The sequence below is a fragment of the Gallinula chloropus genome, assembly GCF_964237585.1.
Source record: "Gallinula chloropus genome assembly, chromosome: 34".
NCBI classification, from domain to species: Eukaryota; Metazoa; Chordata; class Aves; order Gruiformes; family Rallidae; genus Gallinula; species Gallinula chloropus.
In genome coordinates, this window is record NC_140119.1 from 1,777,487 (window position 1) to 1,848,594 (window position 71,108).

The 71,108-nt window shown below is 53.1% G+C and overlaps 2 protein-coding genes across 2 annotated transcripts; both read right to left on the reverse strand.

The window, feature by feature from the left end:
• Positions 1-14,112: 14,112 nt before the first annotated feature.
• On the reverse strand, positions 14,113-15,039 carry LOC311203013 (olfactory receptor 14I1-like; the record flags this gene model as incomplete). Its single annotated transcript, XM_084277651.1, has 1 exon — positions 14,113-15,039. The coding sequence occupies one exon, from the start codon at positions 15,037-15,039 to the stop codon at positions 14,113-14,115; it is 927 nt and encodes a 308-aa protein (XP_084133777.1).
• A 4,902-nt stretch (positions 15,040-19,941) lies between these two features.
• On the reverse strand, positions 19,942-46,179 carry LOC311203014 (olfactory receptor 14I1-like; the record flags this gene model as incomplete). Its single annotated transcript, XM_084277652.1, has 2 exons — positions 19,942-20,594; positions 45,861-46,179. 2 exons carry the CDS (start codon positions 46,177-46,179, stop codon positions 19,942-19,944), a joined length of 972 nt encoding a protein of 323 aa, XP_084133778.1.
• Positions 46,180-71,108: the final 24,929 nt, after the last annotated feature.

The following is a 71,108-nucleotide window of genomic DNA, read 5'->3' on the forward strand; positions in this document are numbered from 1 at the left end:
ATACGCGCTGTAGGTCCAGGGCCTGTTCAGCATCTCCAGGGACAACTCCCAGAGCACGGTGATGCTGCAGATGAACAGCCTCAGGGACGGTGACACGGCCACCTACTACTGCGCCAGAGCTAATCCTACTTGTGCTGGTGGCCCCAACCACGTCCATGTGTTCTCAGCTTCCTGGAGAACAATTCTGCCCCAATATCAATCTCTTTTAACCCATCTATGAGTTTTTTTTGTCCCAAATCTCAACCAGTGTCTTTCTGAACCTGCCTGTGGTGCCCACAAAACCCTTGAGCCCTGTGCCCAACCCTTGGCCATTGGCTTCAAGATCAACCCTTGGCCCTCATAGCGACATCTCACTCGGCTGTTCTGCCCTGAGCTCAGGCTGCTCTGTGCCCAAACCCGACACTGTTAGAAAAATGTTGAGTGGTTTTAGCCCAAAACTTAGTCAGTTTTTCTCCAACCCGTCACCATGTGGCCTGAAACTCTTGTTGGAGCAAAAATGGCCAGAGGTGAGGCCAGAATTGTCCTGAGGGGCGGTGGGGACACGGGTACGGGGTCGTGGCCAATGGGAACAGCAGCACCATAACCATCACTAGTTTTGGCGCAGTAGTAGGTGGCCGTGTCACCGTCCCTGAGGCTGTTCATCTGCAGCGTCACCGTGCTCTGGGACTTGTCCCTGGAGATGCTGAACCGGCCCTTGACCGAGGCCGTGTAGTAGTCGCTGCTACCAGTGCTACCAGTTCCCACCACCAACTTCAGTCCCTTCTTGGGTGCTTGTGGCACCCATCCCATGTAGGTGTAGCTGAAGTCAAAGCCAGACCCCTTGCAGAGGAGGGCCAGAAACACTCAAAAATGAGTCAAAAGAGGTTGAGAATTGGGAAAACTTTTTCTCCAGGGAGTTGGGGACATGGGGATGGGGTCGGGGCCTCCACCAACATAAGCAGCATAACCACTACCAGCATATTTGGCACAGTAGTAGGTGGCCGTGTCACCGTCCCTGAGGCTGTTCATCTGCAGCGTCACCGTGCTCTGGGAGTTGTCCCTGGAGATGCTGAACTGGCCCTGGACCGACGGCGCGTAGTAGCTGCTGCTATAAATATCAATACTCGCAACAAACTCCAGCTCCTTCCCGGGCGCCTGGCGCATCCATCCCATTTGGAAGCTGCTGAAGGTGAAGCCAGAGCCCTTGCAGAGGAGGCGCAGGGACCCCCCGGGTGTCTGGAGGCCCCTCCGGACTCCACCAGCGTCACGGCCGCCCGCAGCCCTGGGGAAGGAGGAAGGACACCAGTGAGTCACCCGCTCCCACCGTCATCATCATCATCATCATCATCATCATCATCATCATCATCATCATCATCATCATCATCATCATCATCTCCATCACCACGTCCTCACCACCCCCTCGTTACCTGGGAGGAAGACGAGGAAGAGGAGGATGGGGGAGGCCCAGCGGGTGCCCGTGGTGATGGGTGGTGTGTTTGGATAGGGGGGGTGATGGCACCATGACTGGGTCAGGGATTTCCTCTGGGGTGAGGGGTGATTTGCATAACGAGGCAGGGCAGGAGAGAGGGGGGTGGGCTCGTTACCTCCCCCTGGGTGTCAGATCGCTAAGGAGCTGTTGCAGTTTGGTGTGGCTGTGCTGCTGAGGTGGCTTTTGCCAGCAGCAGCTACAGCTCTCTGCAAGCCCCAGACAGCAAACATCAGCCAGTTCAAGGCCAAATTGCTGCTGAGCAGGGCCGAGACAATGGGAGATGGTCACAGCGCCTCTGGGAATCACAATTAGGAGGAGAAACCCTGCAGGCAGGAGCATTTTACCCCCGAGAAGGGAGTGAGAGGATGTAACGAGCTGCACAGACACCACAGCCAGGCCTGAAGGAGAGGAGGGGGGAAGAATGAGGTGCCAGAAAGAGAGATTCCCCTGCAGGCCGTGGAGAAGCCCATGGTGCAGCGGGTGTCCCCTCGCAGCCCATGGATAAGGACGGGAAGCAGAGACCATCTACAGCCTGTGCAGAGACCGACCCAGCCCGCAGCAGAGTGGGAGAGCGGCTTTGGTGGGCATCTGGCCTCCAGCCAGGGCCAAACCACCACCCAGAGCCAGTTGGTGTCTGGGACAAAATCAATGGAGGTTGGAGGGAAATGGTCCAAGGTGGACGACAATGGCCAAGGGTTGGGCAAAGGGCTCCAGGGGTTGGTGGGCACCACAGGCAGGGGTTGTAATAAACTGGTCGAGCTTTGGCACTAACCACTCAAAGTTGGGTCAAAAGAAAACAGGCAAAAGCTTTTCTCCGGGGAAGTGGGGACACGGGAACAGGGTCGGGGACACCAGCAAAATAATAACCAGCATAACCAGTACCAGCATTTTTGGCACAGTAGTAGGTGGCCGTGTCACCATCCCTGAGGCTGTTCATCTGCAGCGTCACCGTGCTCTGGGAGTTGTCCCTGAGGTTGCTGAACCGGCCCTGGACCGATGGTGCATATTCTGTGTAACCACCACTGCTCTCAATACCTGCAACGAAATCCAGCCCCTTTCCGGGCGCCTGGCGCACCCACTGCATGGCATAGCTGTCGAAGGTGAAGCCAGAGCCCTTGCAGAGGAGGCGCAGGGACCCCCCGGGTGTCTGGAGACCCCTCTGGACTCCTCCAGCGTCACGGCCGCCCGCAGCCCTGGGGAAGGAGGAAGGACACCAGTGAGTTGCCCGCTCCCACCATCATCATCATCATCATCAATCATCATCATCTCCATCGCCACGTCCTCACCACCCCCTCGTTACCTGGGAGGGCGACGAGGAAGAGGAAGATGGGGGAGGCCCAGCGGGTGCCCATGGGAATGGGTGGTGTGTTTGGGTAGGGGGTGATGGCACCATGAAGGGGTCGGGGGATTTTCATAGGCTGGAGGGGTGGGGGGTGATTTGCACAGTGAGGTGGGGATGGTGGAGGTGGCTCGTTACCTCCCCCTGGGTATCGGATTGCTAACAAGCACACCCACTTGGTTTGGTTTGGACTTAATTAATTAGTTCTCCAGGGAATGAGGGTAGGGGAATAATGAATAAATTAACTAATTAAGTAATTAATGCATTTTGAGCATCTGGTCTCAGGTGCCCGGTCAAAACAAGGATTTAATAAATTAATTATAAATTCTCCAGGGAAGATGTGGCAGCTGTGCGGGTTAAATAATTGATTATAGGAGAGACACAGTGGAAGGCAATCAAGAAATAAGTTAATTAACTCATTAAAAGGGGTATCCAGGGAGCCCAAGTCATATGCACAACAAAAGGAATCAGGAAATCAGTTAATCAAGTAATTAAAGGGACTCTATAGGGTGCCCATAGCAGACAAGCAGTGAAATTAATGAAGAAATCAGTTAATTAATTAATTGCAGGGGGTATCTAGAGAACCCATGGCAGGTGCACGGTGAAATTGAGAAATCAGTTAATGAAGCCATTAAAGGGGGTCTGCACAGAGCCCAAGGCAGATTAGGAAGGCGGCCGGTCAGGTAGGGCAAGTCGGACGGTCAGGTCAGGTGGCCGGACGGGCAGGGGGCCGGTCTGGTCAGGTGCCCAGTCAGGTCAGGTCAAGCGTCCGGTCAGGAAGGGCGGCTGGTCAGGTCAGGCGGCCGGTCGGGTAATGCGGCGGGTCAGGTCGAGCTGGCGGCCGGTCAGGTCAGGTGGCTGGTCTGGCAAAGCAGCCAGTCAGGTCAGGTCGGGAAAGGCTGCCTGTCAGGCCAGGTGGCTGGTCAGGTAGGGGAAGGCAGGGTTATGCTAATTATTCCCAGGAAGTCATTCCCATTCCCTCCTCCCAGCTAGAGCGTGCTCAGTGGCACTCAGGGGCTCTGCCGCGGGGCTTCAGGGATGAAGGCTGGACGTCTTCCTCTCCCTCAGCTCATCCTCTTTATGTTTCTCCTCCATGGCTGCCTGAGCTCAAACACACATTCCTGCACCGACTCGTTATGAAGCCCTGTAACTGGAAACAAGATATACTCTGTCTCTTAATTGCTCGTTGGGCTCATTATTTATGACAAGGGGCGATGGGCTCAAGTGGGAGTACAGGGAGTTCCCCACCAATCTGGGGAAGAACTTCTTCCCAGTGAGGGTGAGGGAGCCCTGGGACAGGCTGCCCAGGGGGTGTGGAGTCTCCTTCTCTGGAGAGATTCCAGCCCTGTCTGGACACCGCCCTGTGTGCCCTGTCCTAGGAACCCTGCTTTGGCAGTGGGTGGGACCCCATGGGCTCTGGAGGTCCCTTCCCACCCCTGTGACTCTGTGATAATTAATTAATTAAATCCTACAGCTGCCACGGCTTCCCTGGACACCTTCAAATTAAGTAATTTACCCCTTGTTTTCTCTGGACATCTCAGACCAGACTCTCGTTATCTATTAGTTAATTACTTAGTTAACTAATAGAAACTATTAATTTTTCCCTGTGCCTCATTCCATGCAGAGCTAATCAAATAAGTCAAAAGAAACCACCCTATGGTTGTGCTCGTTAGAAATCTGATACCCACAGGAGGTGTTGCTAACGAGCCCACCCCTTCTTCCCCCCTCCCTGCCTCAATATGCAAATCAGACCCCACCCCTCCACCCGATAGGAACCCCACGACCCTTGTCATGGTGTCATTACCCCCCTCCCCAAACCCACCACCCATCACCATGGGCACCCGCTGGGCCTCCCCCATCCTCCTCTTCCTCGTCGCCCTCCCAGGTAACGAGGGGGTGGTGAGGACGTGGCGATGGAGATGATGATGATGATGATGATGATGATGATGATGATGATGATGATGATGATGATGATGATGATGATGATGATGGTGGTGGGAGCGGGCGACTCACTGGTGTCCTTCCTCCTTCCCCAGGGCTGCGGGTGGCCGTGACGCTGGTGGAGTCTGGAGGGGCCTCCAGACACCCGGGGGGTCCCTGCAGCTTCCCCATGGTTTGGGTGCGCCAGGCGCCCGGGAAGGTCCTTGAGTTCGTAGGGGCTGTTAGCAGCAGTGGTTACACCTACTACGCGCCGTCGGTCCAGGGCCGGTTCAGCATGTCCAGGGACAACTCCCAGAGCACGGTGACGCTGCAGATGAACAGCCTCAGGGACGGCGACACGGCCACCTACTACTGCGCCAAACGTGCTTATTATGGTAGTGCTGGTGGCCCCAACCCCATCTCTGTGTCCCCACCTCTATGGAGAATAAGTTTGGCCCATTCTCTGGCTTTTCTGACCCATCTTTGAATGTTTCTTGCCAATATCTCCCCCAGTTTCCTTCAAAACCCAACTGTGGGGCCTGCCGACCCCTTGAGGCCTTTGCCCAACCCTTGGCCATTGGCCTCCAGCTGTGACCGTTTCCCTCCCACCTCCCCGTGGTCGCAGTGGTTTGGGCCTCAAGCGTGTGGCCTGAGTCCCCTGAGCCTGTTCCCCCCACCCCTCGGCCTCCATCTTCTCCCTCCCTGGCCCAATGGCGCCCGGTTCTCCTCAGCCTCAGCCCTCGGCACCCGGCCTGGGACAGGGGCCCAAGGGCCAAGGGGTGGGGGAACCAGTTGAGTGTTGGGGGTAGCAGTTGAGGGGTTGGGGGACCAGTTGAGTGTTGGGGTGACCAGCTGGGTTGAAGAATGTTGAGATTGGAGGGAAACGGTCACAGCTGGAACCCAATGGCCAAGGGTTGGGCAAAGGCCTCCAGGGGTCGGAAGGCCCCACAGTTGGGTTCTGAAGGGAACTGGGGGAGATTTGGGCAGAAACACTCAAAAATGGGTCAGAAAAGGCTGAGAATGGGGCATATGTGTTCTCCAGGTATGTGGGGACACGGGGATGGTGTCGGGGCCTCCACCAACATAAGTAGCATAACTACCAGCATATTTGGTGCAGTAGTAGGTGGCTGTGTCACCGTCCCTGAGGCTGTTCATCTGCAGCGTCACCGTGCTCTGGGAGTTGTCCCTGGAGATGCTGAACCGGCCCTGGACTGACAGTGAGGGTGAGGGTGAGGGAGCCCTGGGACAGGCTGCCCAGGGGGGTTGGAGTCTCCTTCTCTGGAGAGATTCCAGCCCTGTCTGGACACCGCCCTGTGTGCCCTGTCCTAGGGACCCTGCTTTGGCAGGGGGTTGGACCCCATGGGCTCTCCAGGTCCCTTCCAACCTCTATGATTCTATGGTCATGTGTAGGAATTGGCCCTGGTGTCCCACAAGGAATTGGCCGTGGATTTGGTAACAGTGGTGGAGATGCAGCAAATGTCACTAAGAGAGAGGTGAAAGAGGAAGAAGTATACGGGTGCAGATGGGTTTTGGCCACAGCGTTGACCGTTATGCCCCAACTTCAATGAGTTTTGGCCCAAATCTCAACTAGTTTGGTTCAGAACCTTCCTGAGGGGCCCACAAACCCCTTGAGCCCTTTGCCCAACCCTTGGCCATTGGCCTCCAGCTTTGACTGTTTCCCTCCATCCTCAACACTCTTCACCCTAAACCCTCAACTGGTCACTCCAAACCCTCAACTGGTCATCCAAGCTGTCCTGGTTTTGGTCAGGATGGAGTTAATTTCATTTGTAACAGCAGATGAATGCTGTGTTTGAGAGTAAAATGGGAGTAGTGCTGATAACACCCTGATGTTTCTAGTTGCTGTCAGACAGTCAAGGACTTTCTCAGCTCTTCATGAGAAAGGAGGGGCGAAGCCAGGACAGGTGACCGAGCTGACCAAAGAGAGTATTCCAGCCAGTTACGTCCTGCCCAGGATATCGGGGGCTGACGGGAGGAAGGCCGAGGGCGGCTCCGGGACGCGCGGTTCTTGGGGGACGGTCGGGTTCTGGGACGGCTCTGGGTGGCACGGCCTGAGTTGTGTGATTTGGTGAGAAACTGCATTGGGTATCAACAGCTTCATATATTTTGCTTTGAAGTCCTGTTAGTATTGTTACATTGTATCTTTCTGTTATCTTAGTAAACTATCCTTATCCCAACCCACGGGCCTCTTATTTCTTGATTTTGGGGTTATTTGCCCCTTTCTCTTCCTTTTCCCTTCCCTTACTTCTCACCCCCCCCCCCGCCTTCCCCTTTCTCTGCTCTTTTCCTTTAAGGAGCAGGCAGCTGCGTGGATCTTGGCCCTTAGCCGGGTGAAACCACGACACGGACGCAAAACATGTAGTAGCCACGTGCCCTCACTGCCAGAAATCACCGCTGTGGTGCAGTGGAGTCAACCCCAGAGGCCTTAAAGCCTCCGAGGTGTGGCAGACAGATTTTACGCTCTGTCAGCTGCTGAAACCTCGAGCATGGCTAGCGGTAACTGTAGACATATATAGTGGGGTGATCGTAGCTACGCAACACCTTAAGGCAGACTCGAAAGCGACCATTCAGCACTGGCTAGCTGCCATGGCATGGCTTGGCATCCCTAATCAGATTAAAACAGACAATGGCTCAAACTCTGTCTCCAAATCAGTCAAGGCATTCGCTCAGAAATGGGGTACCACCTTAACGTACGGCATCCCGTATAATAGCACAGGGCAAGCCATAGTCGAGCGAGCGAACCAAACAGTAAAATCTAAATGAGAAGTGTTAGCAAAGGCAGAGGGTTTCACCAATGCCAGTCCTCCAGGAGACCAAGCACGCCTGTTGGCAACTGCTCTGTTAGCACTGAATCAGTTCCCCCGAGGAGAGGAGGTAAACAGTCCTACCCAAAAACATTGGGCCACTAAAGCACTAGAGGAAGGCCCACTGGTAGTAATCAGAAATGAGCTGGGAGAATGGGAACAGGGATGGAGGTTGGTCCTAATGGGACGAGGGTACGCTGCCATTAAAAAAGATGGCAGAATTAAATGGTGTCTGCTTAAGTCCGTTAAGCCAGACCTCCGGAATAAGACTAATGAAAATGGTGAGTCTTTGTCCACAGGACTGGATCATCGGGCGCCCCTGTGACCAATACACCCCGGTGGCTGAGGAGGACGACAAGTCAGCAAGCATCCTGTCTGCACCCAAGACTCCCAAACCGGCAGAACACAAACAACAGCAAAACAGTCCCCGTGGCAAAGGGCCACAATGTCTCTGTGTGATTTTACTTTTAGGGTTTGTTGTGCCAACTACAGGTCTGTATGATCATCGACCGCGGGAATGGACATTAGGAAGATGGGAGGATGAGGAAATGGAGGATCATAAAATACTCGAGAAAATCGTCACCTCAGGTCCTCCTAGCTTTAGGGTGCACCTCTGTAGCCTTTTCCCAGTAGACCCTTGTCGGTGGGATGCAAGGTACTATGTATGTCCTAGCTTTAATCCAGGCAGACCTCAGTGCTACTCCCCTAGAAAGTACAATTGTCCTCTTTGGGGATGCGAGCCCATAGCCTCTGACTAGACACCAGATGCAGGACCAGACAGGTACCTCAAAATGCAACTCGGACCTCACAATTGTGTTAGGTACAGAAAACCAGTAGTGGGGAGATCTTGGAGGGCTCCGGGTGTGAGAAGACCCAAGGAGGGAGAGTTATGTAAATACTTTATACTCAATGTAACAAATGAGAATGACTGGGGATGGACTAATGGCAAAACTTGGGGCTTTAGGTACTGGGAAGGTGGCGTTAATAGGGGAGGACTATTCTTCATTAAAAGAAAGGAGCTGAGAACTACCCCAGCGATCGTTCCCAATGTCAAGATCGAAAGCAGTAACCAACAGAGAAAAGAAAACTTGACAGTTCCTACTTCAGCCCCAACCAGTCCCCTACCAGCCGAACAAAAGGTTCCCTTAGACAATTCGATCCCAGACTTTCACCCTTCGGCTGGCAAATCGTTCTTAGATGTGTTAGATGCTACTTTCCTATCACTGAATCGATCCAACCCCAATCTTACTAAGGCATGTTGGCTGTGTTATGATGCTTATCCCCCTTACTATGAGGGTATTGCCCTCAACACTCCTTTTAGCTACTCATCAAAAGATAACCCGACTCAGTGCAAGTGGGATACACCTCGGAGAGGAATCACTTTGGACCAGGTTAAAGGCCAAGGCATATGTTTTGGTAATGCTACCTTAGCGAGCTGGAACAGCGCGGTCTGTGCAGAAACGGTTGCGATCGATAGAACCCATAAATGGGCAGTTCCATCCGCATCAGGGATGTGGATCTGTCATCAGACAGGTCTGACCCCCTGTGTGTCCCCCTGTGTGTCCATCCAGCGTTTTAACTCATCAACTGACTTTTGTGTACAAGTTTTGATTGTTCCCAGGGTCCTATATCATTCAGATGAAGAAATGAGCTATCACTGGGGAGAAGTAGACAACAGACTTCAAAAGAGAGAAATACTGACAGCACAGACAATAGCAACACTGCTCAGCCTGGGAATAGCTGGCACAGCTACAGGAGTGACCTCTATGCTGAACCATCACCAAGACCTGGCTCAACTACAAACTGCCATCGACGAAGATCTGCAAAGACTCGAGGAATCTATGACCCATCTAGAAAAGTCTGTCTCTTCACTCTCAGAATTTGTTTTGCAGAACAGACGGGGTTTAGACCTCCTGTTCATGCAACAAGGAGGCCTTTGTGCCGCCTTGAAAGAGGAATGTTGCTTTTATGCTGACCACACCGGATTAGTCAGGGATTCGATGGCTCAACTGAGAGAAAGGTTAGCTCAGAGAAAAAAGGAAAGAGAGGCCCAAGGAGGATGGTTGGGATCATGGTTTAACTATTCACCATGGCTAACCACCTTAATATCTACCTTGTTGGGACCAGCTGTAATGATCATAATAGCACTGATTTTCGGACCCTGCGTACTGAACAAGCTCACAGCATTAATCAGGAGTCGGCTAGAGAGGGTTAACATTCTCTTTGTAGAAAACAGACAGATGCTTTGAGAAAGTAACCACTGAGCACTACCTCTACTGTTCTGTAGTTGTCCCTAGTACACCCTACTGTCTAGGCTACCTCTGACTATCATTCAGATATGTGTGCCTTATGTTATCACTATTATAAGCTATCACCATTATAACTTATCACTATTATTATCACTATTATATATTATCACTATTGTTATCACTATTATATATTGTCACTATTGTAGTCTAACACTGTTATAAGCTATCACCTTTTTATATATATCAGTATTGTGTGTCACTTTTGCACCTTGCACTTTGCACTGTGAGTAGTTTTAGTGAGCACGGGGAGGGGGGAAATGTCGGCAGGTAGGGCCTTGTGGTCAGAAGATTTCGGGCTGTATGGAAAGGTAGGACCCTACCCCCTCTCCTCAGGTAACCAATAGTAGGTAGCTGGTGAGGTAAGCGGACGAAGTGACATCCTATCCCTGGGGTATAAAGCCCCGCGCCCCTCTCTAATAAACGCCATTTGCCGTCCACCACATTGGTGTCTGTGAGCTGATGGACCGTGCTGCCAGAGTGTGGCGCCGTTGCCGTTCCTGAACCAGGTCGCCACACCTAGCAAAGGCAACAGGGCTTGGAGGACCTTCTCCCCCTACATCACCGACCTCATTGTCTGCAAAGTCCCTTACACTTTCTCACTCCTTTTTCTGGTGGCAAAAATCAGCTGCTGATTTTTATTTTCCTTCTTAAAAATATTGTCACAGAGTTGCTCTTAAAAATGCTCTGCTCCACATCGCCAATACATTGTCTCTGCCCCTCTGCCATGGCAATGCTGTTGTCCAGTTCTTCTGTGAAATCCCCAGATCCTCAAGCTCTCCTGCTCAGTTGCCTACCTCAGGGAAAATGTAGTCAGAGCTTGTCTAGCTTTTGGGTGTTTTGTGCTCATCGTGGTGTCCTATGTGCAGATCTTCAGGGCTGTGCTGAGGATCCCATCGGAGCAGGGACAGGACAAAGCTTTTCCACCTGCCTCCCTCACCTGGCTGTGGTCTCTTTGTTTGTGAGCACTGGTGTGTTTGCCAATCTGAAGCCCCCCCTCCACGTCCTTCATATTTCTGCACCAGGTAGTGACATTTCTTCACTTAGTGGTTCCACCAGCAGTGAACCACATCATTGACAGCTTGATATCCTAAGGATCTCTTTTCAGCAGACTGCCTGGACGTATGCACTTCACTTGGCCTACAGGTTTCCACCTCTGCTTGCTCTTAGGTCTTTCAGATGCTGCTCAGCCTCCGGTGTCTGCTTTGAGCTTCAGAGAGTTGGAAAACATCCCATCTTTCAGTACTCTTATGAACTGTTCTGGCAGGAGGTCAGTGTGTTTGTTAGCGACCTTTCTATGTATCTGATTAAAACTGTTCTGGGACAGACTGTGAGGAAAAGTGTTGGGAGTCCCAGGAGGCCAGCTGGGGAACTGTTGGTCTCCAGGAAGAGCAAGGTTCTCCATAAAAGGTTGGATCTTAAGAAACTGCCTTTCCTGCCTGTCCAGATCTCCTTAGGAGACAGATATCCATCACATGATGCAGCTGTCACTCCTTATATCAACTGAGCCATGGCAGAAAATACCTGTGACTGGAAAAAGCTCCTTCATGGGAAATTCCATTGAAATCTTCATCACTAAGGACCTAACTAAAGTCCAAGTAGTTGTGGAAGTCTTGAGGTCTTTAATTTGTTTTTTTTTTAAATTTTGAGACATTCTTGTAAGGGCTTTCTGGATGTTAATGAGCCCCATGGTGTCTTTTATTCTGGGACCACAGACCTCAGATACCAAGTGGAGAGTGAGGAAACCTCTCAAGAAGTTCAAGTCAGGAGTAATGCCCAAAGTACCTTGAAGCATTAACAGGCCCCACTGGGAGCCGTTACTGACAAAGCCTCCCCATGGGCTCCTTAGAGCAGACAACTGGAGGCCATGAGGACAAACACAGGCAAAGCACAGGCAGCTCTGATGCTGAGGACAGACACCCTGGCTTGGTCTGATGAAGCTGAAATGCCAAGTGCTGATCCCCAGCCCTGGGCAGGGAGACTCTGACCCCCACCTGTGTCTCAGGGCTCTTCCTTGGGATGTGGGCTGTGATGCCAAGGGATGGACAGTGGTATAACAAATGGTGTCCTCCCCTGCCATGGATGTAAGGAGGCAATGATACTCCATGACTGTGAGGACAATGTGTCTCCTCTGAGGCCTCTATGGCAGGGATATCAGCTCTAGTCAAGGAGTCAAAGACCTGGCTGGCACCCTTGGCCATCTGCAGCACATCCCATACCACACTGCCCCACGCCTGTGCTGTTTCCCTGCAGGCTGTAGGCACCCAACCCCCTTCCCCACCTTGATCTCACTCCATGATGTCCCTGCCTGTGCTGCTGTTTTTCCCTCCTCATCAGCTGTTCCCACAAACACAAAGCCACCAGCTCATCCACATTTCCTCCAAGTGACTTCAAGCACCACAGCACTGCCCTCAGAGTGACATTTCTTTATCCTCACGTCCACTCTGACCTTCAAAGCTGCAGTTTCACCTTGACTTCCTTTCTTATGTTTTCTTCATGTAGCACAAGAGGGCTTCCCTCAGGCTCCCCTTCCCCAGACTAAAGAAGCCCAGGTCTGTCATCCTCTCCACACAAGACCCCTACCCGTATCTTGGCAGACTTTCTGCCCATGTGACAGTTCCTCCCCATTCCTCCAGACCGGGGAGCCCCACACTGGGACTGGCTGCTCCAGAGGTGGCCTCACCTGTGCTGAGTCCAGATGGACCAGAAGGGCACTTGTCTGCGTGGCCACGTTCCTCCCAGTGCAGCCCAATGTGCTCATGGCCAGATTCCAGTTCAGCACCTCTGATTGCTATGGCATCCCCTGCAATGCAAAAATTCTTCTCCTTGCAGCAACTTCCCCATCTAGTCATGTCTGAGCTGCCTTGATGTGTGGGTGTTGTGCTGGAACCTTTTGTCATGGTATCTCCCTAGAAGATTTAGAAGATTTGAGAGAGAGAGAGAGACAGACAGACAGTGTGCAGCAGGGGAAGGGGGTGTGGATTTCCACCCCCTCCAACTAAGAAGGAAAACAACTCGGGAGCAACTGACTGAAACCACATTCCCCCAGGCCCTGCCTCTCCCTGTGTCACTGTGGGGTGGATGACAGGAGAAAAATCATGACTAAAGTGAAGTGTGCTAAGAAGGGAGGGATGGGGGAAGGTGCTTCAAGACCTGGACACTCTTCTCATTACCTGACTCTGGTGTCACTGGGTGTGTAGCTGTAGTGTAATAAATTACTTTTTTTTCCTTTATTCTGTGTTGAGTTTGTTTTGCCCGTGACACTAATTGCAGAGTGATACCTCTCTGTCCTTATGTCAAATCCTAAGCCTCCCACTATCTATGTTCTCCCCTTTCTGGATGAAAAGGGGAGTGATAGGAGGATTTTGATGGGCATTTGGCCTGTAGACAGGGCCAAACCACCGCAGTTTTCAATAGACTGTGGAGGGGCATAAAGTGCCTGTATTACACATGAAAAACCTGTTGGGGAAGACACTCTGGGATGTTCCTTCTTCAGACAAAGGCAAACCCATCCACAGGATTGCTTTTGCTCAGGGATTTTGGTCCACTTGGTGGGGGATGTGAAAGAATGGGGAAGTCCAGTGTGTACCCAAAGGGGTTGTAGTTCTAGTTAAGCATAGACAGTAAATTTTTGGTGTATTACTAAATGGGTCCATGGCAGATGTTCTACATAATAGATCAGTGATGTTATGAGCGTCCCCAATACTCTGAAAATGTAAGGTCTGGCCATGATGTGTATGGTGTGGAAACAGGGGTGGATAATGTCCTGGTTCTGGCAGTCTGTCTTTGCTGTCAGACAGCACTCTGTAATTGTCAGGTCAATAAGGTACCCTGTGTTAGCACTGGCTGTCAGTGTAACTGGCCAATATTATTCTACCTTCATGGTGAATTTTGTCAGCAAACTGTCCTTATCCCCTTCTGTCAAGGTGGGAAAGCATTAACATTACAGGCACGTCCTCAATTTGTTCAGCTGATGAAAATGTTCTTGTAATTTTTTTATTAATAAAAGGGTAAAAAAAGAGGAAAAAAATGGCTCTGTGGAAGCAGACATGATGCAAAGAAAGCACAGCTCATCATTACATGGAAGAGCAGAAGATACTGCATTAAGAATGAGACGAACGTTGACCATGTTTTTATAGCTTAACAAAACTAGAGTGAAACCAAAAAAGAACAACTAAAACCCCTATTAAAAATGAACTGATCATAACAGGAGTTACATTTTCAGTGGTATGCAGAAGACAAGCAGTTTATTGCTGCTTAGAAACATCCAGTCATCACTTTCCACATGGCATCCTTGAGCTCCTGGTTCCTCATGCTGTAGATGAGGGGGTTCACTGCTGGTGGAACCACTGTGTAAAGAAATGCCAATACAAGGTCCAAAGATAGGGAGGAGATGGAGGGGGGCTTCAGGTGGGCAAACACACCAGTGATAATAAACAGGGAGACCACCACCAGGTGAGGGAGGCAGGTGGAAAAGGCTTTGTGCCGTCCCTGCTCTGAGGGGATCCTCAGCACAGCCCTGAAGATCTGCACATAGGACACCACGATGAACACAAAACACCCAAAACCTAAACAGGAACTGAACACAAGGACTGCAGTTTCCCTGAGGTAGGCATCTGAGCAGCAGAGCTTGAGGATCTGGGGGATTTCACAGAAGAACTGGTCAAGGGTATTGCCATGGCAGAGGGGCAGTGAAAATGTACTGGCTGTGTGCAGCACAGCATGGAGAAACCCACTGCCCCAGGCAGCTGCTGCCATCTGGACACAAGCTCTGCTGCCCAGGAGGGTCCCGTAGTGCAGGGGGTGGCAGATGGCAATGTAGCGGTCATAGGCCATGACAGTGAGGAGACAGAGCTCTGTAGAGATCAAAAATAAAAAGAAAAAGAGTTGAGCCACACATCCTGTGTAGGAAATGGCCCTGGTATCCCATAAGGAATTGGTCATGGATTTGGGAACAGTAGTGGAGATGCAGCTAAAGTCAAGTACAGAGAGGTTGAGGAGGAAGAAGTACATGGGGGTGTGGAGGTGGTGGTCACAGGCTATGGTGATGATGATGAGGCCATTGCCCAGGAGAGCAGCCAGGTAGATGCCCAGGAAGAGCCAGAAGTGCAGGAGCTGCAGCTCCCGTGTGTCTGCAAAGGGCAGGAGGAGGAACTGGCTGATGGAGCTGCTGCTGTTGGACATCTGCTGCCATCAAGTGTGGGGAGCTGTCAGAGAAGGAAAGACAGTGATTAGTTAGGGAACTCTTCTTTGAGGAAAACTTCTCCTAACACTTAGGGAATGCCCCCAGATTGATTGTCTGTATGAAGGAGGACTTTTGGCAGGTCTCTTTTTGGGAGGACTCTTTTGTTCTGCCTTGAGAGTTCCACTGCTGGGAGGAGGGTCAGCTGTGGGCTCTTGATAACTCAGTCCTGCCTGGCAGCAGAAAGTAAATATAAGTATGTTGTGATGGGCTAATTGAACCTTACCAAACGCGTGGTGATGAGCAGCATTGCCATGACCTTCTGCATGGGGCTCCTCTCTGGGGCACAAGGCTCCCTAGGAGAGTGATGCAGTTTTAGGAGGCAGCCTGCAGCCCAGCAGGAGCCCCCGGAAGTCCTCAGTCCTACAGATGGGGGTCATGATGTGAGGGTGAGCTCGGTGCCCCACCAATTGATGTGCCCAGAGCCTCAGGTAATAGTGAAGCAAAGGCAGCAAGGACAGGAGGGGAAAGAGCAAGAAATGCTCCAGTAGAGGCTGGATGCACAGGGACAAACAGGCACTCAGGTGTTTCTCCTCACTGGGGGTTGGGCTGTCAAGAAGACTCCTGATGCTAAGTCTGTGCTGGGTGGCAGAAACCAGGGTGCTGCTGTGGGAAAGTGTCTGTACTGCAGGGGATGTCATGGGGGTACCAAATCCCCACTGTCAAGGTATTTCTGGGAGCAGCTCCTTCTACCTCCCTGACGTCTCTGCTGCCTGGAGCTGTCCTTGGAGCTGATTCTCTCTGCCCATGTCACCTCCTGCTCTGTGCTCACAGACCTCATCCAACCTGCCCTGTGCTCAGCTCTGCTCTTCAGACCCCTCCTGGCATCAGGGCACTACTCCAGGGAACCTCTGTGCAAGGCTCAGGAAAAGATCCAACATCTTAATGAGAATCACGTTTTCACTGCATATTTTTGAGGGGATGAATAAGTTCTCATCATCCACAGTCAGCACAGCCCACAGGAGAGGACAAGTCAAAGCAAAGACTCTGCTTTACAGGAAAAAAAAAAATCTCTTTGTAATTTCTTAAGAATCAGCTGGAGCTGGGAGCAAAGCTGACCCAGGCAGCACTTTCGAACAGCAGAAGGACCTTATGCTGCTCTTCTCTGGGTCACTCCTTCAACCCGCAGGAAATTGCCTGTGGAAAGCCCATGAGCCAGGCTGAGTGCTGACAGCTGTCCTGCCCTGTCCCTCTGATGGGGCAGAAGGACATCCCTTCCAGGCAGCATTTTATTGTCCTGTGGAGAACCTGTCCCCCTGACAGAGCCCACGCACTGCCCCATGTCCCAGCTTTAGGAGATCCCTCCAGGAACAGAACCTGCATTGCCCTGCACCCACAGACATACCAGGCAGAGTGCTGTGGAGATTTCTCCTCCAGTGAGCTCTCAGCATCCATCAGCTCTCTCAGCCTCACAGGTCTCCCCTCGGTGCCTACAGGCAGTGTCCCCAGCCCTGTGTGCTTGGCAGAGGAGCTGCTCCTGGCCAGAGCTGTCTCTTGTCAGGGCTACTGGGTTGCAGTGAGCTCCCTCCATCCCAGGAGCCCAGCCCAGCTCACAGCAGAGGAGCAGGTGAATACGTCACATACTCCATTCCCCAGAGTCTCCTGTGAGGTGTCCCTGGAGCTCCAAGGAAACTACTTGGAAAGACACTAAGTCTTTACTGACTTTCTCTCCCCTGGGTGGGGAGAAACCCTTGTGTCCAGCAGAGTCCTTTCTCCTGATCAAACCAGAGCTGGGAAGGACAATCACCTTTCCTTGTTCTCGTGTAAGACACGATCCCAAGGTAGCAACTCCTTCCCCCTCTTGTAGTCACTCCAGACCCCTCATCCTTGCTTTGCAGCCCTGGGGCTGGAAGAAGAAGCAGCTGTGACTTATGGCTGTCACAAACCCACCTGTGCTGGGATTCCTCTTGTCACAGTTCTGGTGGCACAAATAGGCTGCTTCTGTCTGGGAGCTGCTGGTCCCAGCTCCCATGGGAATTACTGGGGTGGAGGCAAGTTGTCATTAACTCTTCTCCATGAGAGTGAGCCTCATCAGATGGAAACTGTGTGTCACCTCCATTTGCTGTACCCATAACTGAAGACCAGGAATGACTCTTTGGGAGCCCATGGGGGAGGCTTCTGCTCCTCATGCACACCTGGGAGTTTGTGAGACAAATGAAGATTGTAGTTTTCCTTGTTAGAAATCTCTCCTCACTCCTGTCTTTTACTTCGGAAAACACTTTCCCATACCCAGAGTCAGCAGATGTCCAACAGCAGCTCCATCAGCCGGTTCCTCCTCCTGCCCTTTGCAGACACACGGGAGCTGCAGCTCCTGCACTTCTGCCTCTTCCTGGGCATCTACCTGGCTGCTCTCCTGGGCAAGAGTGTCATGATCATTACTGCAGCCTACGACCATTGACTACACATGCCCATGGATTTGTTCCTCTTCCGTACCTTGTTGAATGTGTGGTGCTCACCAAAGCTGCTCTATCTCTCCCCCTTCTCAGCTGCACAGGGAAGAGAAGATGTAACAAAAGGTCAAGTGCTGGTAGAGTTTGAAGATGATGTCAGACACTGTTACAACCATTCCCTTGGCTAGGAAAGCCCTGAGCCCCAAGGTTACTGGTGCTCCTAGTGAGGGAGTTTTCAGGCCAGTAAGATCCTTCATTCCTCACAGATGTTGTTTGGGTGCTGTTGCTGGGTATTGAGCATTTGTGAAACTTGATGCTGATAGAGCTGTCAGGCAGTGTTAGGACCCTTCCATTCAATATGAAAGCCTTGAACCCCAAGGTTACTGGTTCTTCTAATCCACACCCTGTGAGGTGCCCAAAGCATTTTTCAGCCCACACACATTTTGCTTGGGAGGTATTTCTCTACATCTAATGGTTTCAAAGGTGGAAGCTGGTAGAATAAACTTAACACAACAATAAACCAATCCAGTTCTCTCCTTCCTCTGATTGAGTGGCACAGGGGGATAGGGATTGGGGGTTGGGGTCAGTTTATCACACATCAGCTGCTTTTTCCTCATCATGGGAAAGACTCCTCACAGGCTCTCCTTGCTCCAGCATTGGGTCTCACCCACAGGAGACAGTCCTCCATAAACCCCTCCAACATGAGTCCTTCCCACATGGCTTCAGATCAGCACCAGCTACTCCAGGGCGGGTCACTATAATGGGGTATTTTGTCCTTCAGCAACAGACTGCTCCAGCCTGGGTCCTAAACAGCCCTGCCAGCAAACCTGCTCCAGCACAGGCTTCCTATGAGGTCAAAGCCTCCTTCAGTGTCTACACCCTGCACTGGCTCGAGTGTGGGGACCTCTATGGCTGCATGTAGAATCACTGTTCCACATTGTCGTGGTTTCACCCAGCTGAGGGCCAAGATCCACGCAACTGCCTGCTCCTTAAAGGAAAAGAGCAGGTTAAAGGGAAGGGGAGGGGGGGTGAGAAGTAAGGGAAGGGAAAAGGAATAGAAAGGGGCAAATAACCCCAAGATCAAGAAATTAAGAGGCCCGTGGGTTGGGATAAGGATAGTTTACTAAGATAACAGAAAGATACAATATAACAATACTAACAGGACTTCAAAGCAAAATATATGAAGCTGTTGATACCCAATGCAGTTTCTCACCAAACCCACAGCTCAGGCCGTGCCACCCAGAGCCGTCCCAGAACCCGACCGTCCCCCAGAACCGCGCGTCCCGGAGCCGCCCCAGGCCTTCCTCCCGTCAGCCCCCGAATATCCTGGGCAGGATGTAATTGGCGTGGAATATTCTCTTTGGTCAGTTGGGTCACCTGTCCTGGCTTCGCCCCTCCTTTCTCATGAAGAGCTGAGAAAGTCCTTGACTGTCTGACAGCAACTAGAAACATCAGGGTGTTATCAGCACTACTCCTATTTTAACTCCCAAACACAGCATTCATCCGCTGCTACAAATGAAGTTAACTCCATCCTGACCAAAACCAGGACACTGCCCCATACCAGCACTCACCACTCCCCTCTCCCAGACAAGCAGAACATCCCAGTCTGTGCAAGACGTGGTTTCCTGCTCTTCTCCCAGGACATCCCACCTCTCCACAGTACCCTTCCTCAAAACAGGAACATCTGTGTGGGCCTGGCTGGCCATTCTTACACTCCCTACCCATGCTCTCCACTACCCTTGAGCTCGCAGTGCTGCTTTGCAGAGCAAGTGGGCAGTGGGCCTGAGCTCACAGGATGACTCTGCAAGGGACATGCTGGTTGGGCTTGGTGCCAAACCCATCTCTGGGACATCGCTGCTCCTCACTGCCTCCTACAGAAGCTCTTACGTGGCCATGGAGTGTAGTCAGAAAAGTCCTGCCTTCCTGCAGTGCCGTGAGACGTGTTTGGATGCTGCACCAGATCCAGCCTATGGAAGTGCACTTTTGGTAAACCAAATAATTCACCAGGCTCCTGTCCCTGTGCCTGCTGTGTCCCCTGCAGTTGCAGAACTCTCACTTCATGGTTCACACCCAGATTTAGCATTTGATCTCTGGGTCACTTCACCTTGGAAAGGCTCGTGCCCCCTGGGATCCATTCAGTCCTGGAATCCTGGCACATGCCCTCCTTTCAGAACTCCTGTGCTCTCCAGGAAACTCCTGATTCCTTCCTGAAAACCACCCCCCTGTAATCAGACCTATCACAGCCTGTAGAGCCAACAGCATGTTAGTTTGAGTCCATTCATCATCTACATGAGTGCTGGCCTCTTACAAGGGATATCCAAGCCACACCTCAGTCCATGGAGAACATGGGACCCTGCTCTCATCCTACTGCACCCATGGGAAAACAAGCATAGCAACAGTTTCTTTTGAGTCTGTTCCTTGGGCTTGTTCTTGAGAGAATCTCTGGCAAAAGACTTAATTATGATACGAGTGATATGCAGAAGACAACAGGCAGTACATGGGACCTGAAAAACACCTAGTCAGCAGTTTCCACACAGCATCCTTGAGCTCCTGGTTCCTCATGCTGTAGATGAGGGCATTCACTGCTGGAGGCACCACCGAGTACAAGCAAGCCACCACCAAGTCCAGGGATAGGGAGGAGATATATGTGGGCTTTAGGTAGGCAAACATGCCAGTGCTGATGAACAGGGAGACCACGGCCAGGTGAGGGAGGCAGGTGGAAAAGGCTTTGTGCCGTCCCTGCTGCGAGGGGATCCTCAGCACAGCCCTGAAGATCTGCACATAAGACACCACAATGAACACAAAACACACAAAGAATAAACAGGCACTAAGAACAATAAGATCAGATTCCCTCAGGAAGTTTTCTGGGCTAGAGAGCTTCAGGATCTGTGGAATGTCACAGAAGAACTGGTCCAGGGTATTGCTCTTGCAGAGAGGTATAAAAAATGTATTGGTTGTGTGCAGCACAGCATAGAGAAACCCACCACCCCAGGCAGCTGCTGCCATGTGGACACAAGCTCTGCTGCCCAGGAGGGTCCCGTAGTGCAGGGGGAGGCAGATGGCAACGTAGTGGTCATAGGCCATGACTGTGAGAAGGGAAAACTCTGCTGATACCAGAAAGTAAAAGAAAAAGATCTGTGAAGCACAGGCTGTGTAGGAGATGGCCGTGGTTCCCCAGAGGGAATTGACCATGGCTTTAGGGACAGTGGTGGAGATGAATCCAAGGTCGAGGAGGGAGAGGTTGAGGAGGAAGAAGTACATAGGTGTGTGGAGGTGGTGGTCACAGGCTATGGTGATGATGATGAGGCCATTGCCCATCAGGGCAGCCAGGTAGATGCCCAGGAAAAGCCAGAAGTGCAGGAGCTGCAGCTCCCGTGTGTCTGCAAATGCCAGGAGGAGGAACTCAGTGATGCAGCTGCTGTTGGACATTATCTGGTTCTTTGCATGGGGGCATTGTCCTAAAAAGGAGAAGGCAGAGGAAGATTAGGACAGACATTTTTAATACACATCCCAGCCCAATCTAACCCCCAAAGCATTTCCTCTCTTTGCTCTGTGCTGGCTGAGAGTGCTTTAAGGAGCAGGACCTCTTCCAGTGTGCTGCCACAGAATCAGCTCTGTCCTGTTGCACTGAGCAAATGGGAACGGGTGCTTCACACCTCCGATATTACAAGAAGATCACAAGAGTCACAAGGTTGGAAGAGACCTTTGAAGATCATTGAGTCCAACCATTCCCATACTGTGCTAAACCATATCCCTAAGTACCTCATCAACCCTTTTTTTGAACACATCCTGGGAAGGTGACTCAGCCCCCTCCTGGGCAGCCTGTTCCAGCCCCTGAAAACTCCTTCAGTAAAACAATTTTTTTCTAATATCCAATCTAACCCTGCCCTGGCCCAGCTTCATGCCATTGCCCCTTGTGCTATCTCCTGTCACCTGGCTGAAAAGACCATTGCCCACCTCTCTACAACCTCCCTTCAGGTAGTTGTAGGTGGTGAGAAGGTCTCCCCTCAGCCTCCTCTTCTCCAGGCTAAACATCCCCAGCTGCGTCTGCCATTCCTCACAGGATTTGGCCTCCAGCCCCTTCACCAGCCTGGTTGCCCTTCTCTGCACTTGCTCAAGGACCTCAATGTCCTTCTTATGGTGGGGAGCCCAGGACTGCACACTTCAGAAAGGATTTCATACACGATTCACCCTTAATAGAAAATTTCAGATTCCATTGATTGGAAGAGTGGAAGAGAGGCTCAGCATGTCTTTATGAGGACTTTCTCATACAGTGTTTCTTTCTGTCCACCATCACATCATGCCAGTCCTATTTTTAGAGGTAGAAAACCTCTGAGAAGGTGTGGAGCAGCCAGGCAAAAGGGCTCAGCAAGCTGGGGCTCAGTGCAGAGACAGGAGAGTTGCCATGCCCATCGGTCTCATTCCCAACTGCCCTGTGCTTTCCCTTCTTCTTCCTCGATGATGACTGTGCACATAAAATCACTCTTTAAAGAAAATGTAACTTTACCCTGATGGAAGCAGGGGAATTCTGTTTCAAAGGATAGATCTATGAACTCTTTTTTTTTTCCAGCACAGAGGTGGAGTTGTGATGGAGAGGACAGGAAACAATCCCTCTCAGAAAAAAGCAAGGGAACCTGAGAGGAGACTGGGAACCCACAAGACATGGCTCAGCACTCTTTTAGGCACTAAAGGAGAGTAATGCCTTTAAAGGGGGGCAGCATTAAATCCCAGTGGGATGGAAAAAACAGAAAGACAGGTCTCTTGAAGATGAGATGTCTTAATTGGACAGCCAGCTTATTGCCCAGCAGACATCCACAGTGCAGGACCAAAAGACAACTGCCTGAATTAATCCTGTCTGAGTTTTGTTAGAAGTTTCCTCTCACTCCCTGCCCATGGCTCTGCTGCTTGGAGCTCTGTTTGCCAGGAAGGGTTTCTCCTTCCCCACACCTCCTCCCTGTGCTTGCTGACAGACCCCCATCCCACCTTCTGAGTACTCAGGTCTGTCCTGCAGACACCTCCTGAGCACCACACACTGCCCAGGGGCACCTCTCTGTTGGAGAGTTCAAATAAACCCTGAAGAGACCACAGAGGTGATGACAATGCTGTCTGTAGGCTGAGGTAGGTGTTGTGACTCTTGGGTTCTTTGAAAAACCTGCTCATCACTCAATGTAATGTCCATCATCTCCTGTGCAGACCTGACAGCTCCATCTACCATTCAATCTGAAAGGAGAAGCACTGACCCCGGAAAGCACCTTTGTCCCAAGTAGCCCCTACCTTGATAGTGCCTGTGAAATGTCCCAGGTGAGACATTTGGACATCTGGAGCTGTAAGCAGCCTGGACACACACACACAGCACCCCTATCGATAGCAGAAGGACCCTGGGCTGGCCTAGGAGGGAGTTACTCCTTCCACCCACAGCTTCTCCCTACAGCCCCATGGGGAGCTCCCTGGGCAGACTGAATGCTGACCCTGGAAGGCAGCAGAGTCCCTGCCCCAGCACACAGCCCCTGGGGTGCAGGGACCCTCCTCTGAAGCAACAGCCCTTGGTACCTCCAGCTGCACACTGTGGCTTCACAGCTCTTCAGAAATTGCCTTAAAAAAGCCCTCTCCTTACAGATCCCTTGGGCTGTGCCAGCTTTAGGAGATGTCTCCAGGACTCACACCTGCACTGCCCTGCACCCTGAGACTTACTGTGTCAGAGGCTGTAAAGCTTCCTCTTCTGTTGCGCTCTCAGTCATCCTCCCAGTCCTCACAGCCTTTAAGGTCTTATTCTGCCTTGCTCATCTCCCTGAGGTACCCTGGCAGTGACCTTCTCCCTGCTGCTCTTTGCAGAAGAGCTGCTCCTTGGCAGAGCTGTCTGCAGAGCAGCCTGCTGCCAAGAGCTCCTTCCATCCCAGCAGCCTGGAGCAGCTCAGCAGCAGAGGATCAGCCCAAGGCATGTTAATGACCCCTCTGGTGGGTTTGAGGCTGAGTCCATGAACCCTGAGGGGAAACTGATGAAACTTCAGTAGGAATTAAAGTCATGCAGACTCCAACGTCTCTTGGAGCAGTAATGGGTACCCTGAGGGCCATCACTGACAGAGCAACACTGGGGCTGGTTAGAGTGGGAGACAGGAAGCCATGATGACAGGTAGGCAAAGGCAATGTCAAGATGGCTCTGACGCTGGGTAACCCTGCCCCCAGCCCCTGGGAAGGGCTGTCCTGTCCCACCCACAGAGCTCAGGGCTCTTCCTCAGATCCAGCCTCAACTACGAAGGTTTCTCTTGGTTCCATTCTTTCCTTCTCGTGCTGTTTCCCAACATTGAGTAAAACGTCACCACCTCTGAAACCACACTCCATCCATCTCCAGATGAGCTGGGTGGCCATGCTTTTGAGGTGCAGACGAGTATGCTGGTAGCCTTGTTCATGATGAGTGTGCACCACTGGTGTGTGTGGTCCTACTCCGAGGTGTTACTGCTCAGCCGGTCAGGTGAAGGCCTGCCTTGAGGAATGAGGTTCTTCTTCCTTCTTCAGCAGGACTGGCCATTTCTCCTTGTGACCTTCCAGAGGTTCGTGTTGGCCAGAATGGAATAGTTTCTCAGGTTTCCCTGGAGTGAATCTCCATTTGGTCAGCTGTTTCAAATAGTTTCCTCTGATGGTGGTGTCTGTCACCAGCCAACAGCATGAGGAGTTTGTAGAATCATAGGATCATTAAGGTTGGAAAAGACCTTCAAGATATCATCAAGTCCCCCGGTCAGACCTGCCCCAACACAACCAGTAAACTATCTCCCAAAACTCCACGTCTACCTGTTTGTTGAACAGCCCCAGGTACCTCGATTCCCCCACCTACCTGGGCAGCCTCTTCAAGTGCTTCACCACTCTTTTGGTGAAGACATTTTTCCTAATACCCAACCTGAACCTCCCCTGGATTAACTTGAGACCACTTCCTCTTGTCCTGTCACTAGCTTTTAGGGAGAAGAGGCCAGTACCCACCTCACTACAACCTCTGCTCAGGTAGCTGTACAGAGCAAGAACGTCTCCCCTCAGCCTCCTCTTCTCCAGGCTGAAGAACCCTACCTCCTCAGCCTCTCCTCATGAGACCTGCTCTCCTGACCCCTAATCAGCTTATTTTCCTTTCTCTGCACCCTCTCCAGCACCTCGATGTCCTTCCTATACTGTGGTGCTGAAAACTGCACACAGTACTCAAGGTGAGACCTCACAAAGGTGGCGATAGGGGTAAGATCACCTCCCTGGCCCCACTGGTCACACTGTTCCTGATACAAGCCAGGATGCTGTTGGCTTTCTTGTCCACCTGGGCACACTGCTGGCTCCTTTTCAGCCAGATTTCAACCAACAGCCCCAGGTCCTTCTCTGCCAGGCAACTTCCTAGCCACTCTTCCCCAAGCCTGCAGTACTGCACAGGGTTGTTATGTTCCAAGTTCAGGACCCTGCACCACTTGGCCTTGTTGAAGCTCATCCCAATGATCTCAGCCCATTGATCCAGCCCGTCCAGATCCCTCTGAAGAGCCTCCCTCCCCTCAGGCTGATTGGCACTTCCTCCCAGCTTAGTGTCATCTGCAAACTTACTGAGAGAACATTTGATCCCTTCATCCAGGTCACTGATGAAGACATTGAACAGAACCAGACCCAGGACTGAGCCCTGGGGTACACCATTTGTGACCAGTCTCCAGCTGGATTTGGCTCCATTTACCACAACTCTTCGGGCCTGGCCATCCCGCCAGCTTTTTACATAGACTGTGTTTGTCCAGGCTGGTGGTAGCCAGTTTCTCAAGCAGAATATATTATATTACCTCTCTTGCAGTAAGTTCATTAAGCAATGGCAATCGCGACCTTTCACCTCTGTCACTCTAATAAACATTCTATTAGCCTTGTGAGGTACTGGAAATATACCTTAACAATCACCAACTGAACCATCCCCCCCTTTTTCCTCTCAACTACCAAATCTCATTCCTACCACACCACCTCACCACCACCCATCAGTCTTAAAGTGGCTTGTGCCAAGGACCTAATGACTGTGAAGGAGCCACCCTGAAAACATCAGGAGAGCATTCCTTCCACATCCCACCTGAAATATATCAGGAGAGATATCAGGAGCCATTCACACACCAGGAGCCATTCACACATCAGGAACCATTTGCACACTGGGCCTTCCTGAAGAGCTGACCAGGCAGGAGCAAGCAGATAATCTGTGTGGGTGTTTGTTGTGTTACAGGTTCCTGAGTAGCTGATAGGAGAGACAAAAGTCCAAAGTTTGGAAGGTTGTGAGATCATTTCTGCCTGAATGCATGAGAGGCCAGGAAAGGGCCTATTGGCTGTCTGGGTTCTCAGGAAATCTCATTAGCCTGAGTAGCTAATAGGCCAGGAGCGCAATTATAGATAGTGTAGGAGCTTCTGAGGCTACTGGCGTCTGAGTGGATAATAGGCCAGGAACTGGCCGGTGTTTAGGAAATGTCCTTGTGATGTCAGGTCTGCCTCAGTACCAGACAAGCCAGGAATGGGGACATGGCAGTGGTAGATGCTGTGACATCACCTTTGCCTGAGGGGTGGATAGGCCAGGAGTGTGCATATTGCTTGTGTGTGACATTGTGATTTCATTGGTGCTGGAGTAGCTGTGATGCCAAGAGAAGGCACATGGCTTGTGGGGGCCCTTCTGATGTCATCAAAAGCAGAGTTGGGCCTCACCCAAATATGGCTTTTAGGAAGAACCATCATCCCCAGAAGCCTGCACACAGCACCCACCCCCGTGGGACACAGGGACTCGTGAGTGAGGTCACCATCCCTTGAACTGAGGAGCAGAGAGCGGTGGCAGCAGGAGGGTGTGAGGTCACATCGCCAAGGGCAGCCCGTGGCCATGGGCTGGGTGCAGAGCAGCCCTGTGCATCAGAGGGGCATTCCAGGGCTCAGGAGCTGCAGTGGGGCTGGAGCAGTGGGGCTGGGGCTGTCTCAGGGCACTGTAGGGATGTGCCTGGGCACGGTGCCAGCAGGAAACCACAGGCTGCTGCCCGGGGGGAGCAGGGCGAGCGCTGCGAGGCCACGTGGGCTGTGGTTTGTGCACCTGCAGGCTCCAGCTCCCGCTCTGCCCGGGGGGAATAACGGCCCCTGGGTGACACGCTGAGAGCCAGGGACACGGCTGAGCCCCTGGGCTGCGTGTCTGCTGCCAGGGCAGGGACATGGCCCAGCCCGGGCTCCTGCGAGGGACCCGCCGTGGGGCTCTGCGGGGAGGAAGGGGCCAGCCAGCACCCCTGGGGTGGAGCTCTGGCCCTGGCCAAGGGCTTGTCCCAGCTGCTGCTCCCAGCACAGCGGGGCTGGAGCAGGAGCAGGGGCTGTTTCCCTTCCAGCCTGACACAGACCCGCAGCAGTCCCAGCTCCGTGGCTCCCACGGCTTGGCGGTGCCTGGACGTTCTTGGCCTTGGGTTCTTGGATGAGCCCAGCAGAGGAGATGCTCGTTGCTCCCAGTGCCCCCAGCAGGGACCGAGCGGGGACAGACCCATTTCTCCTCCACACCCAGCTTGTCCCATGACCATCCCCTGCCCCAGTGACCGTGACATGCGCAGCGGGACCTCTGTGTCCCTCATATATGGTCATGAACGGAGCTGGAGGAGTTCATTGGAGGGCTGGGCTGTGTCGGAGGGGAGATACCTCCCGATAACGACTAAAAAGGGGCTGCTGCTTTGATTGGCTCCTCATGCAGCTGGGTCTGCATCTAAGACATATATTACCCTTTCATCACTGTCGTCTCTGTGGGTCCCCAGGATCTGTGACAGGGAGTGTGCTGCTGCAGGGCTGTTCCAGCAGGACAGGAGGCTGAGGCTGGGGATGGAGGGACTCCTGTCCCCTCAGCTGCTGTGGCTGCTTGTCTGGGTTCATCTGTGCAGGGGTAAGTGCAGCATCCTTGTCCCACAGAGAGGGTCAGTGGGCACTAGTGGGAACATCGAGGTATCTGTGAGAATGGGGTGTCTTTGGAGGTGCCACTGAGATGAGGGGCAGACAGTGCTCAAGTCAACTGACCTTGATCCTTTCCCTGTGGGTCTGGGGGCACAGGGCTGTTGCAGGGGGGGTCTGGGCTTGTGGGGAGATTGTGCCCTGTGAAGATCCGAGCACAGTATATGGGTGGGAAGGGGAAGGTGGTGGTTGAGTTTGGAGGAGGTGGTGCTGGCTGTGGGGTTGTGAATAACCCAGTGGGGTTAGAGCTGAGCACCTCCAGCATGGTGAAAGCCTTGGGGATAAATGTGAGCCTGACATTGCCCTGAGGACAGCATGGAAGGGTACATCATGCACACTGGTTCCTGGGAAGGAGGAACCTCCAGACCTGTGGTCTAGGGCTCAGTGCTCTCCTGAAGTTCCCATGTTTGTGTTTCAGGGGCTGCAGAGGTGAGGCTGGAAAATGGTGGTGGACGCTGTGCTGGAAGAGTGGAGGTGAAACAACAGGGACAGTGGGGGACAGTGTGTGGCTCCTTATGGGACAAGACTGATGCTGCAGTGGTTTGCAAGCAGCTGCGCTGTGGGGATGCTGTTGAAGCTCATGACATTGCACACTTTGGGCCAGGATCTGGCCCCATTTGGATGGCTGATGTTGAGTGTCGTGGTACTGAGTCTTCCCTATCTGACTGCAAAAAGAGAGTCTCAGGGCAGTGCTATCACAGTTGGGGTGCTGGAGTGACGTGTTCAGGTAAGGGTACAGCCCATTCCCCACTTCTGTAGTCAGACGGAGAGAGGGGGACCAGGCTGTGGTCTAAGGGAAACAAGAGGTTACTGGAGAAAAGCCCAGTATGGCCAGTCACACTGCTGAGCTGGGATTGTCATTCCTGGTCCCCAAAGAAAAACCCAGCAGGAACCTGAAACATCCTGACCCCTGACATAGCTCAGCCCACCCTCTGTGGGTGCCTAAAGCAGGGAGATGGGTGCTGTGCACACCTGTCGTATGCTCTTGCTCTGGATGAGGACCCCTCCCTGGGTGGGTGCTGGAGCTGGGGGCTGGTGCAGACAGTGGCTGTGGGTACACCCACACTGCAAAACCCTCTGGGGGCATTTCTGGTGGCTCCAAGGGGTTCCAGTGCCTGGCCCCGAGCTTGGTGATTCAGAGCAGGCTGCCACAGCCAACAGCACCTGGGCCCATCTCCAGGGGCCCATCACCCATGGGTGCTTCGGGGCCTGGGGCTGGTGCCCAGCAACCCAGGGTCTCCAGAAGAGCAGCAGTTTATCTGAGCAGAGCCTGTGGCTGTGGCTGTGGGAGAACAGCCAGCCCCCAGTGCTGTGCTGATTTCTTGAGAGCAGGGAGGGGCTCTGGTGGGTTTGTGCCATCAGCACCCACTGGGAGCTGCTGGGATGGTTGTGAGGCTCTTGGCCTGTAGCCACCTGAGAGATGGGGTGAGACATGCTCAGGACGTTGCCAGAGGGCTCTGAGAACTCACAGGGGTCTTTGTTTGCTCCAGGGTTTGTGCAGCTGGTTGGAGGGGGCAGCGCCTGCTCAGGACGAGTGGAGATCCATGATGAGAACCAGTGGAAAACTGTCTGTGACTCAGACTTTGGTCCCAAAGCCGCTGACGTGGTCTGTGAAGAGCTGCAGTGTGGGGTAGCCCTGTCCATCCCTGGGGCAGCTCCTTTTGGAGAAGGTGTTGGTTCCATCTGGGACAGAGAGCTGCAGTGCTTGGGGAATGAGTCCTCTCTCGCCTTCTGCCCCACAGGGTCCCCCAGGGACCCACCCTGCACCCACGCCAACGATGCCAGTGTCATCTGCACAAGTAAGGACTCAGGGTGGGGTGCTGAGTGATGTGGATGAGCTGGGGGGAGGGAGCAGGATGGGGACAGGACACACAACTGGGTTTGAAGGCAGGAGGGGTGATGTTTTCTGCAGCCCTAAGAGATTGCAGAAGGAGGAGGAAGGAAGGCTGTCCATCTGGCCAGTCCTACAGCTGCCACATGTGAAGAGCACCAACGACCCTTTTCTCCTCTTCCTCTGTCCCCAGAGTACACAGGGTTCAGGCTGGTGAATGGCAGCACGGCTTGTGATGGGCGGGTGGAGGTCCAGGTGCTGGGGACCTGGGGCACCCTCTGTGACTCCCACTGGGACCTCTTGGACGCCCACGTTCTCTGTCGCCACCTCGGCTGCGGGTTTGCTGAGGCCCTTCCTGGAGGAGGGCGTTTTGGGAGAGGCACCGGCCCCACCTGGAGAGAGTCATTCCACTGTGACGGGACTGAAGCCCAGCTGGGACAGTGCCCAGTGACTGCCCTGGGAGCCTCCCCATGCTCCCACCACAGGGACGCTGCTGTCATTTGCTCAGGTGAGTGCTGGGAAAACAGAGTCTTACCCCCATTTACCCTGGGGTGTGACATGGCCACCCAAAGCAAGGGATCCCATGGTGGGTGCAGGGTGAGCTTCTCCCTGGAGAAAAACTCCCTTCACCTGGAGTGATCTGGAGAGCTTGATCTGCTCCAACTGAACGCTCTGAGGTGGGAGAGCTGACACTGAACAGGGTCAGACATCTCTGCCCTGCTGGGAAACTGGCAGGCTCAGAGTCCCTGAACCCAGGGGTGCAGGGGGGCAGAGATGTGTGGGGTGCCCCATGGCTCAGCAGTAGCAATGCTACTCCTGAGGATGAGCAAGTTTTGTCCTACTTCTGCCCATCCCCATTGTACCATCTGGTCCTGTGAGAGTTGCTCGTGTGGGAGCTGCTCCATCTGCCTCAACAGGCAGGTTTTGGGTGTTGTCTTGCCCAGGAGAGCTCAAGGACCATGGGCAAACCTGCTCCTAAAGGTCACTGCACAGCCCAGGGGCAGGTAGCAGAGCTCTAAGGCACTGTGAGGTTTCTAGAGCCTGGAGAGACACTGCAGGTCTCTGGGCTCTCTGGTGCAGCTGAGGCTGGGCCATGGCTGCTCTCCCCAGGCTCAGACAGCTCCGGGGCCCTGCGGCTGGTGGGTGGAGGCAGCCGGTGTGATGGGCGAGTGGAGATCTTCCAGCGCGGGACCTGGGGCAGAGTCCTGGATGACCAGTGGGACGTGCAGGAGGCCAGCGTGGTGTGCCGGCAGCTGCGGTGTGGAGAGGCAGAGAGAGCCTACAACCCCCCAAAGCCTGAGAGAGGGACGGGTCCTGTGGGGCTGCGAGGGGTGCGGTGCGCAGGGCATGAGTCCAACCTGACCCTCTGCAACACCTCCCTGCCCGAGAGCGCGCTGGCAGCTGGGATTGCCGAGGACGTGGGGGTCGTTTGCCGGGGTGAGTGGCACTGCAGGGACCCCCGGGCTCTGGGCTGGGTGGGCACCACCCCCTGACAGCAGCTGGGCTTCTTCCTGCTGCAGGGAGCCGTCGGGTGCGGCTGGTGAACGGGCCCGGGCGCTGTGCAGGCAGAGTGGAGATCTCCTACCGGGGCAGCTGGGGGAGCGTCTGCGATGACAGCTGGGACCTGCCCGACGCCGCCGTCGTCTGCCAGCAGCTGGGCTGCGGAGGGGCGGTGGAGGCCGTTGGCTCTGCTGCCTTCGGGGAAGGCGCCGGGCAGGTCTGGCTGGGCAGCGTGAGCTGCTCGGGGGCCGAAGCTGCTCTCTGGGACTGCCCGGCACGGCCCTGGGGGCAGCCCGACTGCGGGCACAAAGAGGATGCCGGAGTCGTCTGCTCAGGTCTGTGCTGGGAGCTGTGCTGGGAGCCCAGGGACAGGGGAGGTGGGGACAAGGGGAGAGCTGGCAATGGCCGAGGCTGTCCCTGACTGCTGCTGAGCCCCTGCCCAAGCCCATGCTGGGGACACCCACACACAGGTCCTCTCTGTCCCACATGGCGTCTCTGGGGAGACAATGGAGGGAAGGGTTGTCTGTCTGTCAGGGGCTGCCAGGGCGACTGTCTGGCCATGCATTTTCCTTGTCTGGGGGCTTCAGGGGATCCTACAGCCCTGCACCATCCTCTTCCCTTTGGTGTCTCTCCTCCCAGAGTTTGTGGCCCTGAGGCTGGAGAAGACCGGCAGCTGCTCCAGGCGCCTGCAGGTTTTCTATAACGGGACCTGGGGCAGCGTTTGCTCCAACTCAATGACTCTCCAAACGGTGTCTCTGGCCTGCAAGGAGCTGGGCTGCGGGGATGCAGTATCCTTGGATCCATTCCCAACTTATGGCACACTGCGTGGCCCTGCCTGGGTGGATCGTGTGGAGTGTGGGAAGAGTGACACCTCCTTCTGGCAGTGTCCCTCCGCTCCCTGGCACCCACAGTCCTGCACCGACCTGCGCGATGAGACCCACATCACCTGCCAGGGTAACTCTGAGTCACCTGGGCACCAGCATCCCCAGATTCTGCTCCCTTCTGGGCACTGTCAGACACAGACAGAGCCCACAGGGGCTTTTCTTTTCCATGCCAGACCCTTCTGCTGCTGGTGGTGGCACAAAGGAGCCTTCAGCTCTCAGACCCCACACATTCAGCAGCAGTGGGCAGCCAGGCTGCCAGCAGAGCCTGGGGGAGGCACACACCCTCGGGGTGTCTGAGAGGAGGCTCCCCAAGACCTGAACACCCAGACTCTAAGCACGTCTCCTCCTCCTCCTCTGCAGCTGTTTTTCAGGGTTCTATACTGGTTTGAGGGGTGCTATACTGGTTTTGGGGTGTTCATACTGGTCTCGGGGGTACATTCTGGTTTTCAGGGGGGTCTATACTGGTTTGAGGGGATTCTGTACTGGTTTTATTGGGGGTTCATACTGGTTTGAGGAGGTTCTGTACAGGTTTGGGGTTCTATACTGGTTTGGGAGATTCTATACTGGTTTTGGCGGTCCATACTCATTTAGGGGAATTCATACTGGTTTGTGAGGTTTTATACCGGTCTTGGGAGTTCTGTACTTGTTTCTGGGGTTTCATACATGTTTTGGGTTTTTTACTGGTTTTAGGGCATCTATACTGGGTTTGGGTAGTTCTGTACTGGCTTGGAGGGTTCATACTAGTTTTGGGGGGTATATAATGGTTTTTGGGGGGGTTGTACAGTTTTGGGGGTGGGTGCATACTGGTTGGGAGAGCCCCATGGCAGCCACATGGCAGCCCCACCATTATTGTCAGTAACCACCCCACCAGTGTCCCCAGTAACCAGCCCCTCAGTATTCCCATTACCCACAGTATCCCAGTTAACCCACAGCTCTCCTTCTCCTCCTCTGCAGCTGCACCCAGGACCGCAGCACCAACCCCCCGAGCAGGTAACCTGCCCTGTGTGTCAGCGCTGGCTCTTCCCAGGACCAGGCTGTGACCCACAGCAAGGGGAAAGGGGCTCCTTGCCAGGGAAGGACTTACTGACGTGTGATGCCAGTCCCCAGAAGGGTGGGACCTTCCCCATCACTCACCCCTGGGGTCCCTTACCCCGGTGTCACAGGGTCAGGACTGTGGTGTCACAGCCCCCCACCTCTCCCAGTCCTGGGGCTGCTATTTCTGGCTTCCTGCCTGTGCAGATGCCACTCGGGGCCGTCCGACCAGCAGCAGGAGGGAGACCTTGCTTGTCATCATCTGCATCATCCTGGGAGCCCTTCTCTGCTTGCTCCTGGCCCTCCTGGCTGGGCAAGCGTGGAGCGCCAGGGCTGGGCGCAGAGGTGGGTTTGTTCTCCATGCTCCCAGGTGAAGATGGGTGTTGGCAAGGCCAGGGGTGCTGTGGGGTGTCAGTGAGTGGTACAGGCAGAGCTGAGGGACAGGAGTGTGTGCTGCCCACAGTCCCATGTGTCACCCCGTTGACTGCCTGAGCACGGGAACCAGCAGGAAGGGGGAGAGAGTCCAGACATGGGGGGAGTCAGGGATGGGGCCAGGAGAGAAACGGCACAGCTGGGCTGGGGAGATGGGATAAAGGGGGATAGATGAGGATGTGCCACTGGGAGTGCTCTGGGGAGATGGGGAGGGGGCTTTGGGGAGATGGGGAGGGGGCTCTGGGCTGGGGAGATGGGATAAAGGGGGATAGATGAGGATGTGACACTGGGAGTGCTCTGGGGAGATGGGGAGGGGGCTCTGGGCTGGGGAGATGGGATAAAGGGGGGATAGATGAGGATGTGGCACTGGCAGTGCTCTGGGGAGATGGGGAGGGGGCTCTGGGCTGGGGAGATGGGATAAAGGGGGATAGATGAGGATGTGACACTGGGAGTGCTCTGGGGAGATGGGGAGGGGGCTCTGGGCTGGGGAGATGGGATAAAGGGGGGATAGATGAGGATGTGACACTGGGAGTGCTCTGGGGAGATGGGGAGGGGGCTCTGGGCTGGGGAGATGGGATAAAGGGGGGATAGATGAGGATGTGCCACTGAGAGTGCTCTGGGGAGATGGGGAGGGGGCTCTGGGCTGGGGAGATGGGATAAAGGGGGATAGATGAGGATGTGCCACTGAGAGTGCTCTGGGGAGATGGGGAGGGGGCTCTGGGCTGGGGAGATGGGATAAAGGGGGGATAGATGAGGATGTGCCACTGAGAGTGCTCTGGGGAGATGGGGAGGGGGCTCTGGGCTGGGGAGATGGGATAAAGGGGGATAGATGAGGATGTGACACTGGGAGTGCTCTGGGGAAATGGGGAGGGGGCTCTGGGCTGGGGAGATGGGATAAAGGGGGGATAGATGAGGATGTGCCACTGAGAGTGCTCTGGGGAGATGGGGAGGGGGCTCTGGGCTGGGGAGATGGGATAAAGGGGGATAGATGAGGATGTGCCACTGAGAGTGCTCTGGGGAGATGGGGAGGGGGCTCTGGGCTGGGGAGATGGGATAAAGGGGGGATAGATGAGGATGTGCCACTGAGAGTGCTCTGGGGAGATGGGGAGGGGGCTTTGGGGAGATGGGGAGGGGGCTCTGGGCTGGGGAGATGGGATAAAGGGGGATAGATGAGGATGTGACACTGGGAGTGCTCTGGGGAAATGGGGAGGGGGCTCTGGGCTGGGGAGATGGGATAAAGGGGGGATAGATGAGGATGTGCCACTGGGAGTGCTCTGGGGAGATGGGGAGGGGGCTCTGGGCTGGGGAGATGGGATAAAGGGGGGATAGATGAGGATGTGCCACTGAGAGTGCTCTGGGGAGATGGGGAGGGGGCTCTGGGCTGGGGAGATGGGATAAAGGGGGATAGATGAGGATGTGCCACTGGGAGTGCTCTGGGGAGATGGGGAGGGGGCGCTGGGGGTGCGAGATGCTGGGAGAATCACTGGGCAGCACCTCCCATCCTTTTAGCATCAGGACCCCTGGCTGTTCCTCCATCCAACCCTTACCTCCCCCCAGCAGGGCAGGGGCTGTGTAATGGATGCACTGGGCAGAGAGTGGACAGCTCCAGGGCAGAGGAAAGGCAGGAGCTGCTCCAAGCTCAGCACCAGGAACAGGATCCAGGGTCCAGAGGGGCACAAGGGCTGTCTCTGAGGGATGGTGTGAGGGTGTTGCTGCCCCTGACCATCTCCATGGGGACATTGCCCTTCCTGAGGAAGTGGCAGCAGTGACTGGAGAGCACAGTGGGGCTGTGCTGTGGGGACAGCCCTGGGCTGAGCCAGGGGAACAGGGCAGGGGGAGCAGATCAGGATCCATCCCTTCCCTGCCCATCCCTGAGCCACATCCCTGAGCCAGCCCTGCCTCTGTCTGCAGCCTCTGAGCGAGCCTGGGAGCCCTTCCCTGAGGCCCTGTACGAGGAGATCGGGTACAGACCAGCATTGGAGAAGCAGGCAAGGTTCAGCATGTCAGGTGGGTGTGGGTCCCTCATGGGGGCCATATCTCTAAGGCTCTTTCCCCTGGCAACCACCTAACACTGACCCCCTGCAGCCCCCTGGCCCAAGGTCCCTGCAGCACTGGGGCTGTGGGTTCTGTGGGGAGAGCAGCCAGGTATTGGTGTTGGAGAAGAGCTTCATCCTCACCAGCTCATCCTGTCCCAGCCAGTGGACAGCCCCTCACTGCATGTCCCTACATCCCATTGTCACCTGAGGGGTGAGGGAAGGGGCTCTGGGAGCCCCTGTGAGTTGGGGTTTTTCCCAGGAGAGCAAGGGAACTCCTGAGCCCTGGTCCAATGCAGCCCGGGCTCGGTGGGTCCCCTGTCCCCAGCAGCACTGAGCACAAGCTGGGTCAGCAGAACTCACCCCATAAAACTTCCATCACTTCTCTCCAGGATCCTATTCAGAGGGGTCCCTGACCAAGATGCAGGCTCACTATGAGGACATTGAGGAGGAGGATGGTCCAGGATCAGCAACAGGTAATGGGGGGCAGGAAGGGGTGGATCTCTCCTCCCTGCACACTTGTGATGGACACCAGTGTCACTGTGAGCAGCAGGGGAGGAAATGGGCAGGGGAATCCTCTGGTGCTGCCAAGTCCAGTGTCTAAGGCCCAGGTCCCTGCCCATCCTCCCTTCTTCTGCTCCACAGGACATGTCTTCTCACTGTCAGCATCTCCCCTCCCCTTTCAGACGTGCCTGTCCTGCCCAGAGGTGACCCAGCAGATGGCTATGACGATGCCAGGGAGGTTTCTGAGCCTGGGGAGGATCCTGTGTCTGGGCAAGGAGACTGGGAAATGCCCAGGGCACCAGAGGATGGAGCTGGTCCCAGGGATGCACCTGGAGGTGAGAGGGACAGACAGCACTGTGGGTTCCTGGGGTGCCAGATGAATTGCTGCCATATTGAGAGCCCACAGTCTGGCAATAGACTAACGTGCCCCAGGAGTTTTCTGGGGGGGACCCTTGGTGGAAGAGGGAGGTAAACATTTCTCCACTGGTGAGGAGAAGGGAGGAAGGTTATGTACAGGTCAGGACGGGCACCTCATGGGACGATCACTCAGTGGGCTGCCTTGCTGCTTGCAGGGACACACCTGCACCCCCAGAGACGTGCTGAGGCCCCTGGAGCTGAGGAAGATGCCTGGTCCCCTCCCCAGGACAGCACAGGCTATGATGATGCTGAAGAGGTGTCTCTGGCACATCCCCCTGAGGACACCAAGGCTGTGACACCAGAGCTCAGTGCACAGCAGTCCCTGAGCCCTGGGCCAGCACAGCCCATCCCGCCCATGCAGCTGGGTGCAGCCAGGAGGGAGGAGAGGTCTGTGCAGCTGGGAGAGCCCTGAACACCAGGGAACCGTCTCCCTTCTCCCAGGGGCAGCAGAAACAGCCCGGGGTTTGCTCTCTGTTTATTCTCCTGTGGTTACTCTGTGCCTCCCCACTTGTTCCTATTAAAGCCTTTGGGGTAGGAAGGGGTATTTTTCTCCTTCTTAACTCTGTGGGAGGGAACTCCTCCTCCCCCTCCTTCCTCAGTGACCCTGGTGTGTCTGGGATCTTTCCTCATGTTCCCCCCCTCCTCCCTTACCCCTGTCCCAGTCTGGCATTTGTGCCCTTTCTAAACCCACCCTCACAGAGCAGCACCCCCTCTGCTGATGTGCTCAGCTGATGGCAGCAGTAGGGCTGCTGCAGGGCTGCCTGGACATGGGGAACCAGAATGGGGAACCCAATTTCTCTTCTCACTGGGGCTCCCACTGCCTCTCTGCTGCCAAAGCCACTGATGTGGAGTCCCACACAGAGTAACATCTCTGCCACTGTCAAGAAACACAAATGATGCTCGGGGGGGGGGGGGGGGAGGGGGGAGGGACACAGAGAATGCTCTGACACTGAGGGAGTAAAGGGTTGGGGTGACCAGTTGAGGGTTGGGGTGATTGTTGAGTGTTGGGGTGAAAGGGGTTGATGTTAGAGGGAAACAGCCAAAGCCACAGGGCAATGGCCAAGGGTTGGGTCAACTGGGTCAACTCTTGATCCAACCATCAAAGACCCTGGGATGGGTTTTCTGGGAAGGGGCTGGAGATGGTTGGGACGCCCGATACGCATCATCAGTCAGTGACGATGACACGGCCACCTACTGCTGAGCCAGAGATGGTGGTGGTGGTGCTGATGGTGGTCACTACCCCATCGCCATGTCCCCACCTCCTGGCATCTCCCCAGTGTCCTGGCACACAGATCCAGGTCTTGTTCAAGCACAAACCCCAGAACATTTGTAATTTCACCCAAATTCTTCCTGGAATCCAGGCCATGACTCATCCAGCTTCACCTCTGATTGTTCCAGGATGTTCTCCATGCCCAAGGAACCAGGAATTCCCCCAAATCCTCATATCTCCCCCAAAATCCTCACGTTTCCCCCAAAATTGTATATTTTCCCCCCAAATTTCCTAATTCCCAAATTTACCCCATATTCCCTCATGGGAAGAGACTATTACCAAGACTGTTACCAAGGATGGGTGCCACGACGAGAGGGAAGATGCTGCCAATCAGTGTGACTGATAAAGCAACTTCAACTTCATGGCAAGCACACCCTTCCTTTGATACTGTTCCTACCACATGTTGTACTTGTTGTATTCTAATTGGCTCTTAGCTAAAGGTTACATTTACATACTCCACCCATCTGGCAGACTGGGAATCATGTCTCTTTCTCAGTCCCAGGAGCACTGAATCCTTATCACACCTCCTGCTCCCACATCTTGTGGCCTTGCTGCACGAGACACAAGAACACCCTGACCGATTGTTGACCCTTCTGTTCTCACCAACACGGCGTGGGGCCTGGTCTGACTGAGCTACACAGGCGACTGCTTGGACAGCTGCTCCACAGGCTCATGGCCTTGCTTCTCAAGCCATTCTGCAACACCCAGGAGGCCAGGAAGGACAACGGCATCTTGGCTTGTATCAAAAACAGTGTGGCCAGTAGGTCTGGGGAGGGGATTGTGCCCCTGTACTGGGCATTGGTGAGACTGCACCTTGAGTGCTGAGTCCAGTTCTGGGCTCCTCACCATAAGAAGGACACTGAGGTCCTGGAGTGAGTCCAGAGAAGGGCAAGCAGGCTGGGGAAGGGGCTGGAGGGCAAATCCTCTGAGGAGCAGCTGAGGGAGCTGGGGGTGTTCAGCCTGGAGAAGAGGAGGCTGAGGGGAGACCTTCTCCCCACCTACACTGACCTGACAGGCGGGTGCAGAGAGGTGGGCAATGGTCTCTTCAGCCAGGGGATAGGATATGGGACAAGGGTAAATGGCACCAAGCTGCACAAGGGCAGGGTCAGATCAGATGTTAGGAAGAATTTTTTACTGAAAGAGTTGTCAGGGCCTGGAACAGGCCGCCTAGGAAGGGGGTGGAGTCGCCTTCCATGGATGTGTTTAAAAAACAGGTCGATGAGGTACTTAGTGATATGGTTTAGCTTAGGATGGGAACAGTTGGACTTGATGATCTTAAAGGTCTTTTCCAACCTTGTGATTCTGTGATTCTTTTTAATGTTTCCATAAATGACCAGACAAGTGGACTAGAGGGTGTCTTAAGTAAATTTGCATATGACACCAAATTGGGAGGAGCTGTTGACTCTGCTGAGCGTGGAGAAGCCTTGCAGAGACCTGGACAGGTCATGGAGCTGGGCAGTCACCAACACCATGGAGTTTAACAAGGGGAAGCACCAGATCCTGCACCTGGGAAGGGGCAGCCCTGGCTGCACATACAGACTGGGGGGTCAGACACTGGAGGGATTTGGGGGTCTTGGTCGACAGCAAGTTAAACACAAGCCAGCAGTGTGCCCAGGCAGCCAGGAGGGCCAAGCGTGTCCTGGGGTGCATCAAGCATGGCATTGCCAGCCGGTCCAGGGAGGGGATTGTCCTGCTCTACACTGTGCTGGTGCAGCCTCACCTCAAGTGCTGGGTGCAGTTTTGGGCACCACAGGACAAGAGGGACATTAAAATATTGGGAAGTGTCCAGAGGAGACAATGAGGATGGTGAAGAGTCTGGAGGGGAAGTCTCATGGGGAGAGGCTGAAGCCCCCTGGTTTGTTCAGCCTGGAGAAAAGGAGGCTGAGGGGAGACCTCATTGCAGTCTGAGGCATCATGAGGAGGGGGAGAGAAGGAGCAGGTGCTGATCTCTCTTTGGTGGGCAGTGATAGAAGCTGAGGGAACAGCATGAAGCTGTGACAGGGGAGGTTTAGGCTAGATATGAAGGAGAGGTTCTTTACTGAGAGGGAGGTCCGGCCCTGGAACAGGCTGCCCAGGGAAGTGGCCACAGCCCTGAGCTTGACCAAGTTCAAGAAGCATCTGGATGATGCACTCAGTCCCTTGCTCTGACTTGGCTGGCCCTGTGTGGAGCCAGGAGTTGGACTGGATGATCCTTATGGGTCCCTTCCAACTCGGGCGATTCTATGACCATGACAGAAAGCACCACTTGGCAGTGGATCTGCACACCAGCACTTGTGGTTGCTCTCCAGATTTCCCTTCCCTTGGACCATTCAGACACCTCCCAACCATCCAGCTGCTGCTCTGAGTTCCAGGGAGTTAAACCCTTGCCTTTCTGGCAGTTGTCTGACTCATTCTGTCTTTAGCCAGCTCTTGAGTTGCAGTGATTTCACAGTCTCCTTCCTCACTAGAACATCTCTCACATGGTTAAGCTTTGTGGCAGGTGAACCTCACGGGTGGCAGATTGCACTTGGCACAGAGTGAGGAGTGTTGAATTTAATGGTGAATCTTGTCAGGTTTCTTGTGTTGTTGGGAAAATAACTCCCTGTGTGCTGCCTGTGTGCAGCCAGTTCTCTAAGGAAAGCAGGGGAGCTGCTACAGAGGGGCTGTAATGCCCCACTGTGGAGTGCAGCAGAGAGACCTGATGTAAGGACAAGGGATGCAAGTCCCAGTTGGCGGTGAGAGTCATGGTGGGCTTGTGGAGATGTGCAGCAAGGTTGTCCCCACTACCTCAAGGAACCCTTTTTCAGACCAGTCCAGACCTCCTTAGGAGACCCCCTGGATCAACCTCAGTCAGAGGTTGTCACCTCTCCTCTACAGTGAAAATAATAACCTACACCCTTAAAAAGAAATCAATTTTACTCTGAGCTCCCTTTGAAACAGCTTCAATGATCTGTACATCTCTTGAAGACTTGAAGATAATACATGAAGAGACATAGCTCGTTAGGGCTTGCTTTTTTATTTTTAATGAGCTCTGGGGTGCATTTGGTGCTGAGTCCTTGAAGCTCAGATACTGAGAGGAAATTACACAAAAAACGCCGTGTCAAAAGTAGAAGCCAAAGTCCCCTGAAGTATTAATGAGTCCCACTGAGAGCCATTGCTGGCTGAGCCTCCCCAGGGACTCGTTAGCACAGGTAATTGGAGGCCATGTTGGCTGGTAGGCAAAGGCAATGTACAAGCAGCTGAGATGCTGAGAAAGCCCTGGGTTGGTTTCATGAAGGAGAAAGGCCAAGCCCTGACCCCAGCCCAGGGAAGACAGGTCCTGTCCCTCAGGCATTACTCTGAAAAGAGGAACAATAACATCTCTTGGCAAACAACAGTCAGACCAGGTGATAACACAGAGTACCCTACCACACCAATGATAACAGTGCTACTAGAGCTAAGGACCAAACAGATGCCCTGTCCCCACTCAGACTAGCCTGGAGGCACCTAGAAGTACCCCTCCCCAACCAGCACATTTTATGGGGAAGTGATGTCAGGTGGTGTGGAAAACAGCCTGGGCTAGCTCAGCTCACCTGTGCTGGCTGCTTGGGGAGGTGAGCTCTGGCCTGGCCAGAACCAGGACACCCACAGTGCCTAGGACAGCTTGTGTCTCCTTTTTGTTGGTTGGAGGAGACATTGCTGGATCAGTCCTTGACAGATGGTGGGGCTGTGTTTCCAGCCCAGGGGCAGTTGATTCCAAGTGTACTGAATTCCCTTCCAAGTGACAGCAAACTGTGGCCTGTGCTCTGCTGCAAAAAGACTCAAGGAGAAAGCATTTGCAATGTCGATTCTGGCGTGGAATCACTTAGATTGGAAGAGACATTTAAGATCATCAAGGCCTAGTCCACCTCTTGACCATGTCCTCAAGCACAACATCTACACATGTTTTAAATACCTCCAGCGATGGCGACTACACCACCTCCCTGGGAAGCCTTTTCCAATATTTGACTATTCTTTCAGTGGGGAAATATTTCCTCATATCTAACCTAAATCTCTCCTGGTGCAATTTAAAACCATTTCCTCTCTCCCTATCACTTGTTACCTGAGCAAACTGACCAACCCTCACCTCTCTACACCCTCCTTGCAGGTAGTTGTAGAGAGCGATAAGGTCTCCCCTCAGCTTCCTTTTCTTAAGACCAAAAATCCCCAGCTCCCTCAGTCATTCCTCTTAGGACTTGTGCTCCAAACCTTTCACCAGTTTTGTTGCCCTTCTTTAGACATGATCCAGCATCTCAACATCCTTCTTGTAGTGAGGGGCCCAAAACTGGACACAGCACTCGAGGTGCAGCCTCACCAGAGCTGAGGATAATGGAACAATCACTTCCCTACTCCTGCTGGTCACACTATTCCTGATCCAGGCCAGAATGCTGTTGGCCTTCTTGGCCACCTGGGCACAGTGCTGGCTCATGTTCAGCCATCTGTCCACTAATACCCCCAGGTCATTCTCCTTCAGGGAGCTCTCCAACCACTCTTTCCCAGGCCTGTAGCGTTGCCTGGGGTTATTGTGACCAAAGTGCAGGACCTGGCACTCAGATTTGTTGACCCCCATAAAACTGGCCTCTGCCCATCAATCCAGCCTGTCCAGGTTTCTCTGCAGAGCCTTCCTGCCTCCCAGCAGATCAACATTCCCCACACAAATTGGTGTCATCTACAACCTTGCTGAGGGTGCACTCGATCCCCTCATTCAGATCATTAACATAGATCTTAAAGAGGATGGGCCCCAGCACTGAGCCCTGGGGAATACCACATGTGACCTGTCGCAAGCTGGACTTAACTCCATTCACCAAAACTCTCTGGGCCTGTCCATCCAGCCATTTTTTAACCCAGCAAAGAATATACCCATCTAATCCATGGGCAGCTAGTTTCTCTAGGAGGATGCTGCAGGAAACAGTGTCAAAATCTTTACTGGAGTCCAGGTAGACCAAATCCACAGCCTTCCCCTCATCCACTAAGCAGCAGGTCACCTTGTCGTAGAAGGAGATCGGGTTGGTAGAGCACGATCTGCCTTTCCTGAACCCCTGCTGACTGGGCCTGATCACCTGAGTGTCCCGCATTTGTTGCATGATGGCAGGCCTGTAGTTCTCTGGGTCCTTCCTCTGTCCCTTTTTGTAGGTGGGCATCACATGTTCCAGCTTCCAGTCAGGCAGAGCCACCTCAGTCAGCAAGGACTGCTGGTAAATAAGGGGAAGTGGCTGGGCGAGCACTTCTGCCAGCTCCCTCAGTGCCCTTGGGTGTACCCTATCCAGACCCATTGACTTGTGGGGATCTAAGTGGCTGAGCAGGTCATTAAAAATTATCCTGGGACTATGAAGGCTTAATGGGTTAACTTCCCATTCTCATCTTACCACTCAGGGGTCTGGGAATCAGGAGGCCAATTGGTCCTACTACTAAAGACTGAGGCAAAAAATGTATTAAGTATCTTAACCTTTTCTTCATCCTTCATCACAATGGTTCCCCCAGCATCCAATAAAGGTGGGAGATTCTCCCTGGCCCTCCTTTTGTTATTAACATATTTATAGAATTTCTTCCTGCAATCTTTTACAGTAGTGACCAGCTTGAGCCCTCTTTGGGCTTTGGCCCTCCTTAGTTTTTCCTGCATAGCCTCACCTCAGCCCTGTACTCCTCCTGGGTCACCTGCCCTTTCTTCCAACAATTATATGCTCTCCTTTTCCTCCTGAGTTCCAGCCAAAGATCTCTGTTCAGCCAGGCCAGTCGTCTTCCCCCTTGACTTGAAATCCAGCACACTGGGATGGCTTGCTCCTGCTCCTTCAGGACCTCATTCTTGAGGAGCATCCAGCCTTCCTGAGCTCCTTTATTTTCCAACACTTTCTCCTTGGGGACTCAATCCACAAGTTTCCTCAACAGGACAAAGTCCACCCTCCAGAAGTCCAGGGTGGTGGTTCTGCCACCCCTCTTCCTTCCCCAAGAATTGAGAACTCTATCATTTCATGATCACTGTGCACAAGACAGCCTCCAAGCACCACCTCATCCACAAGTCTTCTGTTTGTGAACAACAGGTCGAGCAGGGCACCTTTCCGTGTTGGATCACTAACCAGCTGCATCAGGAAGTTATCTCCCACACACTCCAAGAACCTTCTAGACTGACCCCTCTCTGCTGTGTTGTCTACCTAGGAGATACCTGCTAGGTTGAAGTCACCCACAAGAAGAAAGACCAACGATGGTGATGCTACTCCCAGCTGGCTGAAGAATATTTCATCTACCTCTTTGTCCTTGTTGGGTGCTCTGTAAAAGACTCCCACCAGGATTTCCACCTTGCTGGCCTTCCCTCTAGTTCTAACCCATGAGCACTCAACCTTATCATCACCCCCATTAAACTCCAGACAATCTAGACAATCCCATAGACAGAGGGCTACCCCACCACCTCTCCTTTCTCACCTTTTCCTCTTGGAGAGATTATACCCATCCCTCACAGCACTGCAGTTGTGAGAATCATCCCACCAAATTTCTATGATGGCAACTAAGTCATAGGCTTCTCGACATACAGTTACTTTGAGCTCCTAGTGTGTTTTGCCCATACTGAGTACGTTGGTGTGCAGACATTTCAGGGACCAAGCTGAGCCCCCCATTTTTGCCTTAAAATCACCAACATCTTGAACACAACCTGAGGCAACACATGGAGGGACCATACCTGTACCCCTTCCCTCCAACCATACTGTGTCCTTTCGCACTTTGTCATGGGCAAGCCTGCTATATTCCCCTCCCCCACACCCCCAATCTTGTTTAAAGCCCTGTCTGTGAGCCCTGCAAGCTCCTGGGCAAAGACCCTCTTTCCTCTATGAGAAAGGGTGGTTCCCATGTGACACCTGCAAGCATGGTACCATGTAGGCCATCCCATTGTCAAAAACCCCAGAATTATTACGTGTGCACCAGCTCCAGAGCCATGTACTAATAGATTGGATCTGCCTATCCCATCCAATATCACTGCCTGGTACTGGAAGGAGGGAGGAAAAAACCACCTGGGCCCCAGATTCCCTCACTAGTCATCCAAGGGCCCTGAAGTCCCTCTTGATTGCCCTTGGACAATGTACTACAGCTTCATCACTCAGCCTCCAACCCCCCACCATGGCAAAGCAGTAGTGGGTAGTAGTCTGAGGGACGTACCAGACGAGGAGGTTTCCTAGTGATATCCCTAACCCGGGCTATGGGAGGCCACAGACCTCCCTGTGAGTAGGTTCTGCCCTACATATTGGTCCCTCCCCTCCCTGTAGCAGGGAGTCTCCTACAATCTTTTCTTTCTTGTTGCTGTTGTAGTGATTCGAGGGGTATGTCTCTCTCACCTTGGGTACTCCTCTGGCATGGTCAAATCAGGAGCCACATTGTTCCCTTCCTGGTCCTCCAGGAACGGAGTAAGAAGATCAGTAAGAGCTTCATATGTACTGTTTAGAGAAATCTGGAGAGGAGGCATGGGCAAGGAGGTGGTATTCTTCCTGCCACTTTTGTGGACTAGTTTCCACTCACTGTGCCCCTTTAAGTTCCTACCTACATACTGATGGGGGGTTGATTCCACTTCCATCTCATCAGGTGTGTTTTCTGGTGCTTGTCTCTTCTCTTGTTTCAGGGAGCTCAGGGTGTGGGTCCACCAATCTATCCCATGTTCTGACTCCCTGATGCTCCTTAGCTTGTCTACTTCCTCTCTTAGTTCAACCAAGAGGTTCAACAGATACATGAATGATGCAAAGAGAGCACAGCTGGTGCTGAGTCTGGGTCACAGAAGATTGTGACATACTGCATTAGGAATGGGATGAATGTGAACCATGTTATCATACTTAGAGAAACTAGAAAGGAAAAAAAATAGCAACCTCAAACCAAAAATACTACAAATTCAGACTGGTCCTGACATGAGTTACATGGTCAGTGACATGCAGAAGATAAGCCTTTTATTGCTTAGAAACATCCAGTCACTAGTTTACACATGGCACTCTTGAGCTCCTGGTTCCTCATGCTGTAGATGAGGGGGTTCAGTGCTGGTGGAAACACGGAGTAAAGAAATGCCACTACCAGGTCCAAAAAGAGAGAGGAGATTGAGGGGGGCTTCAGGTAGGCAAACATGGCAGTGCTGACAAACAGGGAGACCACGGCCAGGTGAGGGATGCACATGGAAAATGCTTTATGTTTTCCCTGCTTTGATGGGATCCTAAACACAGCCCTGAAGATCTGCACATAGGACACCATGATGAACACACAACAGCCAAAACCTAAACAGACACTGACAACAATGACACCAGTTTCCGTGAGGTAGGCATCTGAGCAGGAGAGCTTGAGGATCTGGGGGATTTCACAGAAGAACTGGTCAACAGTATTGCCATGGCAGAGGGGCAGTGAAAATGTATTTGCTGTGTGCAGCACACCATTGAGAAACCCACTGCCCCAGGCAGCTGCTGCCATGTGGACACAAGCTCTGCTGCCCAGGAGGGTCCCGTAGTGCAGGGGGTGGCAGATGGCAACGTAGCGGTCATAGGCCATGACAGTGAGAAGAGAAATCTCTGCACCAGCCAAGAAGAAAAACAGAAAGACCTGTGCAGCACATCCCCAGAACGAGATGACCCTGGTGTTCCACAAGGAATTTGCCATGGATTTTGGTAGAGTTGTTGACATGCATCCCATGTCAATGAGTGAGAGGTTGAGGAGGAAGAAGTACATGGGGGTGTGGAGGTGTTGGTCACAGGCTATGGTGATGATGATGAGGCCATTGCCCAGGAGAGCAGCCAGGTAGATGTCCAGGAAGAGGCAGAAGTGCAGGAGCTGCAGCTCCCGTGTGTCTGCAAAGGGCAGGAGGAGGAACTGGCTGATGGAGCTGCTGTTGGACATCTGCTGGTCCATGGCATGGTATCTGGATAAAAAAAGGAAGTGACAGGAAAAATTAGGACAGACTCTGAGCAAAGCCACACCCCTTTTCACAGAAACACCCCCAAATGTCAATCATTTCATTTGTTTGGTTTATGTTGGCTGAGTTTGTTGTGAGGAGCTGAGGAGGCAGCTTTGCTCAGCTGCAGTGGGTACGTGGAGCTGGTCTGTGACATCTCCCATGTTCACAACTGATTCCAGATGCAGTCAGCCTTTAAGGAAAAGCTCTGTCTCTGCACTCATGACTCAGAAGAGAGCGGGCTGCAGATGAGAGGCTGAGCATGTCCTTAAAAGGATTTTGTTTGTGGTTTCTATTTTCCACCATCACATCTGATGAGGTTTCCTTTGAGGGGTAGGAATCCTCATTTTATTATGTAATATGGGAAGAGTCTTGAGACAGGGCAGGCAAAAGGGCTCAGTTCTTGACAGCTTAGGACAGTGAGGAGAGCTTCAGTGTCCATTATTCTGTCACCCAGCTGCCCTGTGCTCATGCCTGTGCTGCCTTGAAAATGTCTTCAGACACAGACCTGCCCTTCCCACATTTGAGTGCTCAGCCCTGCCATACAGACACCTCCTGACATCACAGCACCACCCAGAGCAGCTCTGTGAGCGAAGGTTTTAATGGGGAGAGCAGATAATCATAGAGTCACAGAATCAGGAGTCCACCTTGATTATCCTTATGGGTCCCTTCCCACCCAGGTTATTCTATGATTCTGTAATCATAGAATCTGTTAGGTTGAAAGGGACCTTAAAGACCATCTAGTCCCACCCCCCTGCAGTAAGCACAGATTTCTTTAACTAGATCAGGGACCTCAGAGCTTCTTCAAGTCTGACCTTGAATGTCTCCAGGGATGGGGCCCTCCCTCACCTCTCTGGGCAACCTGTTCAAGTGTCTCACCACCCTCAGAAAAGTACCCTGAGAAACATCTCAGGGGTGATCTGGAGCTGTGAGCAGCCTGGACTCATGCAGCACCTTTTCAATAGCAGAAAGACCCTGCCCTGCCCTTCCAGGTGATCACTCCTTCCACCCACACCTTCTCCCTGCAGCACTATGAAGAGCTCCCCAAGGAGGCTGAGCATTGACTCTGCATGGCAGCAGAGTCCCTGACAGGGCACACTGCACCTGGGATTGAGGGACCCTGCTCTGAAGGACAGCCCTGGGCACCCCTGGCTGCTCCCCTGGATTCACAGGCATTAAAAGTTTCCTCTGGACCTGGAATCCACCTTACGGATCCTGTGAGCTCTGGGCTGTGCCAGCCTGAGGGGGTGCCTCCAGGAATGGCATCTGCATTGCTGTGAACCCAGAGACTTACCGTGTCAAGGGCTCTGAAGACTTCTCCTTCAGTGAGCTCTTAGTCATCCTCCCACTCCTGACTCCTTTAACCTCTCTCTGCCTCACTGCTCTGCCCTCGGTGCCTGCAGGCAGAACCCTCAGCCCTGCTGTGACCTGCAGAGGAGCAGCTCCTGGGCAGAGCTGTCTCTGTGCAGCACAGCCTGCTTGCCATGAGCTCCCTTCTTCCCAGGAGATCAGCAGCAGAGGAGCAGCCAATGACAGACAATGACCTCTCTGGGCAGTTTCCAGCTGACTTCATGAACTTCTGGCCCTGAGGGGATTCTGATGAAACCTCTCCAAAAGTCAAAGTCAGATACAAACTCCAAAGTTTCTTGAAGCATTAATGGGTCCCCCTGAGGCCATTAATGACAGAGCAACCCTGGGAGACAGAAAACTGGAGGCAGTGATGACAGGCAGGAAAAGGGAGAATCAGCATGGCTCTGATGCTGAGGATCCTTATTGTGTTTTATTAAGGCCAAGCCCTGACCCCCAACCCCTTAGAGGACAGGTCCTGTCCCACACCCATCCCTCTGGAATAATTGCTGGAGGTGACACAAAGAAAACTTATATTCACATTTTGAGAAAAGGTAGAGCAGGAGAAACTTCCAGAGTGGAGTGTGGCTGATGTGCCAAGAGACCATTCCACAAATGTTCTTTAGGAACTCACCTGGCAACATCAGGGAGCTTAATGTGCAAACCCTGAGTGGAGCAGAGTGGAGACACCATGGCCAGGCTCTGTGATGAGACCAAGCTTGGTGCACTGTGGTACCAAGAAGCTGCTTTGTTTCTGTTTAGAAGTGGGATTCGTCCAATCATGGCATGGTGGCCTCTGAGAGGTTTAAATGTTGCCTTAACTTAATCCCTCTCCCTGTCCCATTGCCAGGTAGGACAGTGCAGCAGTGACAGGCAGGGATCATTTCTCCCCAAGCAGGGCAGGGATTCAGCAATGTCCATCAGGTATCTCCTCTCCAGTGAGTAGTCTGGAGACTGCAGTGAGGTTCAGCTCTCCCCAAGTACCCCATGGACCGACAGGATGGTTGGATTCCTCTTGTCTAAGCTCAGTGTGCACACCATCCAGTCCATTTAAAGGACTGGCCATTCTTCTCACTCAGCAATAGCCAAGGATGCTGTTGGACCAGTCAGGATGCTCATGCCACTCCTTCCCAGTTAGGCTTTCCTCAGCCTCCAACACAGACCCTTCCTGGGATACTCCTGTCACTCCAGAAATACAGATGGGTTTTGCCCTGTTGTCACCAGGTGGGATTAGAGAACACTGTTCACTGGTTTCCCCTAGAGCTTCTCACTCCCATGGGGCTGATGTGCCAGGCCATCAATCCCACACAGTCCAGTAAATGTGGCTGTGCCTTTCCCCTGCCTGGCTGGAGACAGGGCCCCTTTATTGGTCAGTGCATTCATTGCTTGGGATTTGTAATAGCGAAGCAGAAGCCCCTTCATCAGGGACGAAGGTGAGATCAGCCCTTCTGCTCTGCCCCACCGGCACTGGAGTGGTGGTTCTGCTGCATGAACGCCTTTTGGCTGGTTCTTTTCTGTGCAGTTCTTGTACCCAAGCTTCTAGTCTCCAGAGAGGTTTGCCATCCCACATCTTCATGCCCTCTTCCAGTCACCCAGATAGAACCAGAGGGTGGCAGGGAGCGTGTGCCACTGGTACCCTCTCCCTTGAGCAGAAAAATGCTGATTCTTATTAGGTGAAGCATCGGTTGGTATGAGAGAGGAAGAAATCTTTTTTTTTTTAATGCTGGGACAGTTGTTAGGACAGTAAAAATGTTTTTATAAATACATTAACAGGAGGACTGAGGGGAATCTCCATCCTTTATTGGATGCAGGGGAAAACATAGTGACAAAGGCTGAGGAAAAGGCTGAGGTGCTTCATGCCTGCTTTGCCTCAGTCTTTAGCAGTAAGGCCAGTTGTCCTCTGGGTATCGAGCCCCCTAAGATGATGGGGTTGAGGAGAAAACAGGGATGAGGAGGAGAAGAATGAAGCCCCCATAATCCAAGGGGAAATGGTTTGTGCTCTGCTAAACCACTAAGACACACACAAGACTGTGGGTCTCATGGCATCCACCCAACGGTACTGAGCGAGCTGGAAAAATTGCTCACCAAACCACTTTCCTGGAGGTTTGCCAGTGTGATGTCCATCTCCATGAAGAGCTGGAAGGAGGATCTGGAGAGTGACACTTCTCTCAGTCTGACCTTGGTACCAAGGACGGTTATGGGGCAGATCATCTTGAGTGCCATCAGGTGGCATGTACAGGAAAACCTGGTGATCTGGCCCCCTCAGCACAGACTTATGAAAGGGGGACCCTGCTTGATTCACCTGATTACCTTCTGTGACAACTGTACCTGCCCAGTGGATGAGGTAAAGGCTGTGCATAGTGTGTACCTAACCTTTAGCAAAGCTTTTGACCCTGTTTCCCACAGCATTGTCCTGGGGAACGTGGCTGCTCATGGCTGAGATGGATATACTCTTTCCTGAGAAGAAACCTGGCTGGAGTTGTTTGTGGCTGAGCCGCAGATTCAGCTGGTGGCTGGTCACAAGTGGGCTTCCCCAGAGCTCAGTGCTAGGGCCAGTTCTCTTCAATATCTTGTCCTGGTTTTGGACAGGATGGAGTTAACTTCTTTTGTAGCAGCGGATGGAATGTTGTGTTTGGGAGTTACAATGGGACTAGTGCTGATAACACCCTGATGTTTCTAGTTGCTGTCAGACAGTCAAGGACTTTCTCAGCTCTTCATGAGAAAGGAGGGGCGAAGCCAGGACAGGTGACCCAGCTGACCAAAGAGAGTATTCCAGCCAGTTACGTCCTGCCCAGGATATCGGGGGCTGACGGGAGGAAGGCCTGGGGCGGCTCCGGGATGCGCGGTTCTTGGGGGACGGTCGGGTTCTGGGACGGCTCTGGGTGGCACGGCCTGAGTTGTGGGTTTGGTGAGAAACTGCATTGGGTATCACCAGCTTCATATATTTTTGCTCTGAAGTCCTGTTAGCATTGTTATAAAGGATCTGAGGCCAATTATACTCCAACAGAAAAGGAAATACTGGCCGCCTATGAAGGGGTTCGAGCCACTTCAGAAGTGATTGGAACTGAAGCCCAGCTCCTCCTGGCACCCCGACTGCCGGTGCTGGGCTGGATGTTCAAAGGGAAGGTCCCTTCTACACACCATGCCACTGATGCTACTTGGAGCAAGTGGGTTGCACTGATTACTCAGCGGGCTCGAATAGGAAACCCTAATCGCCCAGGAATTGTGGAAGTGATCACAGACTGGCCAGAAGGCAAAGATTTTGGGATGTCACCAGAGGATGAGGAGGTGACATGGGCTGAAGAAGCCCCACCTTACAACAAACTGCCTGAGAATGAGAAGCAATATGCCCTGTTTACTGATGGCTCCTGTCGCCTTGTGGGAAACCATCGGAGATGGAAAGCTGCTGTATGGAGTCCTACAAGACGAATAGCAGAAGCCACTGAAGGAAAAGGTGAATCAAGCCAGTTCGCTGAGGTGAAAGCCATCCACTTAGCCCTGGACATTGCTGAGAGAGAAAAGTGGCCAATCCTCTACCTTTATACTGATTCATGGATGGTAGCTAATGCTCTGTGGGGGTGGTTGCAGCAGTGAAAAAAGAACAACTGGCAGCGTAGAGGCAAACCCATATGGGCTGCTGACTTATGGCAAGATATTGCTGCCCGGTTAGAGAAGCTGGTTGTAAAGGTACGTCATGTTGACGCCCATGTGCCTAAGAGTCGGGCCATGGAGGAACATCAAAACAACCATCAGGTAGATAAGGCTGCTAGGATTGAAGTGGCTCAAGTAGATCTAGACTGGCAACATAAAGGTGAATTATTCCTAGCTCGATGGGCTCATGATTCCTCAGGTCATCAAGGGAGAGATGCAACATATAGATGGGCTCGAGATCGAGGGGTGGACTTAACCATGGATGCTATTGCACAAGTTACCCATGAGTGTGAGACGTGTGCCGCAATCAAGCAAGCGAAGCGCTTGAAGCCACTTTGGTATGGAGGCCGGTGGATGAAATATAAATATGGGGAGGCCTGGCAGATTGAATACATCACCCTCCCACGCACCCGCCATGGCAAGCGCTACGTGCTTACGATGGTGGAGGCAACCACCGGCTGGCTAGAAACATATCCTGTACCCCATGCCACTGCCCGGAATACAATCCTGGGTCTTGAAAGGCAAATCCTATGGCGACACGGCACCCCAGAAAGAATCGAGTCAGACAACGGGACTCATTTCCGAAACGCTGTCATAGACACCTGGGCAAAGAGCATGGCATTGAGTGGGTGTACCACATTCCTTATCATGCACCAGCCTCTGGGAAAATTGAACGATATAATGGGCTCTTAAAGACTTCCCTGAAAGCGACGGGTGGTGGAACATTCCAACATTGGGATACACATTTAGCCAAAGCCACATGGTTAGTTAACTCTAGGGGATCCACCAATCGAGCTGGTCCTGCCCAGTCAAAATTTCCACGTACTGTGGAAGGAGACAGAGTCCCAGTGGTGCATATGAAAAGTGTATTAGGGAAGACAGTTTGGGTCATCCCTGCGTCGGGCAAAGGTAAACCCATGTCTGGGATTGCTTTTGCTCAAGGACCTGGTTGTACTTGGTGGGTAATGCAGAAGAATGGAGAAGTTCGATGTGTACCCCAGAGGGATTTGATTTTAGGTGAGAATAGCCAATACAATTAATAAGGTAGAAATTGTATTATAATAATTGCTCTGTACATTCATTATTGCTATTATTGCTGTATGTTGTTGTATGTTGTACCAATCGAGTTCCAGCCGGAGTCATACAAGTCAATGAAGGAAGAGTGCCACGATGACGGGACCAAGACCTGGTGTTCCAAGAACTTTTTCCTCCTTCCCTTTGAAAATGAACATCTTTGATTCACAGACTATGAACATGGACCATGTCAGCTGTATCGACTGAGAGCCCGAGATACAACGATCCAACGGCGCATACTGACACCATGAGAGACTGTTACGAAGAATGAAGCCTGAAAAGCATCATGGACTAAATGTTCATTCACTCAACAAACTCAGAGGAATGGACTAAGGGAAGAATACCTGTATGCACATGTGTGCGTATACATGTGTGCACACATATATGTGTGTCTGAAACAAGAAATGGTTGGATTTGGTCATGACATAAATGGTATGGAATAAGGGGTGGATAATGTCCTGGTTTTTGTCAGGATGGAGTTAATTTCATTTGTAACAGCGGATGAATGCTGTGTTTGAGAGTAAGATGGGAGTAGTGCTGATAACACCCTGTTTCTAGTTGCTGTCAGACAGTCAAGGACTTTCTCAGCTCTTCATGAGAAAGGAGGGGCGAAGCCAGGACAGGTGACCCAACTGACCAAAGAGAGTATTCCACGCCAGTTACGTCCTGCCCAGGATATTGGGGGCTGATGGGAGGAAGGCCTGGGGCGGCTCCGGGACGCGCGGTTCTTGGGGGATGGTCGGGTTCTGGGACGGCTCTGGGTGGCACGGCCTGAGTTGTATGGTTTGGTGAGAAACTGCATTGTGTATCAACAGCTTCATATATTTTGCTTTGAAGTCCTGTTAGTATTGTTACATTGTATCTTTCTGTTATCTTAGTAAACTATCCTTATCCCAACCCACGGGCCTCTTAATTTCTTGATTTTGGGGTTATTTGCCCCTTTCTGTTCCTTTTTTCCCTTCCCTTACTTCTCACCCCCCTTCCCTCTTCCCTTTAACCTGCTCATTTCCTTAAAGGAGCAGGCAGCTGCGTGGATCTTGGCCCTCAGCCGGGTGAAACCACGACACTTTCCAATGTGCCTCTCCCCACAATTAATTAAATATCCCTCACAGCTGCCACATCTTCCCTGGTGACTTTATAATTAATTAATTTAATCACTGCTTGTTTTTACTGGACACCTGAGACAAGACTCTTGTAACTAACGAATTAACTAATCAACTTATTAATTAATTTCTCCCTGGGCCTCCGCCATCCTCCTCTTCCTCGTTGCCCTCCCAGGTAACGAGCGGATTGTGAGGACGTGGCGATGGAGATGATGATGATGATGATGATGATGATGATGATGATGATGATGATGGTGGGAGCGGGTGACTCACTGGTGTCCTTCCTCCTTCCCCAGGGCTGCGGGCGGCCGTGACGCTGGTGGAGTCCAGAGGGGCCTCCAGACACCCGGGGGGTCCCTGCGCCTCCTCTGCAAGGCCTCTGGCTTCGACTTCAGCAGCTTTGGAATGGGATGGATGCGCCAGGTACCCGGGAAGGGGCTCGAATACGTTGCAGGTATTAGTAGCGGTGGTGGCACCAACTACGAGCCAACAGTCAAGGGCCGGTTCAGCATCTCCAGGGACAACTCCCAGAGCACGGTGACGCTGCAGATGAACAGCCTCGGGGACGGTGACACGGCCACCTACTGCTGTGCCGAAGCTGTTGATAATTATGAGGTTGGTGCTGGTGGAGGCCCCATCCCCGTATCTCCACCTCCTGGAGAACAAATTCAAGTTCAAAAATCAACCTTTTTTGACCCTTTGACTCGCCCGGTCCCACCATCACCCTCCTCATCTGCGCCACTGTCCCTCAGGGGGAGCAATTCTGGGACGAGCTACTGAATGTGCTCCAACAGTCAAGAGCTGGGATTGAGCAGTTGAGAACTGGGGTGACCAGGTGACTGTTGGGTGGAACAGTGTCGTGGTTTCACCCCGGCTGAGAGCCGAGATCCACGCAGCTGCCTGCTCCTTAAAGGAAAAGAGCAGGGAAGAGGGAAGGAGCTGGCGGGGGGGGAGGGGGAGAGATATCGGAAGGAAAAAGGAAGGGGCAAATAACCCCAAACCCAAGAAATTAAGAGGCCCGTGTGTTGGGATAAGGACAGTTTACTAAGATAACAGAAAGATACAATATAACAATGCTAACAGGACTTCAAAGCAAAAATATATGAAGCTGTTGATACCCAATGCAGTTTCTCACCAAACCCACAGCTCAGGCCGTGCCACCCAGAGCCGTCCCAGAATCCGACCGTCCCCCAAGAACCGCGCGTCCCAGAGCCGCCCCAGGCCTTCCTCCCATCAGCCCCCGATATCCTGGGCAGGACGTAACTGGCATGGAATACTCTCTTTGGGCAGTTGGGTCACCTGTCCTGGCTTCGCCCCTCCTGTCTCATGAAGAGCTGAGAAAGTCCTTGACTGTCTGACAGCAACTAGAAACATCAGGGTGTTATCAGCACTACTCCCATTGTAACTCCCAAACACAGCATCCCATCCGCTGTTACAAATGAAATTAACTCCATCCTGACCAAAACCAGGACAACTGGTTATATTGAATCGTGGGGCACCTGGATCGTCGTCACCGTCTCCTCCGGTAAGTCCTCATCACCATCATCTCACCGGGACCGATTTTGGTCTTTTTTGACCCAAAATTTCACCTTCCCGGGGCAGGAGCTAACAAGGCCCCCCTCCCCTCATCTCAGCCATCCTGCCTCGTTATGCAAATCACCACCCACCCCTCCACCCCATAAGAACACTCTGATCCCTCATGGCGCCATCACCCCCCTCCCCAAACCCACCACCCATCCCCATGGGCACCCGCTGGGCCTCCCCCATCCTCCTCTTCCTCATCGCCCTCCCAGGTAACGCGAGTGTGGTGAGGACATGGCGATGGAGATGATGATGATGATGATGAATATGAATATGATGATGATGATGATGATGATGATGATGATGATGATGATGATGATGATGATGATGATGATGATGATGATGATGGGAGCGGGCGACTCACTGGTGTCCTTCCTCCTTCCCCAGGGCTGCGGGCGGCCGTGACGCTGGTGGAGTCCGGAGGGGCCTCCAGACACCCGGGGGGTCCCTGCGCCTCCTCTGCAAGGGTTCTGGCTTCACCATCAGCAGCTATGCCATGGTTTGGGCTCACCAGGCTCCTGGGAAGGGGCTGGAGTGGGTCGCAGCTATTTGGAGCAACGGTAGACTACGCTCTGTCAGTCAAGGGCCGGTTCAGCATCTCCAGGGACGACTCCCAGAGCACGGTGAGGCTGCAGATGAACAGCCTCAGGGACAGTGACACGGCCACCTACTACTGTGCCAAACGTGCTTATAGTGGTGGTGCTTATAGTATTGGTGGCCCAGACCCTGTCCCCATGTACCCATCTGCCTGAAGAACAATTTACGCTTATCACTAACAGTTTTTTACCCAACTTTCCATATTTTCAGCACAAATCCTGACCAGTTATATTCAAACTCTTCCTGTGGTGCCCACCAACCCTTGAAGCCCTTTCCCCAACCCCTTGCCATTGGCCACATGGAGCCTAACACATTCAGTGCTTGGCCTGAAGCAGCTCAAGCTGGGGGCAGAATGGCCAAGCCAGGCAAGACGTTTCTCAAAGGGCCGAGTGTTGGGCTGACCAGTTGAGGGTTGGGGTGAATAGAGTTGAGATTTGAAGGAAACAGTCAAAGCTGGAGGACAATGGCCAAGGGTTGGGCACAGGGTTCAAGGGGTTGGTGGGCACCACAGTCATGTTTTGGCCAAAGTGATCGAGTTTAGGGAAAAAAACATCCATTGGAATGCCCTCATCACATCAGCACTGCGGGGCTGTCAGGAGGTACCAAATCCCCACTGCCAGGGCACTGCTGGGAGCAGCTCCTTCTCCCTCCCTGACAATGTCTCTGCTGCCTGGAGATGTCCCTGCAGCTGCTTCTCTTTGCCCATCTCACCTCCTGCTCTGTGCTCACAGACCTCATCCAACCTGCCCTGTGCTCAGCCCTGCTCTGCAGACTCCTCCTGGCATCAGGGCACTGCCCTGGGAACCTCTGTGTGTGCAGGGCTCAGGAGATGCTCTGATGTGGACATTCGAGAGGGGAGAACTAAGTTCTCATCTCCCACAGTCAGCACAGCCCACAGGAGAGGAAAAGTCAAAGCAAAGACTCTGCCTGGCAGGAAAATGCTTCCTTGATGTTGTTCCTCAAAGTTCCTTCTCTCAGGGATCAGCTGGAGCTGGGAGCAAAGCTGACCCAGGCAGCACCTTCTTCCAGCAGAAGGACCTTATGCTGCTCTTCCCTGGGTCACATCTCCAGCCACAGCTACTGTCTACATCCCTGTGGAAAGCCCACGAGCCAGACTTAGTGCTGACCCCAGCAGCAGCAGAGTCCCTGCCCCAGCACACAGCCCCCAGGGTGCAGGGATGGGGTCGGGGACACCACCAATGTAACCACTACCACCAGCTGCAGTACCAGCTGCTTTGGCACAGTAGTAGGTGGCCGTGTCACCGTCCCTGAGGCTGTTCATCTGCAGCGTCACCGTGCTCTGGGAGTTGTCCCTGGAGATGCTGAACCGGCCCTTGACTGACGGTGCGTAGCCGGTCCAACCACCATTGTAGTTAATAGCTGCGACGTGTTCAAGCCCCTTCCCGGGCGCCTGGCGAGCCCAAATCATGGGGAAGCTGCTGAAGGTGAAGCCAGAGCCCTTGCAGAGGAGGCGCAGGGACCCCCCGGGTGTCTGGAGGCCCCTCCGGACTCCACCAGCGTCACGGCCGCCCGCAGCCCTGGGGAAGGAGGAAGGACACCAGTGAGTCGCCCGCTCCCACCATCATCATCATCATCATCATCATCATCATCATCATCATCATCATCATCATCATCATCATCATCATCATCATCATCATCATCGCCTCGTCCTCACCACCCCCTCATTACCTGGATTGGTTTGCAAGTGTTTTCCCCACTGCTGGCAGCACCTACTATGGGTCATTGGTCACTGTGTCCCAGCCTCCCTGCTGGAGGCTCTGGCCTGGCCAGGACCAGCACATTACCCACCCCTGTTTCCACACCATCTCCACCATGCCCAGATCTTACATTTGCAGAGCCCTGGGCAGGTTCATAACATCATTCCCCTGCCATGGACTGATTTTCCACCCCAAGAATTGAGTGGCTGTCCTCCTCTGGAATTCAATCCCCTGGGGGTACACACTGCATTTCCCCACCGTTCCCCATCACCCACCAAGTGCACCCAGGTCCCTGAGCAAAAGCTCATCCCAAGGATGGGTTTGCCTTTGCCTGGGGCAGGGATCACCCGGACTGGTTTTGCCAACTGGTTTTAATGGACTTTATCCCCCTCTAGAGTCTGTGGGAGTTTTGACTGGTCAGGGCCAGCTTGATGGGGAGACCCCCTGGAACTACCCAGCCACGTGGCTTTGGCTAAATGCAGATCCCAGTTCTAGAGGGTTCCACCACCCCTTGTACCTCTCGCTCTTCCCGGGGGCTGGTGCGTGGTGGGGGATGTGATACCCCATTGGATGGCGTGTTCCTGGGCCCAGGTGTCTATGACATCATTCCAGACATGAGTCCCCTTGTCCCACTGGATTCTCTCTGGAGGGCCATGTCGCCAGAGGACTCGCTTCTCAGCTCCACGGTCAAATCCCCCCCTCCATCCCCAGCCCAGCTGGATGTGGCATCTCTCCCTTGATGGCCGGAGGTGTCGTGGGCTCAGTGAGCAATAAAGGATTCACCCTGACGTTGCCAGTCGAGGTCTCCTGGAGCCACTTCAGCCTCAGCACCCTGATCCACCCGACGGTTGTTCTGATGTTCTTCAGGGGCTCTTGGGTCCGTGGGCATCTCCACGCCGTCCTGTGACAGTGAGGTGCTCAGGCTGGGCAGAGATGTCTTGCCACAGTGGAGCAGCCCAGATGGGGGATTGTCCCTCTCTGCTCTGCCCTGGGGAGTCCCCAGCTGGAGTCCTGTGTCCAGAGCTGGGGCCCAACACAAGGAAGATGTGGTTCTCTTGGAGAGTGTTCAGAGGAGACACGGGGATGATCAGAGGGCTGGAGCAGCTCCCCTACGAAGAGAGGTTGAGGGAGCTGGGCTGGTTCAGCCTGGAGAAAAGAAGTCTGTGGGGGGATCTCATTGCAGCCTTCCAGTTCCTGAAAGGAGCAGAGAAACAGGAGGGGAATCAGCTTGTTAAAGGGCAGAGACTGGCAGGACAAAGGGATGGAGTGAAACTGGAGAAGGGAAGGGGGAGAGGAGAGATTGGAGGGGAAGTTCTTTGGAGAGAGAGTGGTTAGGGGCTGGAACAGGCTACCCAGAGAGGGGGTGGGTGACCCATCCCTGGGGGTGGTCAAGGCCAGGTTGGCTGGGGCCCTGGGCAACCTTGTGTAGCTCCAGGACTGGAGGTTGGTGTCCCTGCCTGTGGCAGGGGATTGGAGCTCTGGGACCCTTGGGGTCCCTTCCAACCCAGACCAGTCTGGGATTCTATGATAAGAACCCCCAAATGCATCATGGCACCATCACCCCCCTCCCCAAACCCACCACCCATCACCATGGGCACCCGCTGGGCCTCCCCCATCCTCCTCTTCCTCATCACCCTCCCATGTAACGAGGGGGTGGTGAGGTCATGGTGATGGAGATGATGATGATGATGATGATGACGATGATGATGATGATGATGATGATGATGATGATGATGATGATGATGATGATGGTGGGAGCGGGCGACTCACTGGTGTCCTTCCTCCTTCCCCAGGGCTGCGGGCGGCCGTGACGCTGGTGGAGTCAGGAGGGGCCTCCAGACACCCGGGGGGTCCCTGCGCCTCCTCTGCAAGGCCTCTGGCTTCGACTTCAGCAGCACCCCCATGGGATGGATGCGCCAGGCACCTGGGAAGACCTTTGAGTGGCTTGGAGGTATTAGCAGCAGTGGCAGCACATGGTACCCATCATCAGTCAAGGGCCGGTTCAGCATCTCCAGGGACAACTCCCAGAGCATGGTGACGCTGCAGCTGAACAGCCTCAGGGATGGTGACACGGCCACTTACTACTGTGCCAGATATGGTGTTACTACTGGTGGTAACGCTTATATTGGTGGTGGCCCCGACCCCGTCCCTGTGTCCCCACCTCAGCAGAAAACAATTCTGGCCAATTGTCAGCATTTTCTGTCCCATCTTTGAGTATTTTTGCCCCAAAAAGTTCAGCATTTTCCTTCAAACCTGCCTGTGGTGCCCACCAACCCATTGAGCCCTCTGCCCAACCCTTTGCCATCAGCCAAGCTTTGACCATTTCCCTCCAACCTCAACACTCTTCACCCAAAACCTCATCTGGTCACCCCAACCCTCAATTGGTCACCCCAAACCTCGGCCCTTGTGGCACTGTTAATACCTCAGACTTGGTCCCGGGAGGGATGATGATGTAGATAAGGAGGGTGATGGTGGGACCGGGCAACTCAATGGGTCAAAATAAGTCAATCTTGGAGCATGAAATTGTTCTCCAGGGAGGTGGGGACAGAGTTACAGGTTCGGGCTACCAGGATAACTACCCTCATCACCAGCTCTGGTGCAGTAGTCGGTGGCCATGTCCCTGAGGCTGTTCATCTGCAGCATCACCGTGCTCTAGGAGTTGTCCCTGGAGATGCTAAACCGGCTCTTGACTGACGGCGCGTAGTAGGTACCACCACCGCTACTAATACTCGCGATGTATTCGGGCCCCTTCCCGGGCGACTGGTGCATCCATGCCATTCCGAAGATGCTGAAGGAGAAGAGGTCAGTGGAGAAGGACCTGTGGGTCCTGGTAGATGACAGGTTGGCCATGAGCCAGCAGTGTGTCCTGGGGGCTGAGAGAGACAATGACCTCCTGGGGTGCATCCGGAGGAGTGTAGCCAGCAGGTCAAAGGAGGTGATCCGCCCCCTCTACTCTGCCCTTGTCAGGCCCCACCTGGAGTGTTGTGTCCAGTTCTGGGCTCCCTGGTATAAAAAAGACAGGGATCTCCTGGAGAGAGTCCAGAGAAGGGCTATGAAGATGATGAAGGGCCTGAAGCATCTCCCCTGTGAGGTAAGGCTGAGTAAGTTGGGACTGTTCAGCCTTGAGAACAGAAGACTGAGGGGGGATCTAATTAAAGTTTACAATCATCTGAAGCAGGGGATGCAGGGGGAATCAGCCAGCCCCTTTTCAGTGTCCGTGGGGACAGGGCAAGGGGCAATGGCTGCAAGTTGGAGCACAGGAAGTTCCACACCAACATGCGGAAGAACTTTTCCCCAGTGAGGGTGAGGGAGCCCTGGGAGAGGCTGCCCAGGGAGGTGGTGGAGTCTCCATCTCTGGAGAGATTCAAGACCCGCCTGACTGGCCACCTTGCCCGACCTGACGGGCCGCCTGCCTGACAAGCCTCCTGACCTGACCGACCGGCCACCTTGCACGACCTGACCGGCCGCCTGCCTGGCCGCATTTTCCGTCCTGACTGTCAGCCTTGTCTGACCTGACCGCGCACCTGCCCGACCGATGGCCCCCTCTGACTGGCTGCCTGCCCCAACTGACCGGCCACCTGCCCGACCTGACCAGCCACCATGCCCGACCTTACCGGCTGCATGACAGACCCGCCGCCTTGCCCGACTTTACCGTCATGCGGCCAGTTAGGTCAGGTCAGGCGGCCAGACAGGTCGGGCGGCTGGTAGGGCAGGCGGAAGGTCATGTCTGGCAAGGCAGCCGGTCAGGTTGGGCGGCCAGTCAGGTCAGGTCAGGTGGCCGGTCAGGCAGGCAGCCAGTCAGGTCGGACAAGACGGCCGGTCAGGTCAGGTCAGTCCAGACAATTCAGGTCAAGTGGAGAGTCAGGCAAGGTGGCCGGTCAGGCTGGTGGCCTGTCAGGTCAGATCAGGAGGCCGTTTGGCAAAGATGGCCGGTCAGGTCGGGCTGGAGTCTAGTCGGGTCAGGCAAGCCGGCAGGTCAGGACAGGCGGCTGGTGGGGCAAGGTGGCCAATCAGGTCAGGAAGGGGGCCAGTCGGGCATGGTGGCCAGTCAGGTCAGGCAGACGGTCAGGTCAGGTCAGGTCAGGCGGCCCATCAGGTCAGGCAGAAGCAGAGCTGAGCTCGCCATGGGGTTTTTGTCACCACCTGCATCACCGTGTCATCTACTAACCCAACCAGTACCAGCTACAGTGACCCAGTGACACAGGGGGGGACAAAATCCCCCCTCAATCAGCACAGCCACATCCCCTCACCCTGCAGATTTGGGTCCAAATTGGGCCAAGGAACCAAGAGAAGACCAAATTTGGGTCAAACTTGAGAAGAAGAGCCAAACACCACATTTGGGTCAAAATTGGCTCAAGGAACCAAAATTTCTCAAGATTTGAGTCAAAAGTGGGTCAAGAAACCAAAGGAACAGAATTTTGGTCAGAATTGGGCCAAGTAGAGCCAAATGTGGGGAAAATGTGGGGATTTGGAGGAAAAGTAGGGAATTTTGGGGAAAATAAGAGATCTGGGGCAAAGCGTAAGGATTTTGGGGAAGATATGAGGATTTGAGGGAATTCCCGGTTCCTCAGGCGTGGAGAACATCCTGGAGCAACCGGAGGTGAATCCAGATGAGTCACGGCTGGGATTCCGGGAAGGACTTGGGTGAAATTCCAAAGGTTTTTGGTTTTGTGCTTGGAATGAGTTCTGGATCATTGTGCCAGGACACCAGGGAGATGCTGGGAGGTGGGGACATGGTGATGGGGTGGTGACCACCATCAGCACCACCACCACCATCTCTGTCACAGTAGTAGGTGGCCGTGTCATCGTCCTACACTGATGATGCGTATCAGGCGTGGAAACCATCTCCAGCCCTTTCCAGGGAATACCCAACGCTCCGGAGTCTTTGATGGTTGGACCAACAGTTCACCCAGTTGACCCATCTCTTGGCCACTGGGCTATAGCACTGACCAGTTCCCTCCAACCTCAACCCTTCCCTTCCAGACACCCGGGGGGTCCCTGCGCCTCCTCTGCAAGGGCTCTGGCTTCGACTTCAGCAGGACCCACATGCAGTGGGTGCGCCAGGCGCCCGGGAAGGGGTTTGAGTGGGTCGCAGTGATTAACAGCACCGGTACCGGCATATGGTACAAGTCGTCAGTCCAGGGCCAGTTCAGCATCTCCAGGGACAACTCCCAGAGCACGGTGACGCCGGAGATGAACAGCCTCAGGGATGGTGACACGGCCACCTACTACTGCGCCAAAATTATTCCTGGTGCTGCTGGTGGTGGCCACGACCCCATCACGGTGTCCCCACCTCACTATAGAGCAATGTTGGACCAATTTTGACCATGGCTGGAGACCTAATTCCCACCAAAGCTCCTCTGTCACCCCTCTTCTCAGCTGGACAGGGGAGAAAATAGATACTAAGAGGCTCAGGAGTGGAGATAAGGACAGGGAGAGATCATTCCACTGTCAGTGTCACAGGCAAAACAGACCCAATATAGAATAAAGGTAAGAAAAGTGATTTATTACAACTACACCCCCAGTGACAGCAGAGTTGGGTGATGAGAAGTGTGGCCAGGTCTTAAAGCACCTTCCTCTCACCCCTCCCTTCTTAGCAGACTAAACTTGAGTCTTTAGTTTACCCCCTTCTTCCCCCACATTGTGTCATGGGGAGGGGCAGGGACTGGGGGATAGGGTTCCAGTCAGTTCCTCCCAACTTCTGTTCCTTCTTAGCTGGAGGGGGGGAATTCTGCACCCTCTTCCCCTGCGGCACCGTGGGGTCCCACCCACGGCAGACAGACCTCCACCAACTTCTGCAGCCTGAGTCCTCTCTGTCAGGGAGTCATCTCCTCACCACGGGTCTCAGCGCGGCTCCTTCCATGGGGTGCTGACCTTGGGGCCCAGACTGCTCTAGCCTGGTCCCCCCCAGAGTCACAAGTCCCCAGCAAACCTGCTGCGGGCTGGGTCAGTCTCTGCACAGGCTGTAGATGGTCTCTGCTCCCCGTCCTTATCCATGGGCTGCGAGGGGACACCCACTGCACCATGGGCTTCTCCATGGGCTGCAGGGGAATCTGTCTCTCTGGTAACCTGTAGGGCCCCATTCTTCTCCCCCTCCTCCTTCTATCCTGGCCTTGGTTTCCATATGGCTCCTCACACCTCCTCACCCCATTCTCTGGGGCACAAAGCAGCTGCTTGGAGGTTTCCCCCCTAAATGTGATTCCCAGAGGCGCTGTGACCATCGCTGATGGGCTTGGCCTTGGTCAGCAGCGACTCCGGCCTTGAAGCGGCCGATGTTGCTCTGTGGGGCTGCAGAGAGCTTCTGGCTGCTCCCTGCAGCAGCCCTTTTCTGCATCCCCTGTTCTATCCCAGCACCCAGCGACCCAGAACTGGGACAGCGCTGGAGGAGGCCGAGCTGGGGGCAGGATGGCAAAGCTGTGTGAGGCCTCGCTCCAAGGGCTGAGGTGCAAAACACTCAAAGATGGGTCAGAAAAGGATGATAAGGGGCCAGATATTCTACACGGAAGTGGAGACACAGTGATGGGGTTGGGCCCACCCAGATTTATTGCTGACCCCCATGTGATCAGGCCTGGGGAAGCCAGCACAGACAGGTCAGTGTGGAGCAACACAGAACAGAGCTTGTGAGGGACAAGCTTGTGAGAGAAGAGACTGCAAGAACGCCAACAGCTGCCTTATAAGGACTTAGGTGACTGCCTGGCTTTAACCCATTGTGAGCAGCAGTGAGGCGCGTGTGGGGCGGGTGAGCAGAGCCCAGAACCAGTAGCCATGGAATGGAACTTGTGTGCTGATAGAGAAACCTGTGTGAGCCGAGTGTGTGTCTGAAGGAACCAGCTCAGCACCGATCACACTGATCCCAGCTGAGTCCACAAAGCTTCGGCTCCGGCAGTGGGGTGATGACCAGAACACTGGTCAATGTTTGGGACAAAACACTCAAAGATGTGTCAGAAAAGGCTGGTAATGGGAAAAAATTGTTCTCTAAGGAGGTGGGGACAATGGGACGGGGTTGGGGGTACCACCACCAGTAGCACCGTAACCACTACCAGCGTATTTGGCGCAGTAGTAGGTGGCCGTGTCACCGTCCCTGAGGCTGTTCATCTGCAGCGTCACCGTGCTCTGGGAGTTGTCCCTGGAGATGCTGAACTGGCCCTGGACCCATGGCCCATAGTAGGTGCCACCATCGCTGGTAATAAATGCGACGTATTCAAATCCCTTCCCAGGTGCCTGACGCACCCAGTACATGCCAAAGCTGCTGAAGTCGAAGCCAGAGCCCTTGCAGAGGAGGCGCAGGGACCCCCCGGGGGTCTGGAGGCCCCTCTGGACTCCACCAGTGTCAGGGCCACCTGCAGCCCTGGGGAAGGAGGAAGGACACCAGTGAGTCACCTGCTCCCACCAGCACCCTCCACGTCTGTGTCCTTGTCCTTTTGGGGATCAAGTCTGGGCCGAGCCTTTGCCGTGGCTCCAGGGGTCCAAGTTTGGGGTGATAAGTTGAGGTTTGTGGCAAAAGCAGTCAAGGTTTGGGCAAGTAGGAGTGGGTGACAGTCTATAACCACCCTGAATAAACCCCCCCAAAATTCACCAACATTCCCCAAATTCTCTCCAAAAATCAAATTTCTCACCTCAAAATGGAATTTCCCTCCATCCCCCAAAACCCCCACATTTTGACCCAACGACGGCCTCAAGGATGGAATTTTGGGGATGGGGGGTCGACCCTCATCACCTCCCCCACCCGCCCCCACCCTGGGATGGAGAAATTTTGCGGAAAAAAGGCTAAAATTGGTCCCGGGGAGATGATGGCAACGAGGACTTACCGGACGAGATGGTGACGACGGCTCCGGTGCCCCACGAATCAATAAAACCAGTATAACCTCTGTGATTCACGCCTGGCACTTCCCCTCCCAAAATTTTTGGGGTTAAAAAGTCACTATTTGGGAAAAAAAATTCAATACATTTCCAGAATTTTCAAAAATTCTCTGAAATTTACAATTTAAAAAAAAAATTCAAATTATTTCTAAAACTTCTGGGATTTTTTTGGGTGCATGGTTGAAATTGGGAGAGATGGGGTGGAAATGCTCTGTAGTGGTCAAGTGTTGCTCAAATGTGTTGGAAATTGGCCAAAAAGAGGTAAAAGTGGCTTACATTGGAGTGGAAATGCTGATTTATGGCAATTAAAGGCTATATTTGGGGGAAAAAAGACATAATTGGTAAAAGAATAGGAAGATTTGGGGGGAATGGGGCAAAAGTGGGAAAACAGTTGAAATGTTTGGATCAAAAATGGGTTTAAATTAGAAAATTCCCCAATTTGGTGTCAAAAATGGCAATTTTAGGCTGTAAAATGCCTATATGTTGGTGAAAAGAGGTAAAAAAGGGTCATTTGGGGGCAAAAAGTAACTATTTTAGGCACACAAATCCCAAATTTGGAGGAGTAAATGTGGCATAAATGGCTAAAGCATGTCAAGGTTTGGACAACAAGGGTCAAAGTGGGGGAAGAGTGTAAATATTTCAGTTAAAAATGGGTATAAAGAGGGAAACTCCCCAATTTTGGGTCACAAATGGTCATTTTTGGTGGGAAACATAAATTTGAGGGGCAAAAAAATGACAGAAATGGTAAAAGAATGTGAAGATTTAGGGTAAAATGAAGCAAAAGTGGGAAAAGCGTTGAAATATTTGGGTGAAAACCGGGTATAAAGTGGAAAATTCCCACATTTAGTGTCAAAAAGTGACCAGAATTTTGTTAAAACCCTGAAAAATTGGGAAAATCAGCTCAAATTTGCTGAGAAACTCGTCAGATTCAGGAAGCGCCAGGTTTTTGTCATCGCCGGCGTGACTGTGAGTTGTACCCCAACCACCAGCAGCACTAATTTTTTTCCCAAAAGTTTTATATTTTTCTCATCAAAATCGTCTGGGATTCAATTTTCCGCCAGCAATTCTCCTATGGATTATTTTTTACCCCTAAAAAAATCCTTATAATTTCATTTTTAGGGTAATTTGGGTCTCCAGAATTCCATTTTTCCCTCAAAAAACAACTTAATTCCCCAGAATTTTCAATTCCATTCTAAAAAATTTTTCAAATTCCCCAATTTGAATTTATTCCCCTTTTTCTAACATTAAATTTCCTTGCTGTGAGTTTTTTAGAATGGAAATCACCAAAACACCCTGAAAACTTACATTTTTGGCCTGGCAGAGTGCCTGACCCTATTAAATACCCTCAAAATTCTCCAGAATTCCCATAAATTCTCCTCTAATTTCAAATCTCTCACCTCAAAATAGAATTTCCCCCCCAAAATACCCCGGATTTTTACCCAATGATGGCCTTGAGTGTGGAAATTGGGGGAGGGAGGGGGTTTGACCCTCGTCCCCTCCCCCACCATCTCCCACCCTGGGAAGGTGAAATGCCAAAATTGGTCCCGGTGAGATGATGGTGATGAGGACTTACGGGAAAAGACAGAGACAATGATCCCGGCGCCCCAAAACTCAATAACACCAGGATGAGCACTGTGATTCACAGCCGGTGCTTCCCCTACCAAATTTTGGGGGTTAAAAAGCCAAGTCCAGAATTTTCAAAAATTCTTTGAGATTTTCAAATTATTTTAAATTTTTCAAATTATTTCAAAAACTTCTTGGATTTTTTGGGGTGCACAGTCGATATTGGGAATTTTGGGGCACCTTTCACAGAGAAAAGTGATGGATTTGGGGAAAAATCGGGTGAAAAATGGCAAGAAAAAGGGAAAAACTTTTAAAACTGGCGAAAATTCCCCAAAAGTGGCAAATATTTGGATAAAAAGGGAGGAAAAAAGGACAGATATGGGCTAATCATAGTGAGGTGGAGAGATGGGGTGGAATGCCCTAAAATGGATAAATGCTGCCAAAATTTGGGGGGAAATGTAGCAAAAGAGGCAAAAGCGGGCTACTTTAATGTGGAAATGCTGATTTTTGGCAATAAAATGTCATATTTGGGGCAAAAGATGACATAATTGGTAAAGGAATGTGAAGATTTTTTGGGAAAAGTTCAAAAGCAGTTGAAATATTTTGGTCAAAAATGGGTTTAAATTAGAATATTCCCCAATTTTGGGTTAAAAATGGCAATTTCAGGCTAAAAATGCACATATTTGAGGAAAAAGAAGTAAAGAAAGGGCACTCTGGGCCAAAAAGTCACAGTTTTAGGCACAAAAAGGCCAAATTTTGGGTAAATGTGGCATAAATTGTAAAAGAATGTCAAGATTTGGTCTAGAAATGGTCAAAGTCAGGAAGAGTTTAAATTTTTGGTGTTTTATCGCTTAATTTTGGGTCAGAAATGACAATTTTTGGTGGGAAAACTCCAATTTTGGGTCAAAAAATGAGCAGAATTGGGTCAAAATCCGGGAAAATTGGGAAAACCAGCACAAATTTGCCCAGCAACTCAGAAGAAGATGCGCCAGGTTTTTGTCACCACCTGTGTCACTGTGAGTAGCACCCCAACCACCAACAGAAACATGGTGACACAGGGAGGGACAAAATCCCCCCTCAATCGACACAGCTGCCTCCTCTCAACCTGTGGATTTGGGTCAAAATTGGGCAAAAAAGGGAAAGGAAGAGCAGATTTGGGTCCAAATTGTCCCCAAATGCCAAAGTTATTCAAGATTTGTGTAAAAATTTGCCAGGAGAAGCAAAAATTGATGAGATTTGGGTCAATATTGTCCCAAGGAACCAAAGGAACCCCAGATTTCAGTCAAAATTGGCACAAGGAACCAAAAGAAACCCAGGATTGAGCCATAATGGACCAAAGAAGCCAAAGAAAGATCAGATTTGGGTCATGATGGACTGGTAGACCCAAAGCTTGATGATATCTGGGCCAAAGTGACCAGAGAAGCCACGGGAAGAGCAGTTTTGCTCCAGGGAGGTGACTGGGTTGGCACCAGCAGGATAAGCATCATAACCATCACAAGTTTTGCTGCATCAGTAGGTGGCCGTGTCACCGTCCCTGAGGATGTTCATCTGCACCGTCACCGTGCTCTGGGAGTTGTCCCTGGAGATGCTGAACCGGCCCTTGACCGACGGCGCGTAGTGCGTGTAACCACCACTGCTGGTGATACCCGCGACCCACTCAAGCCCCTTCCCAGGCACCTGGCGCATCCATCCCATTTTGAAGCTGCTGAAGGTGAAGCCAGAGCCCTTGCAGAGGAGGCGCAGGGACCCCCCGGGTGTCTGGAGGCCCCTCCGGACTCCACCAGCGTCACGGCCACCCGCAGCCCTGGGGAAGGAGGAAGGACACCAGTGAGTTGCCCGCTCCCACCATCATCATCATTATCACCTCCCCAGCGCTGGGGCCTCAACACAAGAAACATGTTGGACTGCTGGAGAAAGGTCAGAGGAGTTACAGAGATGATTAAAGGGCTGGAGCAGCTCCCCTATGAAGAGAGGCTGAGGGAGCTGGGCTGGTTCAGCCTGGAGAAGAGAAGGCTGTGGGGGGACCTCACTGCAGCCTCCCAGTCCCTGAAGGGAGCAGAGGAACAGGAGGGGAATCAGCTTGTTAAAGGGCAGAGACTGGCAGGACAAGGGGGATGGGATGAAGCTGAAGGATGAAAGATTTAGATTAGATATTGGGGGGAAGTTCTTTGCAGAGAGAGTGGTGAGGGGCTGGAAGGGGCTGCCCAGAGAGGGGGTGGGTGCCCCATCCGTGGGGGTGTTCTAGGCCAGGTTGGATGGGGCCCTGGGCAACCTTGTGTAGCTCCAGACCTGGAGGTTGGTGTCCCTGCCTGTGGCAGGGGGTTGGAGCCCTGGGACCCTTAGGGTCCCTTCCAACCCAGACCAGTCTGGGATTCTATGACAAGAACCCTCCGTCCCCATCTTGGCACCATCACCCCCCTCCCCAAACCCACCACCCATCAACATGGGCACCCACTGGGCCTCCCCCATCCTCCTCTTCCTCGTCGCCCTCCCAGGTAACAAGGGGATGGTGAGGACGTGGTGATGGAGGTGATGATGATGATGATGATGATGATGATGATGATGATGATGATGATGATGATGATGATGATGATGATGATGGTGGGAGCGAGCGACTCACTGGTGTCCTTCCTCCTTCCCCAGGGCTGCGGGCGGCCGTGACGCTGGTGGAGTCCGGAGGGGCCTCCAGACACCCGGGGGGTCCCTGCGCCTCCTCTGCAAGGCCTCTGGCTTCGACTTCAGCAGCACCTGGATGTCCTGGGCTCTCCAAGGTCCTGGGAAGGGGCTGGAGTTCATGGTGAGTATTAACAAGGATGGGAGCGGCACAAGGTACACGTCATCGGTCCAGGGCTGGTTCACCATCTCCAGGGACAACTCCCAGAGCATGGTGATGCTGCAGATGAACAGCCTCAGGGACGGTGACATGACCACCTACTACTGCGCCAAAGAAGATGGTGCTGGTGATTATGGTAGTGGTGGGGCTGGTGGTTGGGGCTGGAGGTTTCCCCGACCCTGTCACTCTGTCCCCACCTCCACAGAGAACTTTTTTGTCCAATTATCAACCTCTTTTGACACATCTTTGAGTTTTTTCAGCCCAAGCCTCAACCAGTTTCCTTCAGCCCCTGCCTGTGGTGCCCACCAAACCCCTGAGCCATTTCCCATCCCTTGGACATTGGCCTCCAGCTTTCCCCAGTCCCATCCAGATGTGAGCGTTCCCATGTCCTGGAAAATCAGTGCCCCGGGAAACCAGCGGCCCGGGAAACCAGGGCCCAAGAGACTAGGGGCTCATTCAAAGGGGGGTGCAGGAAAGCGGGGTGGGGAGACCCCGCTGTGCCCAGAAACAGGGGTGCCGGCAAACTGGGTGTGCATGGAACCAGTGAGGTGGGAACAGGGCGGCGCAGGACACCGGGAATGTGGGAAATCTGGGTGCCAGGCAGCTGGGAGCATGGGAAACAGGATTTCCTGATTGCATTGGGCCACCCATCTCTCCATAATTAATTAATTACATCTTACAGATGCCCCGCTTCCCTGCAGACCTTCTACTTAATTAATTAACCCCTTCTTTTGGTTGGATACCTGATACCAGAACCTTGTAATGAATCGATTTATTAACTAATAAAATTAATAATTAATTTTTCCCCCTGCCTCATTCCCTGGAGAACTAATTAATTAAGTCAAAACAAACCACACCATGGGTGTGATCCAATACCCAAGGGAGGTGTCGTTAATGAGGTGCCCCCCTTGTCTCGCCCACCCTGCGTCGTTATGCAAATCACCCCTCAACCCTCTGCCCTATAAGAACCCCCCAACCCCTGTCATTGAGTCATCACCCCCCTCCCCAAACCCACCACCCATCACCATGGGCACCCGCTGGGCCTCCACCATCCTTCTCTTCCTCATCGCCCTCCCAGGTAATGAGGGGGTGGTGAGGACATGGTGATGGAGATGATGATGATGATGATGGTGGTGGGAGCGGGCGACTCACTGGTGTCCTTCCTCCTTCCCCAGGACTGCGGGCGGCCGTGACGCTGGTGGAGTCCGGAGGGGCCTCCAGACACCCGGGGGGTCCCTGCGCCTCCTCTGCAAGGGCTCTGGCTTCACCTTCAGCAGCTATGACATGGTTTGGGCTCGCCAGGCACCCGGGAAGAGGCTGGAGTTGGTCGCGGGTATTTGGAGCGATGGTGGTTACACAGACTACACGCCGTCAGTCAAGGGCCGGTTCAGGATCTCCAGGGACAACTCCCAGAGCACGGTGACGCTGCAGATGAACAGCCTCAGGGACGGTGACACGGCCACCTACTACTGCGCCAAATCTGGTTATAGTGGTAATAATTTTGGTGGCCCCGACCCCATCCTCCTGTCCCCATCTCCCCTAAGGAC